The sequence below is a fragment of the Gordionus sp. m RMFG-2023 genome, chromosome 1, assembly GCF_954871325.1.
Source record: "Gordionus sp. m RMFG-2023 chromosome 1, tfGorSpeb1-WG-v2, whole genome shotgun sequence".
Lineage (NCBI taxonomy): Eukaryota > Metazoa > Nematomorpha > Gordioida > Chordodea > Parachordodidae > Gordionus > Gordionus sp. m RMFG-2023.
Window position 1 is genome coordinate 9,332,328 of NC_088775.1, and position 60,602 is coordinate 9,392,929.

Sequence of the window (60,602 nt, forward strand, 5' to 3'; positions counted from 1 at the left end):
AGGGAGGGGGGAGTTCGGGGAATAATTTTTATAGACATTATGATATAATACAGGAAAATCTTAAAAAATAGGTACCTCGTAAAGTAGCAATCACTATATAATGATTGACGATCGGAAAATGGCTATTTTAGTTATAAAAAAAGTGCGAAATAGTATAATATAACAAATTTTTTCCTAGAGGTCTGCATTGGGCGGGTTTTTGGACCAAAAGCCCGCCCATCCAATGATTTAAAAAATTTAACCAGCTCGCCCATAGTTTTCAAAAAAATATACCCGCCCGCCCCGCCCATTTGTTTAAAATTCCTTACCCGCCCGCCCATTAATCTAAAACATTTTACCTGCCCTCCCATTATTTATAAAAAAACCCAAGCCCGTTTATAAAATTTAATTATGGTCATTCTTTCATTTTTTTAGCATCTTATAAAAATATTTCACTACTCCTCTACAAAAAGTTTATAATTTAGGAAATTAATATAAGTATAAAAATAATCAATGTAAATTATGGACAATTTATTTGATCAAATTGAATATTTATGAAAAAAATATAAATGTAAAATTAATATTATAAGTAATTATAATGCAAAAATAATAATGAATCGACATTTTCTGGATTCAAACACGTTCTTCTTTGTTCTAAAAATCTTCCAGAATGCTAAATCCGCGTTCGGAAGAAGCTCTAGTTGCAGGAATTGCCAATATTTTTCTTGTATATCTTGATAGCTTTGGCAAATCTCTTTCTTGTCGTTTCCACCAAAGTAGGATATCCGTTTGAAGAATATCCTCTTCTTCCCCAATTGAGATCTTTAAATAAAAATGAAACAATTAATAATAAATTTAATTAAGTAATTTAAAATTTAAAATTAATTGTAATATGCAACTTAAAATTTTGCTACATAACTGCTTACTTTAAGATTTAAATATTTTGTTATGTCATTAGGTACAATACTCTCCTCTGTAACAACCTCATCCTCCCATATGTTGGGGTTTAATTTTGAAGCGGATGCTATTTATTTCAAACATTGCATTTAATAGAGCTAAGCAATTTTATAATTTATTAATACCCTTTAATTTTATTCTCTTTGCATTTGGGGAAAGGGGTAAAATCAGATTATCCACGTCGATGTTATATTCTTCGATGCAAATCAAATCCAACATGTTTTCAATATGTATTTTTACTTCATTCATTTCTTCCGACGTCAACATCCTCATTTGTTGGAACTTTGGTATTAAAAATGTTGAAATTTTATGAAGCATTTTCAAATTTTTCAATTATAATATTTTTAGCTCTTTTCTTTATTAAATCTCTTTTTCACAAATTGTTTTTTCCATTATATCCATATTTATTTGATTATGCTCATGTAGAAGAAGATTATACTTATTTTTTTATAAATAATGAAATGATATGCTTAAATCTTAAAATACTAATTTTATACCACATAAGAACGTTCTGTAGTGTAAGCCTGCAGTCGCTCTCAAGAACATTAGTTGCATCTTTATATGGCTCCAAATAATCAATCAGTGTTTTTAAACCTTCCTTTCCCATAGATCCCATTTTTTCACTCATATAACGAGATTGTAACGCTAAAATCTCATCATACATTATATAAATGCTTTGTAGCATCTTATGTTTTGTATTCCATCTTATATCAATATTTTGTTGTAACGTCTTGCTCAGATATTTTATGTTAATCTCAGGAGTATTTTCCAAAATAAAAGTTGGCTGGAAAGCATTGCGGAGAATTGTGTTCAACTTATGTGCTGAACAGTTTAGTCTATTAAATCTAATATTTAAAAAAATAAACGGAAAATATAGTTCTCTAAATATGAATGTTTTTATTTGGGTGTATACAGAACAGAATCTCTCACAAATTATTATAATATCTACCAATTAGATAAATTTTATAAAATTTAACAAAAAATTTACCCTTCCAGCGCTTTTTAAATATTTGCTCCATGGTCGGTGACAAAGATGAGCTTGGAAAAGTATTCTCGGGGCACACCAAGTTTTAAAAAAATTTTTAATAATTCTTTAAGAATATTTTCTCCCGTCTTTTTTTCCTCTGGAAATTTTAAAATAAAAAGAAATTTTTTTCTATCCAATTTTGATATAATGGATTGATAAAGATATATAATCGGTTTTTGTAAAGTCCTCGCACCACATATCTGTAGTACATGAGCAAATAGAATTTTTTATCATTTCTTCAATTTTAGGAAATAATATTTCCTTAAGATCCTCAGTAACTTTTGATATGTGCCTGCTAACGGATATGGGGCAAGGAATATATTTTTTGGCTTCCAATTTTCCATATGTGGCCCCTAAGTCTAAAAATCTTTGTAAAATATTTACAAATCCTGGTTCTTGAATGGCTTGAAATGACCTAAATAAAGATAAAAGAATAATTTAATAAAAATTAAAATACCTAATATCTTTAGCGCAATTTTCTACAAACTTGGCGATTAGACCCGATTTTATCGTTTTGTTTAATTGAGAATTGTCTTTTTGAAAATATCCGGATATTTTTTTATTATCTATCAAATCTTCACAATTTGCAGATGAACATTGATGACGAAGGAAGAAGGATGTGCCACTTTGTATTATATTTATAGATAGATTCGCATTGCAGAGAATCCTATCTAGCTTTTTGTCATTTTCATCGAAAATGATTTTAAATTGTTTCCACATTGAAGATTTTAGTGTATTATTATCTGAATTTTCTTTTAATTTATATAAATTATTTTTTATTTTTTTAGATATATTTTCTTTTTTCATAATAAAATTTTAAAATAAAAATTAAATTAAAATATATTTTTTTATTAAAAATTATGTTATAAAAAATAAAATTTATATATTATATTATATAATAAATTGAAAAGGGCAATTATAAAGATAAACAATTATAACTAAAATAAAATAATACAATGCAGATTGCAAACCCAAAAAAAGGAAATTTTAAGAGAAAAGTTTTATTATATTCCCAATTTTTAATAGACAAAAATGTTTATTTATTCTAAGAAATTTTATTGTTGTGTTTATTACATAATATAGTTAGGTAAATGTTCTCCACTTAAAAAAAACGATTTAAAGAAAGAAATTATTATAGTTCATTTAAACAATTATATTTTTTTAGTTTGTTTTTTAACAAAAATTTTAAATTTCCTTAACCCGCCCGCCCACTGTTCAAATTTCTTAACCCGCCCGCCCATAATTTCAAATTTTTTTAACCCGCCCGCCCAGCTCGCCCATAGTTTTAAATTTTATTTAACCCGCCCGCCTATTTTCGAAAAATTCTTTACCCGCCCATCCGGCCGGGCGGGTCAAAACCCCGCCCAATGCAGACCTCTATTTTTTCCTCCCCTCAACATAAAAATAATATGTTGACATTATAACTAAGAAATACTATGTATTTTTGGAAGAAGAAATAATATTGTTTGTAAAAAAAATAACAGTGCGACTATTAAAAAAAAGCTACAAAATAAAGTCATAACACAATTAGTTCTCTGCAATAAAAGTATTTAATGAAACGCAATTCGAGACTTTCATTTATTCCTAATTATATTTTTTTTTAAATAGTAATTTTTAATAAAAATGACTTTATTAATCACAAAAATATTACACTTTGGAATAAATTGCATTTTAATTTTGAAACAATTTATATAGTACATATAAACACAAATTATATAGCATATCAAAATTATAATATATAATAACTTTAGCCCTAAACTTAACAATTAGGGTTGGCCACTATTAATCACGACATGTTAAACAAAAAAATTATTTTCTATTACAATTTTTGACATAGTATAAAAATAGTGCTTATCCTAATCGAATAGTGAAAAATTATTTAATATTCTAAATGTAAAATGAAATTAATATCAAAAATCACACATATTTTAAAAATCATAATTAATATTTTTATAATTTATTGTATTAGAATTTAATTGTATAATTTAGAAATTTATATCAAAATTTTAAAATAGATTACCTTTATACTTATTTTATTTTTTTTTATACAATAATACAAAATTTAGTTTCAAAATTATCAAAAGTAATAGAAACTGAAAGGAAAAATAAATAAATTTTTGAATGAAAAATATGCCCTTAAGAGTCTTAAATTGGGCAAATTATTAACCGGTTGAGAAATAGCAATAACTAATTTTAGTTTGAAAAAATTAAATTTCATTTGAAATTTTTATTTGAATCAGAAAATTCTATAATAAAATTATTATAGCCAGCAATATCAGCTGACCTTCTATCGATACCGATATTGATAGTTAATTTTTTTAAATTATATACCATCATCGGCTCTTTATTTGAAAAATATCAAATTACGACATATATCATTATTTAATTTTTCAACAATTTCCTGACTTGGTTCCTTGAACAATTATCAAAAAAATTTAGGGCAAAGACGCTAGAGATCAATAAAATTTGTGTCAAATAATTAAAATTGGTCTAATCTATTGGCATGTTGGGTTTATAAATAAATACAAATTTATAAAAAAAAATACAAAACCTTTTTGAAGACAAAAGTATGTAATGATTGTAATCATTTTGAAGTTTTAATAAGTAATATGTGTAAGTTAATCGACCGTTAATATAAATGTATCACATAAATAGTTCTTCTTTTCGGGATAGTAGTATTTTATAGTACATTGTAGTTTTACAAAAATTCAATCAGATTTTAAACGTAATCACGTTAAAGTGTCAAACAAAATAGCAAATATCACACTCCTCTCTCTCCGCCTTCCTCATTTCGATAAATGCAATATTTTCAAACGTAAACGAAACATTTTTGTTCGTGTTTAGGCACGCGCGTTTTGAAGAGGACAGAATCTGCTCTGTATTGAGAATACAGAAGGGGGTTGTAACCGTAAATGGCGGAGAAATAGTTAATACATTCACTTCTCACTTCGTAATGATTTCCGGAATACCACAATGATTCCGGACAGTCTTGGCATCGGAACGTCCATCTAACGGTAACCTTATATAGTATGTTTTTTTAAATTAAAATTGCATAAACAAATATTCTTTTTCTATTTTTTAAATTGTGATCTTAAAATTTCAAAAAAAATAAGATTTTATAAAAAATTAACCTAAGTTCAAATACTATTTTTAAAAACTTTTAAATTTTGTTAGCTTTGATCTATTTTTTGATGGAATTGTTAGACGTATAAACCTCAAAAATAGAATGAAAAATTTTTTTAAAAAAAAACTGTTTTAAGCGACTTATAAGAAATCGTGTGATAAGATTAATGATGTAATGTTGCAAATGATTATTTTTAAAAGAAATGATGAAGGGTGTTTCTTTTATTTTAGATGAACTCTGAAAGTAACGCATCCTTGTTTTTTGATGAACATGTTCGAAAAAAAAACTATTATAATATTCGAATTTTTAAAGAAAAAGGTGTTAATTGAAATATTATTTATATTGTATAGATTAGCATAAACATGGCCATTGCCTAATTCATCGTCATCTGATTCTATATATGGCCCAAATATAATAAATATTTTACAATTAAGATCCTATATTCAAGGAACTAATTCTATCCTTATTATATGTAAAATGTGTCCAAAAAGTATAACAGTTTCAAAATCTTCAAGTTCTAATTTAAAGTTACAATTCAATGTAATATTTATTATTTTATATAAAATAAACTATAAAGTAGCCTGTTAAAAATTTATTTTTGATTATTGTATTTCATAAGTTTTTAAAATTATTATGATTATTATAACAGATAAATTAAGTTATATTATAAAAGATATAAAATAGTTAATATCATTTAGAATTTATTTATTTTGGTGTAATTCTTTGAAATTATAATCTAATCGCTATTTTTTATCGGGCGTTTTATGTTTTAATTGTTGAACACAATTTAAAGTAATATAAATTTATATATTTTATTCAATATAATGATGAATAGGACAATTAGTTGAAGCCGAAACTATAAAATGACGATACAGTCCTATATGAATGACCAATCTAATAATATATGTACATCATAAAATATAATTGTCCAACAAACAGCTTAGGATACTTGTAGTTTATTAAATTACTGCTTAAGAAAAATAAAACAAATTTGAAAATTGCCTGAAAAAATGGCTGTTACTTCTATCTTTGATTTTTCTCTTATGTGCTAATATAATGGCATTTTAAAAAATTTATAATCAATGTATTTTTTTTAATTGGTTCAAACAAGAATAAGTGTGTAATGGTATTATATTTTATTTTAAATTTACAAAATTTTACCCAAAATACTAATGTTGTTAAAACTTAAAAGTAATTCTACTTGTTTGTTAATTACAAACTAATTATATTATATTTTGTTGAAAAATAACTGTAAGTAGTTTAATTAATTTAAATATAGCACAAAAAGTAAATAGTTACTTTTCTGGTTATTTTAAAATATTTATATTTATGTATGGTATTGGGATTTGGAACCCCTCAATTTTAAATCCTTTATCGAGGACGATTTGAAAAAAAAAATTTTTAAATCCAATTTAATCGAAAATGAATTCCAGCATGTGTCTGAGATTATTTTTACTATAAATTTCAGACAATTTTGGCAATACATTTTTAGTATTAGTATTTTTAAAATTTATATGGTAAATCCATAAAAATCAATATAAATTATGCGTATTAAACCTCTAAAGTTCGTGGCAAAATTTATTTACAGTTTGGGTGTATATGTCAAATTCGAATCAGATTTTTATAATAATCGTCCTTAGTAAATGATACAAAATGGAGATACTCCAAATCTTCATGGATTTCAAATACGACATATACATATCATTCGTTATCCTATATGACGATCCATGCAAGTTTAAAATTAAAGCTTATTAAATATGCAATGTATCATTTACATTAAGCACTTACGTTGAAAAATTTGTTTAATCTAAGAAAGCTTTTTTTAGGGCAAAAACAGGCAAGACTTTTAGACACCAATTTAGAAAATAAAAATTTATTTAGCCCAAATTTTTATGAAAAAATAAACATATTATATTGTGTTATTTATATATTATTTTAGGTGGAAAATAAATATTTTTTTTACAATGCAATTCTTTTAATTAAAATTTGTAAAGGACAAAAATATTTTATTAAAAAAATTCCGAGTTATAAAAATTTTAATAATGCAAGTTTCGGTAAATTGTGTTTTTGAAATGTAACTGGTTGTAATTCAAAAGTCAATATTACTTTAATCGGAGGTTTATTGGTTATATGAGAAACGAGAAAATTCATAGCAATATCCTCACAATTCATTATCTCGTCCACCCTGTTTTTGATCACAGCCGGCATTTCGTAAGAATATTTGTAAAAGTAGTACTGTATAGAAAATTAAAATTTAATAAATAAGAGGAGTAATTTTTTTTAAAAAAACTTAAAATTATGTTTTTATTATCATGAATTTAAGTATAGCTAAAATATTGTTTTAAATTTTTTTTTAAAGAAATCATATATTCTGATTTATTGTAGGGTGCAAAGGGCCTTAAAATATTATAGAATAAGATAATAATGATCATCGAGTGAGTCTATTAAATAATTTAAAAACAGAATCGTAATAAGGGGTTTTTAAAATGAAGTCAGTTAGCGGGGATTTTTTTTTCCATTGGTTATAATTTAAAAATGGCCTCCGTATTTGAAGCGATGAATTTTTGTTTTTGCAAATAATTTTTAGAAGTCATGTGTTATGTGCTCCTTTTTATAATGTATAATATAGCCCTACTGGACATCTTTGTTCTCTTTATCTAGCAGGAATTATGATAATTTACTACTCGTATTTTGTATTCTTCGCCGCAAATTCGCGGTAAATGATGGGTTACATTCTATTTTTTTTTAAATATTCTATTTTTTTTAAATATTGTTGTATTATTTAAACGTTGAGCATGCGCGCTATTTGACTAATAAAAAAAAATCCACTGCTAACTGGTTTACCAATAAATTAATTTATTTTAAACATATTTATCCGAAATAATCAAATATAATAATCAATAATTAACAATTACGACGGGAAACTCATTGAAAAAATTAAATTTCGAAAGAAGATTATCAAAAGAAAGGAATAAATTCACCTGATGTATAAAAGCGGCCCCCGTCAAAACCATAGAATATTCGCAACTGTGATTACTTTTATAATGCCATCTTTTGGAAGTGGAATTCCAAGCGTGATGTCTGGCAGGAAATCCTACAATTCTATCTCGCGATTCTCTCCACACTCTACCATTGTTATAATAAAACATAATATAAACTTGTTTAGAAAATCTGAGTTTTATAAAAATTGTCATCTTCCTTTCAATTAAATTCATACTTTAGTAAATTTAAAATGTTCTATATATTGACCCAAAACTTGACCATCATGTGTCACTATTACATTTGTAATTAAAATGAATCAATCCTTTAAAAATTCTAAATTTAACATATTTTTTTTAAAAAAATTCATGTATTATATTATCATTAGAGACCTAAAGAAAAATCGGTTCAAAGAACCGTAAAATTTTATTAAAAAATAATCCTAACCAACCCAGAAGTTCTTAATTTAAATTATACCAAATGGAAAATCGGGTATATTACAGTGTTTAAAATTCATTTACTTGCTCATATTTTTCAACTTTCCTTATGGAAACAATTTAAATAGCCCTCCAACGAGATTTTAGAAATTCTGGGCTGGGAGGTCAAAATGATCAAATTTAAATCCGAGTGGCTTAGAAAAAACCCAGCCTTGAAAATAATTTTTTTTAATATAGGCTGTGCTGGGTCTGCCATTATTATATACCTTACACTATAGCATTCGGTTAAAAGCCACAAAATAGAAATATAAATTTTTGATCTATAGAAGATTTCTTAGAGATAGATTGGCATTAATAAAAAAAACTTTGTTTAAATCTTAAAGTGGTATTATAAAACGATTCAAAATTCATGAAAAAATCAGATGATTAAAAGTCTAAAGCAAGTTTTTTTAAGAAAAAATTGTAAAAATATAGACTAAAATAATATAAATTGGTTTAGCAACTCTTCTTTTTTAAATAACCCGAAAGAAAATAATAACACCAATCTATGTGAATTATTTTCAACAGGATTTTGTTGTTACTAGTCATTCAGGTTATATATAAAAAAGTAACCTGAAAGCGAATATGATTTCATCATGCCGGAGAGATAAATCGTCGTCAAGAGACAAGACAGCGTCAGTTTGAATGACGTCATATGGGATGAAACGATTATTAAGGCTATTTTTGTTAGTTTTCACGATCTATATATATTTTTTTTAAAGTGTGAGGATAAAAAGGGTACATCTAATAGAAAATCAAAATAATAATACCAATATTGGAACTCCTATGTTAGGCAGCTCGAATTCGGATGATGGCTCGCTGTCCTGGTCGTTCCAAATCAAAACGATTCGGTCTAGGTAAGGTAAATTTTTGAAAGCTGTCAAAAATTTCCATAAAAAGTTTTCCCTCTGGTAAGTGGGCATTACAACTGTAAAGAAAAAATCAAGGTTGTTATATAGAAATGAAATATTACACGTTTTAATTTGTAATATAAAAAATAAATAAATGTATAGTAATATGAACATTTACAATCATTGTCATCAAAATATACATTCTTTGGCAATTTACTTTATTTAAATAAATGCGATTATGTTATTATATATAATGCCCATTTTTTTGCCTAAATTCAGTTTAATATATAAATAATCTCCTATCCCCACATCTATTTCAATTAAAGCCTCTTCAAAGATTATTCGTTATCCGAATTTAATTCGATCGACAATAATGACGTAAATTCTGGGACAAACCTTAATAATTTTTTTTTAAAAAACCGATCCGGTTGCTATATCTCGAATACTCAGTAATATTCATTTTATAATTAGAAAAAAAGTCACCTGACTAAGTTTTAAAAAAGAGAAGTTCCCTTTAATAAATGACAAAAATAAAATTGATATTATTAATATTTTAATCGCTATATAAATTTGTTCCTTTTTTTCTAAAGAAATAAAAGATTTGCATTTTATATATAAAAAATGTAACTTAATAAAGTATACAACGTATTCAAAATGCTTTAATATCAACCCGCGAACCAGGGCCCTCTTTTTGATTGAATAGCCACAGAAATAAGATGGTTGTTTGAAATTTTGATTAGTCACATAAAAATATACTAATAAGATTTATAAGTGAGTTCAAAAATGACCAAACAAATAAGGCATTTTTTAAGATCATGCTCAATCTCGATATCAAATTTCACAAAAAAAACCTGGTTCATTTTTACAAACTCTGGGCTAATAAATATCTTCAGATGCCTGGGATCAAAATTAGTCAACACTTATATACAAAAAAAACTTGATCGCGATTACCTGACATTATAATAAATGCTAATAGCTTTTGCTATGTAAAGTGAAAGGACTGGTTGACCATTATAAATTAAAATTTTGGCCAAAATAATATTATGCAGGCCTCAAGATTTTGTTAATAGAAGTCCAAACCTTTCTACCATCTATGAGAGGCTTCTCTTTTTATTGGGTTAACCGTTTAACAACACAAATCATTCCTTTCCTTATATATTTAAGCAATTCAAAAAAAAATTTAAAATATACTTGTGAATTTCTCGAAGGGGTAATTCCCACCTAGGGCTTTAGCGAATTCTTTGCCCGTACCGCCGAATCCGTTATTGATTGGCCTAAAGCCGTAATTCGAGTCTTGATTTTTTTTTAAGTGAAAAACTTTAAAATAAATATTTTAGAAAGTAAAATGAAGGACGAATATAATATATGCACTCACCTAACTTATATGTTAGTTTAATCTAAGGATTATTTATTTTATTTTTGGAACTCTCAATTTTCTCATTTTAAAAATTATGCTTGGATCTTATAACTTAAATTAAATGTGATATTAATAACATTATTATTTTTTTTCAAGCTGAATTAAGAAGTTTGAAATGCTCTTCGAAATAAAAAAATTCTTAAAAGATTTTCGATCTCGGAAAATTTCTTTAAAATAAAATTTTTTGGGAATACCGGATTTTTGATCAAATTTTACCTAAAATTTCAAATCTATAGCGATATGCATAAAAAATCTTTCATGATGAAGTATGAAATTTTTTTTTAATAAATCTCGAATTTCATGATCTTCGAAGATTTTTTGCTCAAAATTAAATAGGGTTAAAACAAATCGCGAAAGATTGTTTTTTTTTCAAATTCTGAAATAATATCAATTTTTTTAAAAAATATATTAAATTATTCTTTTCTTTAAATCGCTCCCAATTTAAACATTACTTCTAAATTTTGCCTCAGTTGGAAAGACAGGGTCCCAGGGCATAGATGGGTGGTAGACACCTAATCGTTTTCCCATATCATTCCACGCGTCCTTACTTTCGAATAAGTTGCAAGTCAAGTTGGAACGGAATGAATTGTAATAGCGTCTAAGAGCGATTTATTTATTTTAAAAAATATATTATTTAAACACATGGGAAAAATATATTATTTTTAAAAGTACCTTCCTTATACAAATTACAATCATGGCTGGTATTTATAATTTTTTTAAAAATATATAATGCCGAAATACGAGGTTTAACAAAAAAAATTTTTTTAATTTCATTTAAAAAATCTTCAAAATTTAAAAAATTGCAGTTTTGTAAACAATATATATTTTTTAAATTAGTATCCTGGCTTTATTTTAAATGTAATATATTTTTACTAATTTACACTTATATCATTATTGTTCATGATTCAATTTCAGGAAAATTATCCTAGTTACAACTATGTATCGTAAATAACCCTCCCCCAGATATCCTTTTCCCAGTTTTACCCAATCATTCCTTCTTAAGTAAACCTAAAATTTAACTTCGTCTTTAAAGTAAACATTTTACTTAATTAAATATACCTTCTGGTCGAATTCACGGTATCCGTAAACTCTACCGCTGTTGAAATAGGTCCCAAGTACTCTATAAACTCCGGGTCTGGCACCGGGGAATCGGATACATTAACTCGAGAAAACAACTCCGCCTTGACCCTTTTAGCCGATGGGAAAGGCAGACCCAGCCTTCCCATCAGGATGGTCAAGATAGCGTTAAAGTTGCGATGTTGTAACGGGGAACCACCCGGAAGAACGAAATAGGTTTGTTTTAAATGCCTACCATATTTGAGCAAAGAAAATATATGAGGTTCTGATGGGATGAGATGGGTCTTTAGCAAGATGGGCAACTCGGATACGCGTGACACTTGATATTTTGAAGGAAAAAAAATTAATGTGGTTTAATTTGATATTTATTTTAAATAATAATATATAAGCGATATGTGCCATGTCTTAAAAAATTTATAATTAAAAGCGGAACAGCTCTCTGATAAATTCTAGAAGGTGTTCGATTCCAGCAGGGCAAGATTTTTTTAAATTTACCAATTATATAACAATCTTAAAATGATGTTCTAAAGAATCACCTAGCTAGTGTCGTAACTACAGGGGGATCAATTCTAGAATCTGCCTCTCCATATAAAAAAATGCATATTTTTTGAAATATTTTTTTTTTATATAAATACCCATTTTAAATGCTTATTTATTTTTATTTAAAAATTATTTATACTATAAACAATGTTTAATTGAGCAGTAAAATCATAATTAAGAGAACCAAATTTAAATAAAATCCCTCTACAAAATCAATCTCTTTAGTGTTGTTAAACGGCTCGATTTTTGACGATTTTTAAAAACGTCTAACTCAAAATTTTATCCAAAAAAAAATAAGCCTGAATATTTTGCTCATAGATGGCACAAATGTTTGGTCATCCATTAACGAAATCTTAAGTCTTTGGCAATATTTTTTTGCTAAAATCTTGAGTTAGACGTTTTTAAAAATTGGCTCAAAACGAGCCAATTAACACCAATCTCTTGACAAAAAAAATTAATATAAAAAAATAATTTACGGGGAAAAGTAACAATAGCTTTGCTCCAGTCCAAATATTCCGAGTATGGCATTGATCTGAAAAATGATTTGGGATCATGACTAGGTGTTAGGACTAAAGGAACCGAACCCGTTCCGAGAGTTTCTATTATACTTTTGGTCAGTTGAGAATGGTCGTGGCCTCCAGAAAGAAATAGGGTAAACGTGCAGTTAGGGAAGATTTCTTTTATTCCCTCTGTCGATTCATCAGGTTCGGCAATGAGATATTCACCGGGAAATGTTCGATTCAATGAACGCATAAAATTGGTCACGTAATCGTAAACGTCTTTCATATTATCGACATCACCAAAGTTAACCGAGGTGGCATAAGGTGCAAAATAGCCGAGTGAAAAAATTTTGCGTATAGGAAGCATGTCCGGATAAATAAGCCTAAGGGTTTCGTAAGTGTAGTTCCTGTAAAGATTTTCCGGTTCTTTGTAAACCATATCGGAAATAGGGGGCAGGTGGGCTATTATATCGAATTCAGACCGGAAACGAAAAACAGATGTGGTAGAGCGGTGATTAAATAAGCGAGCGTTTCCGATTATCATAGAATTCTGGAAAATTGTGGTTAAGGCGTAGGATATGGATGTAGGTATCGACAATCTTGGAGAAATATTGGAGGAATATAGGTTGGTGCAATTTTTTTTAAAAAAAAGATATTGGGATAGTTGTCAAATTTAATTTTGTACGCAATCGGATTTAACCCAATACATGATTTAATCATTTAAATATATGTATCAATATAAATCAGCTGATAGCTAGCCATTTTTGGTTTCCCGTATAAACTAAATTAAAATTTGGTAAAAATCAGAGTTCCACTTATAAATAAAAAATGCATATGAAAAAATAAAATGGCGTATTGCCAGTTGATTCGTAATCAACGACACTTCAAACAGCATTTTAATGAATGGATCGTCGGTAGGCAAGTATTATATATTATTGGTTCAACCTAGGATGTTATTTTTTGCAAATAATCATAATAGTATGGGCTATGGCCCTACTTCTGAGGGTCTAGATATAATATTTTATTAACAGTCTTGTCAACCGTCATGTCATTTAGAACATTATTCGAAGTTAAATACTGCTACTTGAAAATCATTTTTACCTTTTTCTTAAAAAAGATTTATTTCACCAGATATAACTCATAAGGTCGGGCCCTCTCCCTCCACTTTGATTTAATATAAATTCCTTTAATAAAGCCAAGGATGTTAACATTACAATGATGCTGATAAGGCCTCCATTCGTCCCTACATTAGTGGGGTGGTTTTTTTAAAAGAAAAGTCTCATAAAAAAAATTTTTTAAAAAGTGAAGTTGTTTGTAATTTGATTCTGGGCCGACTATAACTTCGTTTTTTCCTACTGTAACCTTGGAAAGCTTCTTTGGGAATTAGCAAACTGTGCCAGAAATTGTTATTAAAAATTGGCAATCAAGTGATAATCTTGAGTTATCACTCAATGAAACATATCTATATGTCAGTTTTTTTTGTTTACTCTCCGTTAGTAAGCGCGATTCGTTCAAGTGATGCGAAATTTTCCACTATGTAATTTATATAATCAAGCCAATAATAGGTATTAAATGACAGTAGTTTACGTGTATTTCAAAAAGTATTATCGCCATGATGAATCCGATGTGATTTGCTTCGATTGATTTCGCCTCGCTTGAAGTGAATCGCGCTTATTATAAATGCAGCGTAATAAAATCTAGCCCAGACATTTACCAAGCGTTATCAAATTGAGAAGCATTCGAAAATTTTAAATTAATATAAACACGCCCTCTACACTCATTATTATAAAAAAATTAACCCAAAATATTGCTAAAATAAAATCCCGATTATCTCAATCCTAGCCCATAAATAATAGACATACATCCTATTCTTAAACGCAAAAAGATTTTTATTTAAAAACCCGTTATGATTGGCGGGAACGAATATGAAAGCATGATTGGCACCGAAAGTATTGTTAACTTTGCCAGCGTGACTTCTCCAATACTCCAAACTTTCGATCTTCTCCACCATTAATCCAACATAGTCCTCATCCCCTCCTCCCATAAAACCATCATTCAAGGCTTCCTCTGGCAGTATTATTAAATGCAGACAGGCGTCAGCTACTACTCTAGGGTCTGAACTGATGGGCGAATCGTCTAAAGATTCCGAAACCGAATTTCGATTGTAATCAAAGAAGGTAGAGTACCATGATCCCTGTTCGGACATCGTAAAATTTGCGTAGCGGTATGAGAGATGCTTCAGTAAATCTAGATAAGCCGGGGAGTTAGCGGTATCGTAGAGGTGTAATTTAGGGTTTCCATTGATGGGGTTCACTGATAAATGGCAGGAGCTGTGGTCAAAACAGGATGACATAGTGCAAGGAGGAAGGCTGCTAGGATTCTGATTATCATGCACCAGGAAAATATTTTTCTAAAATATTTTTTTATATAAATTATATATTTTATTTAAATATTAAGTCGAATTTTCACATTTAAAGTGAACCCAAAAAATTTTTCATCTTAATAATCTAATTATTAAGTATTTTGTAACCTTATTATTTGAAATTTGTCCAGAGTTAAAATTATCAAATTGTACTTTTTTTTCTTTCTTTCTTGAAATTATATGTGTCTATTGTGGTATAGTTCAAATTTCAAAAAAATTAATTCACTAATAAAGGCAAAAATTAGAAAATTTTTATTTTTCGAAAGCCATCAAAGACTTAACAAGAGTTACTTTTTTTGACAAAAGTAAAGAGTAACAGAAATATGTTCCTTATTAAAACTATACATCATGCAATAATAATGAGTTTGGAAACTGGAGGTTTTTCATTTCGATTCTGAAAAAAATTTTTTAAACAGTGGTTCGGGTTCCTAAAATTTTTACTTGCACAAATCGAAATCAGTCCGATGAACCAGAACCAGTTCCAGAACCGGTTTCTGGGAATTTTAAAATGGGGCCTAGATCCTATAAATTTTAAAAAGTTCCAGGTACTGGTTCAGATTCCAACCTCTAGTTTTATAGGCTCAAGCCGGCTCAGGAGTTGGCTCGAGTCTAATTTTGAGCCAAAATTTATTTATTTAAATATTTTAAAAGAATGTAATAAATATTTTTTTTGTTTTTAAATTTTTTTTAAACATAATAATTTATATTATATTATAATAATATGAAAATAGATGTATTTATATGATGTTTTTTTAATAAAAAAAATGATATGCTGCTATTGTATTAAATTTTTAGTATGCAAATTAGTGATCTGCATTAGGCCTAATTTCTCGAGCGCGGCCCGGACCAAAAATTTATCCGGCCCGGCCTCATGAACGAAAGTTTTTTTATTTGTTCCGAAAATCCCGACCTATGATAAAAATTATTTGGTAAATATAGAAAAATTAATTATTTTTTTTGTGATTGTAAAACAAAAATATTCTCCTAATAAAAAATATTAGGGCCTTGTTTCTTACAGATTTTTAAAATATATCTTGGCAAAATGTAATGATAAGCAGATCTCTACTTAGATGTATCCATGAATTGTTGAGTTATTTTTATTTATAAAATATAAATAAGCCTTATGATATATGGACATAGATATTCTCTTTCATATTATAAAGTTTTTACTTACCACGTTCTTTTAATAAACTGTATTATTATTAGATCTTTAGATTTGAATAATGCAGATATGTATTATATAGAATTTGTTTTATCTAATAAAGTTCAAGTATAACTTCTCGATTGGTTTTATCAAAATGTAATATCTTTTCTTACTTAATTTAAATAATAATTCAAATAATAAATCTCCCATGAGGAGGTCAGCAAATCAAACATATTTTAGAAGCTCGGGGATTAGTTGTTTGAGCTCCACTGGTCAACTCGATACTGCACAAATTTCAAGAATGACGAAATATTTAAAAAAAAACAATTCAAAAATATACCAGTGTTTAACAAAGTCCCCAAAATATAGATTTTTGAAAATGAGAGAATACTCATATTGATCAAATTTTGCCCAATATTCCAAATCTTTAATTGTAAAAAAAAAATTTGAATCTAGAATTTATTATAACATGAAATTCAAAATTTTGAAACAGCAGGTTAGCATTTAAATTTAGTAACGCCCTACATCTTACCCTATCTAATTTTTTCATATCCGATTCGATCCGAGAAAAGGTGTTAAAAATTTTGTCCGGCCAATCAAATATGAGTATTTTTTCTTTTTTTTTGAAGATCTTATTCAATACAATTTTTTTTATTGATCTGTTTAAAAAATAACGATATTTCAAAGAAAACTTATAAATTAGCGCCTAAGGAAAATAGATATTTTCAAAAAGAAAACAAACTAATTAAGTCTAGCCCAGTCCAAATTTTTAAAATCAAAATCCTATCCAATCCAATCGAGTTTGAGAGAATGATTTATTGAATTCGAATCAGCTAGTTTCTATGGATCTAGTAATTATTTATGTTGCCAAATGGAGAGTCGATTTTTAAAAAAAGGCTATCAATATATCTTATCCTTAAAAAATTACGCAAGCTTGAAGAGAAAGCAATAAAGATTTAGACACCTATGAGCAAAATCTCTTGGCTTAGGCAATATTTTTCTGGCTAAAATATTGAATCATTTTTAAGAATCGGTTTGAGTCAGCAGTTTATCAATATTAGTAAAAACGAAATTGATTACTATATTATATATTATATAATATTGCATTTTTAAAAAAATAAATAAGTTATCACTAACAATATTCGTCTTGATATATTATACTATATAAATAAATATACCAAGGGAGAGGGTATAATAACGAGCAAAAAAAATTGCAAAAGGGATGCAAAGGGTGGGGGTTTTTTTTTTTTACTACACATTAATAATAATGCTAAGATCATCAATTTTTATAGTTTAATAATAAACATAATATTTTAATAAATAAATAAAATAAATATGTATATCTAAGAAAATAATTGATGTTGTAAGTTAGTGTTGTTAAACGGCTCGATTTGAGCCGATTTTTTAACCAACTCAATATTTTAGCCAAAAGAATATTGCCTAAATCTCGAGATTTCGCTAATAGATGTCCAACAGGCTTGCGTTTTAGGTAGTTCTAGTGAACTTGTTATTTTATTAATAGTATGGCGATATACATTTTGTTCATTTCTACCTTTCTATTTTTATAATAATAAATAAATAAAGGTTTTACGAAAGAAAAAAAAATTGAGTGTTCAAGTTCATGTTAATCTATTATTATTTTTTAATTAAAGTTTTAAGTAAGCACTAAAAAACTAAAAAAATGAATAAGAGTGGTCACATAGGAATGAAGTGGGGTAGCGAAATATGCATAGTGTATGGATTATGGAGTGTCCTGATCCGGAATCACCTCCTTAGTTACGCCAATTGAAATATTATTTATTACGTATTAATGTAATATTAATTCTTGTTCAAATACTATAAGTTTTTACATTTATTCTTTTTCGGTAAAAATATTTTTTACAATTTATACCGTTACATATTTTGGCTGAATTTTTTTTTTTACATTTAACATATTTATTTTAAAACGTTATATTTTTTGGCTGAAAACTACAAAATAATAATAAATTTCATTTCAGTATTGAAACAAAATGATTCCCCTAAATACACTGAAATATTGTTTATTTTCATCAAATACAATAAATTAGATTTTTGGATATAGGTGTGGGCCGAGTTTGGGCCATAAAAAATTTTTTTTACTGCGGCCGGGACAAGGGCCTGATCAAAAAATTAAGGCCTATGTAGGTCTCTGGTTTAGGCTGACAAGGTAGTTAGTACCAAATTTTTATATTATTATTAATAAAAAAAATTTACTAATATTCATTTTTGAATAAGACTAGTTAATATGCTCTTTATAATTATGTATTACCAAGGTTATATATAACGCTAAAACGATCCAGGGTTCAGGTTCGGTTCATAAAAATAATACTTTTTTTTATTTGATCAATATAAGAAAATTGAAGTTAAAAACATTTAAAAAATGTTGTAAAATGACGATATACAAAATTTTTTTAAAAAAAACTGAAACTACCCATAATAATTGATTGATAATAATCTAAAACAGTTCGGATGAAAATTAGAATTTTAACAACATTCTAATAATAACTTCATAAAATCATGAGGTTCGAACCGCTTCATAGGCATCTTTAGCAGTTCTTTATCGGTTAGGTTAGAAAATAATTTCCCGATTTGGCAAAAAATGGTTAATGCCGAAGTGTTCAGTTCAGGTTCGGATCTTAAAAAGCGAGATTATTAAGATTTTGGTAAATATAATATTATGTAAACCTGGAAATTTTGCTCATATTTTGAGGCTAATATTTATTAAAATCTTAATCGGATTCGTTTTTAAAAATAGACCCGAATCGGGCTTTTTAACAACCCCATCCCTTGTATTACGTTAAAAAAATAATAAAATTATCTTTATTAGGTTAAAAAAATAATAAAATTATCTTTATTAGGTTAAAAAAAATTAAAATAAACCTAAAAGGGAAAGAAATATAAAATGACTTTTTTTTAAAGCAAATAAGGTTGCATCCAAAATTTCAAAAAAAATTAAAAAAGTTGTAATTCCTAATGATAAAGTTTTGAAAATTAAAACAAATCTGGTTTTTTTGGCCATACTTTTATTTTTCTTTTTAAAAGTAAAGGAACGCTAAAATTTCGTGTTTTCGATAAAATGTTTAAAAGTTTTTAGAATTAAAATTTTTCGATGTAACCAGCCTAAAAGAGAAAATCATTTTGAATGTGTTATGCAATTTTGCGTTTAAAAAAAATTAAGAAGCGTTTGGAGAGAGAAACAAAGTTATTTATATTTATTAATTTATATTTAGATATGGAATTCATGGCGATTAGAAATCTTTAAATTTTATATCATTTACTGAAAGAGATTTTTAAAAATTAAAATCTGATTCGATCGGAAATGCATTCCAGCATGTGTAAAACACCTAACCAGTGATTTTCACACAATTTGCCTAGAACTTTTGAAGTACTTAATTAATGTCAACTTTTACATAGATTTTTCATAAAAAATTTTTTAAGGAACATCGTCTGATATTTATAGGCTAGGTATTCTACACGTGCTGAAATACATTTCCGGTCAAATCAGATTTTTTAAATTTTTTTTTAAAAAAACTGATATTCCGATCTCATTTAATGTCTGATTGCAATTGTGTTTGTTGGAAATTTATTTTAGAAAATATCCCCTTAGTTCATAAGAATTTTGAAGTAATTGATTATCGAAAAAAGGAAGAGGACAACACCAATTACTTTGAAAAGATGAGTGGCACTCTGGATAAGGGAATTCCAAAAACATTTCCCCAAAATTAACCTAAAATTTTTTTATTTATTAAATGAAGCACATTAAATTTAACATAAGCTAGAACCGAAATTCAGCTCAAACTTCCGGCGTTTGCCGGAAATCCGTTAACATTAGGGCGTTTTAATTTATATTAGTTTCTTCCATGTTTGAGCTGCTATCTTTTTAAGAAAACCCCGAGTCCAAAGTGATAGTTTTGGGCTAAAAATTGGCTTAAATGGCAAAATATATAGTGATTACTCAGCTATAGTGTTAAGGGACGACGAATTTAAAAATAATATCAATGACTGGCATTTTAATATATATATATATATATCTATACTTAAGATACCGAATTGATCAAAATTTCAAATAGTTTTTATTTTTATTATGCAAATTTATCCTAAAATTGGCTTCAAAAAATCGCAAATGCTAAGGAGGTTTTCATTTTTTTTCAAAAAAATTAAAAACTTATTATTAGAAACTGGACGAGTAAAAATCGTTTACCAATAACTTTTATAATTCAGTAATTTAAACACATTACCAAAAAATACAAATACGAAATTCAGCTTATTTATAAAACCTTAATATTTAACATAGGCTCCACTAATAATATAAAAAAAATTGTTTCCCCTAATAGTAAACTTGCGATTTGTAAAAAAAATAATTAAAATGGGGCTATATCAAACAAATAATAAAGAGAAAACTTACATCTAGAGCCCGTTTCAGAGCTATCGTAGATTCCCTGATAACCTCCTTCAACCCATCCAAGGATCGGGTATTTTTCCAGAATTGTCCCGCGTTATCCCTAGGATCCACATCTTCCTCAAGCACGAATTTGGCCTCCCTGATTCTTTCCTCCATATTGGCTAGGCTTGCCCGAGCTTTCTCCACCTCAGCTTTACTCGTAAGGGATTGTTCTTGAAATGCTTGCATATCCATCTCGGCCCGGGATTTTGTGTCCTGTATATTCCTGATCTGGTCGGCCACGGACGATTTTATGCGCAGCAAATTTTTGATGCGCTTGAGCAAGGTGCGAGGTGTAAGATTATCTGGAATATTCAACCCTTCGTTATTATTATTATTTATACCTAGCCTTTTGTTAGCATAATCCGAATACAAATATGGGGCGTCGGCAGCCTCCAGCCTTTGCAATCTTTCTTCCTTCTCCAGGAAGGAGTAGAGCATAGCCAGAGTTCTCTCTTCCCTGTCCTCTAGCGGTTCTTCTCCCCCCAAGTTTTCCCCTTTATTGGCCATTTCCGAGCGAGCGCTAAGCCAACTATCCCAATTATCTACGCTCGGTTTATCGTTATTTGTGTCCCCTCCCATGTCTAATACTATGTTGTTTTGGAAGATGGCCTTAGATCGCCAAGTAAAGTAAGAGGCTACGAAGAAAAGGATCGTGAAAATTAGGGATGCGCAGGTCAAGATGAAAACGATGGTGCGATTCCATGGTTGGGAGGTAAAGTTGCGAGTTTGATGAATTAGAATTTTGTAGACCACGCGAATCAGCGAAGCGTTGAGGGAAAAAGAGTTACGACGGGTTGGTTTCATATCTATTTTTTTTTATCCACGATTATCGAATGTAAAACTATTCATTTTTTTTTTGCTTTTTTTTCTCGAAATATCAACTTGTTCGTGAATAAATAAGTATATTTAAATTTGGCAAACAGAATTCTGGCAGAATAGAAGATATGAGTGAATCGCATAAAAAACGGGAAAATTAGTTAGCCTTTTATTTCATATATAAAGAACGTGTGCATTTCTTGGAAATTGTTATCTATGCAAAACATTTCTCCTTAATTTGTTGCAAGGGAGAAAATATGAGAAATATGTTGACGAAGATTCATTTTTTAGAAAAAAAGAATAGATTTATTCCGATAAATCTTAAGTTTCAATTAAGGGCATAGACCTGAAGAGATTAATTTTTTTTTTGGCCTTGGCCGGATTTAAAATTTCTCCCGTTTAAAGCTTAGCCCGATTTGTTTTAAAATCTTGTCATTTAAAATAAAAAAGAATGAAGCAAATAAAATCCAATTAAATTTACTTTAAGGTTTCTAGGTTTTTAATTGAATAAGTTATATTTTATTTGAATTTCTCTTCCTTTTTTTGGTTAGGGTAAGAAAAAAAATAGCCCGACAAATTTTTTTAAAAAACTAACAATATCTAAAAGGGCCATCTTGTGCAATGTATTTTTAGGGCCGTGCGAGATTTTTTAAACCCCTTGAAAAATGCAGAATACGATGTTTTCTCCACAAAAATAATTATGAGCCGAAGGAAGGGAAATTTGGTAAGGGGCAACCTGTATAAAATAATTAACTCTCGCCGGGCAAGCCAAACAAAATATTGATGGGTGAGCCATAAAAATTTCATAAAAAAATCTTCTCACGTGGGTTCGGTCCGAATTAATCTCTACCATTTAAAGAATATTCTAATTTTGAAATACAAAATTGTAATGTCTTATATTCTACCCAATGTCTAGACTAGATATGTAAAGGTAGGAAAATTTTATATTTTCCCGGGAAATTTCCCGAATTTTCCCTCAATATAAATATAACATTTTATAAATATAATATTTTATTTCAAAAATTATGATTTATAATTTAATTTTATTATATCATAAATTTTTAAATAATTTTTATTTTTCTCGTGAGTCTTTAAACCTATTTTTTTTATTAGTGCAACCATTGAGTGCAACTTTTCAAATCTATAATTTTAAAAGTACAAAAACAAAGGTAAAATGTTAAACATTATATTAATGATATATTATAATTATTAATATAAATTTGATATATAAGGGTCATTATATTTTAATCATACTATATAACTGATATAATAATTTATTGATGTTTAATTTAAATTATGCAATATTTTATAGATGCCTCGGAAAATTATATCTGGATTTATTAAAGATACAGCTGATAACAAGAAAGGGTATATATTAATATGCAAATATTGTCAATTGATATATAATTTCCCAAATTCAACAAAGATGTATCAGCATATCAAAAAATATCAAAGGTATTGTTTATATGCTTTAGTGTTTTATATTTTTAAAAAATCGAAATTGTGATATATGGATTATTATGTTTTTTGTTGGTTAATAAATATTTTTTATAGAATAATAAAATTTATTGTTCGGAACTATCGTAAAAGTGGTGCCTCAACCACGGGGTAGGCACTTGAGAAAAATTTGACGCTGTGTAAATATAAAAATATACAATCATGAACCACTAAAAAATAAAAATTCGAAATAAGAGGTAAATTTTTTTATTAATATTTAATGTACTGTATAATAATAATAGTGTTTTTCATTAGCTTACTTTTTATCATTTAAAATTGTGAAAATATTTTTAATAAAATTATTAATTAGTTTATTATAAAGTTTAATTTGGAGTTTAAAGAATTTTTGAAATTTTAAGATGCTGAATATGAAAAATATTAAAACATAGAATTATTTTGAAATAAAAAATGTTTCTCAATTAGGTATTTATTTTGGAATAGCGATAATCGTAATATTATGGGCTATAGTTTATTTTTGGTATAAGAAAAGGAATTTCAATAGAGATATAATAGAATAAGAATATTGAAATAAATGGAAATGGAGAAAAATGAAAAAATTGGAAAATTTATTTAATGAAATGTGAAAAATGATAAGAAAAAAAACTAAATATTAAAAACAGATAACATTAGCGATTCTGAAAAAAGGAAATTTGAAATTAATATTAATAAACCAGATTTCATTAGCGATTCTGAAAAAGGAAATTGATATTAAAAATGAAAAAAAAAGAGAATTAAATTTTAAAAAAATGGAAAAAGGGAAAGGGGAGAAGAATGGGAATCTGAAAGGGAAAAAATAGAAATAAAAAAATGGGTAAAATTGAGTTAGGAAAATAAATTATACATTTTATAGCCCTTAAAATTTTACATTGGAAAATATTGAAAAAAATTTTAAAAATCCAAATGTTTCCATATTTCCGGTAAAAATAAAAAATTATCATTGATAGTCGAGAAGATTTTTTTTGGGTGTTGATATTCTCTAAAAATGTTTATTACCTTTATATTAAACTATTTAATAAAAAATCTCGAAAACCATTTTTGTTTGTTTAATTTTATTTGAATTTTATTATTTATATAAATAAAAGAAAATAAAATAAAATAATATAGATGGCGTTATTTCAAAAATCATTATAATATAACATTTTCAATAATATGAATTGTATTGGGATTAAGATTAAAAAATCAATTGATTATAACCTATGATGTCCTGGGGCGATTTGTAAGCAGGCAGCCCATAAAGATATGATTATTATAGTGTTGTAAACGAACGCGTTCAAAATGAAAGCGTTTGTGAACGAATTCATTTTTTTGAAAAAAATGATAAACGGCGTTCCTTTTATTTTTGACGAACTTTAAACGCGAACGCGTTCCTTTTTTTATGACGAACGCGTTCGAAAACGTTCGTTCAATTTTAATGAAAAATTTAATTTTTCCGAATTTTTTTTAAAAAAATATTATTTATATTTTTTAATCGGCTGTGTATTTCCTTTTCATATTTCAATTTTTTAAGACATAGTTTATTAATTTGAATATTATTGTTTATATTTTAATTTAATAGATTAGCATAAGAATGGATATTATTATTTAATCCTCATCATCTGATTCTAAAATTCCAAAATCAGATTAATTATCATTACCATGGCCAAATATGATAAATGTTTTACAGTAACATCCTATATTGAAGGAACTAATTCAATACTTACCAAGTGTAAAATGTGGCCAAAAAGTATCATATTGTCAAAATCTGGTTCCAATTTAAAACGACATTTGATTGTAATAGTAATTATTTTGAAAAATGCATTTGGGATATTTGACCCCAGCAATAACGATAATTATTTTAAAATTCAAAAAAAATAGTGGCCTCAAATATGGTCAACTATTAATAGACGCATGGGATTAATAAAAGGTATTAAAACTATCTCTCAATTAATTACATATATTTTATTTTTTTTTAAATTTAAACATATATATATATAAGGATCAATATGTTCTTTCTGCAATTATACATCCAATATTCAAGCTTCAATGGCCATGGATAAAACTTCCACAGAACAAATCTATTAAAAATAAACTTATAGCGTAATTGAAAAAAATGCTTTAAAACCCCTAGAAATGATAATGCAAGAACTGTTAATTTCGAGATATCCTATTTTTTGTCGAGGAAGTAGAGAATGGATTGGAGGAGGATAACTTATCTCAATTTTTTGAAGAAAATAACAAAACAATAAATGTTTTAATAAATTCCCTACGTTAAAAGAGTTATTTATTAAGTATAATACCGCCCCCTCATCTACCCTTGAGCTCGTTTTTAGCATAGCTAATGCCGTATTAACTGCCAAGCGTTCCTGTCTATCAGATAAAAATTTTGAAAAATATTGTTATTAAAAATTAATAAGAAAAATTTTTTATAAATAAAAATACCTTTTTATTTAATATATTATATTGAATTTATAAATATTATCAAAATAGAACTATATTATTTTTTATGGCTAATATTTAGTTAATAAATATAAGACATTTATTTATATTAGATTAAATTTTTAAAAAAATTTATCATAAAATTTTGAACGGTACATGAACGTGAACGCGTTACTTTTTTTTTAAAGTGAACATGAACGCGTTCGATTTTTGTCAATGAACGTTGAACGCGTTCGATGTTTTTAGAAATGTTTACAGCACTAGATTATTATTAGGACGCTATATTATGTAAAATCAGTGATTTGAACCGAATCTGGAGAAGAAAACCCGGGTATTTAGAAAAAAATCTAAACCTGAACCAAACCTGAACCCCGTTTAAAAAATTTTAAAACCCCGAACCAAACCCGGGAATTTTGTCAGAGTGGTTCAGTGTAAAAAACATAAGATATTTATCAGAGACCTGCAGGCCCGGCCCTAAACTCGGCCCGGGCAGGGCCGGGCCGTATTTAAAATTTTTTAAATATACCCGGGCCGGGCCTAAAAAATTTTTTCCCAGATTCTCAAAAAGATTTTTTCAGGGTCGTGCAGATACTTTCGCCCCCATATCCGGGCCGGGCCTAAAAATTTTTTTTTTTAATATATCTGGGCCGGGCCAGGCCTTAATATTTTTTATAAAAATTTTTACATTATGAGTTAATAGTTATAAGATTATATTATATTATAGTTATGATTAATATAATATTGGGTGATGGTTAACACTACCTAACAACCCACAGATCGATCTAATTATTAATTTCATGCAAATTTATTCAAAGTATTAATATATTTTTTTATAATTCATATCTAAATTTTTACAACATATTTTACCAAAACAATCAAATAAAGGAATATCTTAAATAAGCCCCAATATTCAAGTATTATTAATATATTTTTTTATAATTCATATCTAAATTTTTAGAATATATTTTACCAAAACAATCAAATAAAGGAATATCACTTCTTAAAGTTTGTAATATCTTTCAAAGCGAAAAGGAGAAATAAAATTGATTTTACTTAATATAAAGCATTTTTTAATTGAAGAATTTGTTTTACACAAGTATCATTTTATTTCTCTTTTTCTCTGTCCCAAATTCTAGCAATTACGTATGTAGTCAGGGACAGATCGCAAAATGACGGAAAACTATATAAAAGATTATATTAAATTACAAGAGGTTCAGGAAGTAAATAAAATACCATCGACCAGTCAAATTACGACTGTTGTTAAACAAACTGAATCGTTTTATGACAAATGGGGCGATGGTAATTCTGGTAATATGTCAATACCCGATGATGAATATTATAATTACATAAATAATAGATAAAACATTTAAGGTGGATAATTTTTTAGAGTGGTGGGCGGCTCATCAAAGCGAATTTCCAATTTTAACAAAATTGGCAATCCCTGTTTTAAGTGCAAGCGGTGAGCGGAATTTTTCCACTAATGGGAGAATTCTTGAAGAAAGAAGAAGTAATCTTCAACCTGAAAAGGTAGATATGCTTCTCTTTCTTCATGATAATTTGTGAATTTTTAATATCTTTCTTGAGTATAGGGTTTCGTCAATCATGCTGGTTTTTTACTTTGCAAACTGTCAAATATTTATTGCATTTATTATATTTACCTTGAGTCATGAAAGTTTTTAATCCAACATTTTACATTATTTTTTTTTACAATATTATATAATACAATTATCTTCTTTTATTAAAAATTTATATTATAAAATAAATTATATTAATATTGTGCAATTAGATTATATTTTCAAAATACTATTTATTATTAGGGATGTACCGATATTTTATATCGGATCGGATCGGGCCGATATTTCGCCCATTTTAAAATATCGGTTATCGGCAAATATTATAAAATTTTCCGATCCGATATAAAATGGCGCTTTTAACAAAATTTAAAAAAAGTTATATCTAAAAATCCATTTATTTTTATAAATAAAATCGGAATATATTTTTATGCTTAATTATTTTAATAGTAATAATTAGTTAATAAACATTCTGCAATATAGTTATTTTTTTTCGCATTCTGTTTAAAAAAGTGTTCATTAATCTCTTCAGAATCTGTTTTTAGTGATACTAGTGATATTAACAGTCCCCATCACCGCAGACCGATCTCTGATAAATTGGAAATTTTGGTATTTCTAAAAAGAAATCTTCGATAAATTAATTTTCTATATTAATTTCAAATTTCAATATATTTGTTTATTACTAATTATGTAAATAGATTAATGTTATTACTTATTATATAAATAATTGCAATTGAATTGAATATAAACTATAACTGATCATTATAATATATTTAAATGACATATGTTATGGTATAGTAAAATTATAGATGTTGTACTAATAAAAAGAATATTAAAAATTAAAACCGGTATCTTTACAGAATATAAAATTAGATATGATATCGGATCGTTATCGGCCGATATCAATTAAATATCTGGAATATCGGATCGGATCGGATCGGCCTCCAAAAAGTGGTATCGGCACACCCCTATTTATTAATACATGCATTTTTTTAAATAGCGATTTATTTTTATTTTATAAATTAAATTAAATAGTAATTAAATACAATATATTATATTCTCAAAATATTTTCCATTTTTATAAATTAAATATTAGTTTTATTTTTTTTAAATGTAATATAAAATATAGTATATGACAAATATTATTACCATTTTTATGAATATTAGTTTTATTTTTATAAATGCAATATAAAATATAGTATATGCTCAAAATATCCATTTTTATAAATAACAGTTTTATAATTTTTATAATTTCCATATAATATTCTCAAAATATTAGCTTTTTACATGTATCTTTTAAATAATAAGCGATAATACTCGCTGAAAAATATGGTAAAATACCTCATAGGTAAATTTTTGTATATACCAGGTCGAATATAATTTTAAAAAATTCCGAGCCGGGCCTGAAATTTTTAAATCCGGGCCGGGCCGTAAAAATTTAAAACCGGGCCGGGCCGTGCAAATGGTACCTCTGCAGGTCTCTGATATTTATATAATTGTAAAAAAAATATTAATAATTTAATGAGATTTTATAATATTTTCAGATTTCTAATTAAGTGAAGTGTTAATAAATTTTAAACAACTTAATTCATTTAGGCTATTTTTAAATTTTTTTAAATTTATTCCCAAAGATTCCTATTGGAGTGTTAATAAATTTTAAATATTCATTTAAGCTATTTATTTTTAAGTGAACAAATAAAAGTAAAAATTATTATATTGGATATTGTTAATTTAAAGAAATACGTCTAAATAAAATTTTTAAAATTGATAAATAACTAGAGAACTGCACGGGCTGTCCGTAGCCCGACCCGAGCCTATTATTTAATATTTATCACATTTTAGGATTAAAATGTTAATCATATTAACATGTCATGTCATTATTAATTATTATTTTATAAATCTAACAACCGGATACCAAACAATTTTATCACTAAATTGTGTGTTTCCCGTGAATTACAAGATAAGACATATTTTATGTACTAAAGATAAGTTTTATTCATTATTTATTATTTATCTAGCCTATACATTGTCTTTTTTAACATTTGTTTTAAAAAATTTCCATATAAAATTTAAGATTGGGATTTGATTCAGGGGAACTTATTTCTATAATTTAAATTTCACTACCATAAATGTTAATCATCCTAGAAATTAAAAAATATTATATAAAATTGGTAATGATATTCTAAGTTAAATTTATATATAAAATATAATCTTTACTTATTTCGTTTTGGTATTATTATTTTTTTATCTATCTACCTTAATATGAGTTGTAAATTTTCCAGCTAATTTTGGTTGTCAATTATGGCAGAAAAAAATTAGGAAATTAATACAAGATTCTCAAAGAAAATAAGATGGATATGTAAAATTTAAAACATGAATATTAAAAAGAATCTGTATCTGTATCTTTTGTCAAGAAATTGAAAAAGATACAAGATTATTTTCAGAATTAAGGATCTTAGATACAGATATTAGTATCTTATTAAAAATGTCAAAATATACTGAGTACAAGATATAAAGGGATCTTGTATCATGTATCTTAGATACAAGTATTAGCAGTACTGCCCAACTCTGTTTATTTCAATCTAATTGATTAAAGTCATTTTAAATATTTTTTTTAGATTTTAGACACAACCATATTAAAAAAATTATCTCAATGGATGCAAAATTAAAAAGAATTGGTGAAAAGATTAAGACAAAAGAGTATGAAGTAAGGGAGAATCTTAATCGAAAATCCGATGTATGGAAGAAATTTTCATTAATATATGATGAAAATAAAGAAAAGCTTAATTATGTCATTTGTATTATATGCAAATTTATTTATGTATATAATCCAATAACAACAGGTTAGATATTTATACATAAAAGATGATCTTATTAAATTATTTTAGGTACAAATCAACTTAAAAGACATAAATGTGTATATACAAATACAAGTACAACAGCAGAGAGTAAAAAGACACAATTAACAATTGATAGTCTTTTTGGTACTGATCCGAAAAAACTCAAAAGTTAAAATTGAAAAAAGAGTGCACAAAGGTGCTTACTATGTTTTGGTGATTTGAGATCATTTGATACAATTCATGGGGAAGGTTTTGTTGATTGTTGCCAATATTTTTCCAAAATTGGTTCAATTTCAATATATGGAAATATTGATGTTAAAAGCATCATTCCAAATCCTACGACAATTTCTAGAAATTTAGTAGATACTGCTGATGGTATCCGCAATAAATTATTTCCTATATTAAACTCATATATGAAAAAGGGTCGATGTACTGGTAACAAATTTATGAAAATATGGTTAAATTATTAATAATTTTTTATAGCCACCACAGACCTTTGGACTGATGATTATAAAAAAATATCATATGTAACTCTAACAATTCATTTTATAAATGATTCCTGGAAACTAAATAAAATAGTATTGTTTACATGCAAATTTGAAGAGGAAAAAAAGACAGGGGAAAATATCAAAAAGGAAATTATTAGAAATTTCACCTTGTTAGGTATTGATTTCATTAAAAATATTTATAAAAATCCATGTATTCTTTTTATCAGGATACAGCAGGGCCTATTTATCGGAAATTCCAATTATTACCGACCAAGGAGCTAATATGATTAAAGCTTTTGAAAATCATAAGCGTTTAAATTGTGCTTCTCATCTATTAAATACAGTATTGAGAAATACTTTTGATAACAAAAATATTGAATCTTGTTCGAAGATAAATCAATGTTTTAATGACTGTAAAAGTTTAGTAACGTATATGAAACAGAGTGGGTATGTTAAATTAACTTTTTATTAAAATATATCATTACATTTTAGATTAGTTAATCGCCTCGATAAAACTCTCCATGAGTTGAGACTAAGTGGAATAGTAGGTTGAATATGATTGAATCTATCTTTAATCAATTTAATGACATAATGGAAATCCTCAATTCCAGAGGAGAGTCGATTAGACTTGAAAATATTGATTTTGAAATGATGAGGGATCTGATCAAGTTTCTGACGCCTTTTAAAATTGCGAGTGATGAACTTGAGAGTGATTTAAAACCTACTATTCACAAAGTTATTTTATGTTATCATAAAATATTGAGTTTTTTAGCTAATCCTAGCTTAAACTATCAGCTAAACCAGCTTTCATTAAAATGCCGGGAAATATTGGTGGATAAATTTAAAATAGATTTATTCCACCAAATTTCGACGTTTTTGTGCCCAAAATTTCGGGATATGAAAATGTTATCCCGGGAACATTATAAAGATTTGTGTCAACATATCAGCACGTTGATTAATGCAGAGAAAATCAACAGAGATGTGATTGAGCAAAAGTCTTTAAACAACTCACCATCTAACTCGTGCTCAACCGATAGAGTAGTAAATAAAGGTTTATTAAATTAATAATAAAATTATTTATTAAAAAATAATAAAGTAAATATATATCTTAATATTATTAATGAATATTTTTTTCTTAAGAAACTACAGAGGTGGTAAATACGTTTTTGGACTTTTCTCTATGGGAGGCTGACAAAGCGTATTCTGATGCTAGCGCCGAAGTTGACGAGCTAAAAAATACCTAGATCCGAAATTATGTATTGATGACGATAATATTTTAAAATGGTGGAAAACAAACCATTATGAGTTTCCAAATTTAAGTATTTTAGCTCTTAAATTCCTGGCTATCCCTGCTTCGTCGGCTAGCAGTGAAAGGGCGTTTTCAGCTGCTGGTAGGGCCTTTGAGGAGAGAAGGACTCGTTTAAAGCCAGATAAACTGGACGCCTCTTTATTTATATATCATAATTATTCGCTTTGTGATAATTTTGATAATGATATTGATGAGGTCAATATAATATAGTATGTTTATTATATTTTTTATATATATTTATTAACTTTTATATCATATCTATATTCGTATAAATGATGCTTATTGTATTATATAATCGTTATAATTTTTAAATTCGCTTGTATATTAATCGTTTTATAATATTTTTTACAAATTTAATAAAATGCAACTTAATATATATCTTGAATAGATTATGGCGGTCAAATAAACTTTTATTTAAGGTGGCTTAACTGAATAAATACACATAAATTTTTTTTTGGTTATTATAATATTAAAACTTAAAATGCAAAATTTTATTCGGCTCGGGTCGGGTCGGGTTGGACTAAAAAATGTGTGCTCTGGCTCGGGTCGGGCTCGGACAAAAAATTTTTTTAAATTCGGGCTCGGGTTGCGAAAAAATTACTTTGCAGTTCTCTATACATGACTATGCTTTGTATTTTTAACTATATTTTGCCTATAAATAAAATAAAAAATTTATTTTTTATACCAAATATGTCTATAGTTTTTCAATTATGATTTAAATATAGAATTTTTTTTATAAATTCAAAAATTCTTAAACGCTAGCTGAACCCGGAACCAACCCCGGGTTCAAAATATTTCCCTGAACCGAATCTACTTATAGTCTTAAACCGAACCGAACCCTGTCAAAATTTGCTGGGTTCACATCCCTGTGTAAAATAAACATATTTTATAATTTTATATTCAAATATTATATGCATATCTCTTATTTTTATGGTATTCCATTTTGCGCTTATTAATAGAAATTTCTAAGGCCATAATTTGTAGATATATCCTTTCACTCGTTATTTTTTTGACCAATCAATTCAGCAAAAAGCCAAGTAAAATATATTAATGCTCTAACATATCAGTTGCGCAATATAAAAACAGAAAATTTTTTATAAATCTGTTATCATGAATCAGATTTTGGTGTCGCCACAAAAGTTATATATGGGAGATCTGAATAACATTTTTCAGTACATCCTATGAAAAATGTCCAGACGGCCTTGGTGGAACATTAAAAAGATTAGCAGCACGTTCAAGCCTTTAGCGCACCAGTTCTAGACAAATTTTAACACCAGTTGATTTTTATCAGTTTGCAAAATAAAACATGCCATCAGTAAATTTTACATAAATAACCAACGAATAATACAATTTAGAAGAGACTAAACGACTAAACTATGCAGAGGACTCAATATCAAATGCCGATAATTTGTCTTTTGCCAATATTAAAGGATTCGTAACATGTGTTTATGACGATTTATGGTGGTTAGCCACAGTATTAAAAAAGAATGAAATTACTGAGGAGATACATATTTCCATTTTACATCCCCATGGCCATCACCATCCTTCTTTTACCTCACATTGAGGCGGCTATCCATTAATCAAATAATAACGTCATTAGATTGACGTACTACAAATTATGGCCTCAGGAAATTCTATTAATAAACGCAAAATGGGATAAGATTAAATTTTATTTATAGTATTATAAAATTTTAAAATATGTTTATTTTAAAATATAGCATCCCTAATAACCATATCCGTATGGGCTGATTCCTTACTTATTGCCCCAGGACATCACATTGGTTATGCTGACCTTTTTTGGTTACACCGAAAAAGCCGCCGTTTAAGTAAATCACACCAATTTTTTAATGTCAATCAGGATTTTGATGAATTTTTATTTTCTACCATTTTAAAATTTTAATTATATTGACGTCATTATAGAATTCAATCAATCAAAAATCTAAAATTCCAAAAGTTACCATAATTTTACATATTTTTAAAATGGATGCATCTACTTAAATAATTTAAATAATTTTAGTATCCTAACTCTGGATAATAAAAAATCTATAGTCTGGAAATTTTTTGCAAAAGAATTAGAGAAATTATTACTGCTCTAAGATATAAAACTGCAGAGGTTGAATTTGAATTCGAGGAATATCAAAGAAAATGCCTAAGTACAATAGATTTAACGACATGTTAGATCTTAACAGCATTGATCCATACCCGGATACCCGTTTTCAAATTGGCAATTCCAATGATAACAATAATTCTATGCATATGAAAACCTTAAAATTAAATATCCCAACATATTGGCATAGTATATTAATTATGCTAGAAACTAGAAAGCATATTTGGATCAAATAAGAATTTAATTAATAAGGTTTTGATAAGAATTGGGAAGCACTTTCTCAAATTATGAATCTGATATGGTAGAATAACTATTAGCATTTCTTTCAAAATTTAAAGAAACTGTCGAATTTCTTTCAGTACAAAAAGGGCCTACTTTAAACTTGGCGTTACTTTTTAGAAGTGAAATTGGAACACATTTAATAGTAAATGATATAGTGATAGTTCTGAAATTATTTCACTTAAGGAAAATATGCTAAAAAAAACTTGCGTTACGATTTCCAGTTTGTAATCTGCAAGTAATATTATATAAGTATATTCTTTTATTTTTTATTTAAAATTATCTAGGTATTGGCTTCTTTTTTAGATCCAAGATTTTAAAAATTGACAATTGTGTCAAAGTATTTAATAGAGCAAAATTGCTCAGCTATTTATAATAAAACATCTTAAACTTATAGAGAATGATGATAATCAGGTGGTAAATATGGCTAATGTACAGAGGATGAATTATTAAATTCAAGTTATTTGACAAAATTAGCAAATAAACATTAAACATATATAAATTATGATTCCAAGTTAGGTGACTTAGAACAAGATTGCCACAGTTTTTTTGGAAAACGACATTCACAAGATATGGACGTTCTAAATTTTTGGAGAGAAAAGAAGAGTGAACTTCCCAATCTTTCCAGGCTAGTCAAAAAAATTCTTTGCATCCCGGCGACTAGCACACCTAGTGAAAGAGTTTTCTCTACAGTTGGATTGACGTTAAATTCAAGGAGATCATCATTATGTCCCAAAAATTTTAATAAAATAATTTTAATACATGATAATTATAAAATTACGAAATCAATTTTGGATATAATAAATGAATATTAAAAAATATGCCGAGATATCTGTAGAATAGTGTATATTTATTTGTTTTTTTTAAAAATAAGCAATTAAAAAAATTTATTTTATAAAAATTTATATATGCGCCGATTTTATTGACGGCGGCTAAAAATCGGCGCGCCGCCGGCCGTCGATTAGATTTTTTAAAAATTGCACCAGCCGCCGATATTTCGTCAGGTCTAGTTATATTCAATCGATTTTTTAAATTTTAATACTAATATAACACATGATTTTATTTAAAATATTTCATTATAATTTTTGATTATAACGCCATCTATATTATCTTTTTTTGGCTATCGAGATTTTTTATAAAATAGTTTAATATAAAGGTAATAAACATTTTTAGAAATATCAATACCCAAAAAAATTCCTTCCTAACAATGTTAATTTTTTTCGATATTTTCCAATGTAAAGGGGTATAAAATGATATATTATTTGTAACTATTTTAAGTATTTTTTAAGAAAACAAAATTTAATGAAATCACGCATTATGTTATTTTCGACTTTGTAGGCATATATCTTTGGATCTGGTTGAGCTGGTGCTCTAAAATTTAGATTTTATAAAATTTACAACATAAATAATCAACATGCCAATTTTCATTCATTTTTTGTCATGGAATCATTACCCAATGGTAATATCAGATTTTTTTAAATATTGGCCATTTATTTTTTTTGAAAAGAGTAAATGATAGCCCCAAATCAATCTGCTATTTATACATTACAGTCCTATTAGATTTTATTTTAAGCAAATAAAGATAGTAGGCCTAGAAACCTGCCCCCCTCTTTTCCTATGAAAAAATTTTCTAAAGTAATTTAATTTTTCAAAATAATAATTACAAGTTTTAGAATATAAGCATATACAACTAATTATGGCAAAAAAACATTGCACAAATGAAAAGAATAGCCTAACCAATAACCTAAAGTCCTGCAATAAAATATATCAAGGGCTGAGAATACTTAAGAGATAGGTCTAATCAGGATTTTGGTTAAAAGAGAGAGATGAATTTATCTTTTTTTGGTAAACTTATTTGGAATGTTTTTAAACCCAATTTTTAAGGCCTTTGGCTAAATTACATTTTGTAAATATAATTTTGGATTTATACATAATAATTATTTATAAAAATGATTAATACTTCTTATTTAAATAATTACTTTCAAGTATCAATGGGGAGCAAGATGTGATAGTGTATAGAGATAAATAGCTTTTAATATACATTCTATAAAGTTATATAAAGTAGAAAATTTGCCAAGGTGAGAAAAATTTGCAACTTGGACAATTTTTTAACATGAGGAATAACACATATAAATTGGCTGCTAAGGGTCTATAATAAGTGCATCCAATATAATAATTTATACTACTTAGCTAAAAAAAATACATCATTAAAATTGTTATTTTAAAATTGTCGGAACGCAAATAAACAAAATTATTAATAATATTTACCATATCCCCATAATCAGAATTAATAATATACTAGTTTAATAAACATTTTTTAAAACTCGATTCAATATGGATAGAAACTATCCGATATATTAGGCACAAATTTATTTATGCATTTTATTTCTAGCATGCATATAGGCCATTAATGTTTAAAAATATTAATGAAAAGATATCGATTTGATTACACTATAAGAATAATTAATCCCAATATTTTTTTAAATTTATTTTAATATTTATTGAATTTAAAAATGATAATAACTATTATAAAAATATATAAAATTACTAAATAAAAATAAATATATATATAAGATTTTAAGGCTATAAAAAGAGCTTAATTTAGTAATGAGTAATTGAAACATAAAAAAAATTGGAGCAAGGATTTTATAAATTATATGTCATAGTTGTTTCAAAAGCGAAACTCTTTGAATTTAATAATTGTTCTACTTCGACTCACAGCAACCCATCGTTCCAATGTAATTTAGGGTCAATCGAAGAATGCCATAAAATTATTCTCTGTATCCCTCTCATGGATACTGAGCGGGGTTAATTTGCTTTATATTGTTTTATATATTTTAAGTTATTAAATTTTACGCGTAATAATTTGGATGTGTAACAACGGCACAAATATTTGTCTTGGAATTATATAATTTATAAAACTCAAGATGTGTCTTATTTTATTATATTTTGTAGAATTATTCATTTTATTGTAGGATATAAAAGGCCGATTTTGGGGCAATATATGATCATTATTTACTTCATTTTATTATAATAAAAAATTATATGTTATTATTAGATTTTAGGGAAAATGAATCTAACTGCGGACAGCAAATAAATAAATATAAGGTCTCTGATTCATCAGGCAACATTTATCAATCTACAAACATTATAATCGTAAATTTCAAATCTTGATATATAAATAATTAAATATTTGGTAGATTTTTATTGAGACGATAAATATCCGATAATACCTATACTACCTGAATACAAGCGCGTATTATGGGTGGGGGCATGAATCTCCCTCGCCCAAGATTTTAAAATAATACTAAGGTTTTTAGAATTGTGAATTTTAAAATAGCGTATTTCAAATTTGTTATATTCTATTCCAAATAATAGCAAAAGTTAAAATTAATTTAAATATATATTCCTTAAGCATTGATATTTTATCCCTTGCATTTTATTAAAACTTAAACATTAATGGATGCAAAAAAATTATATCAATCAATAAAAATTATATTTAATTGACGCTATTAATAACTATGATAAGACAATCAAGACAATAGAGTAGTCAGATATCTAAATATTCTGAATTTTTTGAATAGAATAATTTCTGAGATTTCATGTATTACAAGTAAATAGAAACTTCAAAAAGCATATCCGATAAGATGATCTCAGACATCCAGCTTTATGAGCTTATTTTAATGCACTTTTTGGAATATTAGAATAACCTAAAACTAATATTTCACCAGAAACAGATACTTTATTAGATTCCATAAAGCATTTAATTTTTTTAGCATTGTAATATATATTAATAAGTATTTAATTAAACCACAATTGTATGCAATATTTTTTAAAAAATGAGAGGTATTTGGGTGAATTTATGAGAATGCGAACATTATTATACTACCATTTACAAATCTTAAAGATTATAATGACCATTTTAATATATTTATGCAATTGTTGAGGCGAAAGCGAAATTAAATGATTTTGAGATTCACAAACCTAGACTTGTACCTAGATAAACTAATGTTTTCATTTTAACGTAGACTCAATTGGGGATCACTATAAAATAACAGCTGTTGTCGATTCTTCATTTTTGAAAAAATTAAAAATAATTTGTGATTCGTAAAATGATATTACAATAAATTTTTTTAAGGATATATTAAATCTTGGTTGAAAAAATTAAATATTTAGCTAAAGTTTATTCAGAGGATATATATATGGTTTATTAATATAAGAATTTAAATTTTTTTTTGTAATAATTTTATATTAATGTATTTAAATTAGGAATATCATAGATTTATATAAAACTATATCACAATTTTAAAATAATACTTTGAACGTTAAAGGTAAAACATATATACGTAATTTAAAAATATATATTAAAAATATCATGTAAACTATTTGTAAAATAAAATCTATATAAAAAACTGTATAATAAAAAAAAAAATTAGTATAATAAATTGTATGTTGGGTGGGAGGAGGTCAAGAAAGAGAGTCGTGGATTGCAATGCACTTAGATCTGCATTTAGTATATAATCTTCCAAAAAAATGGAATTCAATAATTGCTCATTTATAATATATTTTAGAATTTTTCCAAATATATTATGGTTATTTTAGTAACAATGGCATACAGGCTAGATTTTTAAAAACGAATAACCCAATATTTTGGCTAAAAAATGTCATGCAAGCCTCATATTACATTAAAAGATGTCCAAACCTTTTTGCCATCTAGGAGCAAAATCTACAGGCTTACGTAATATTTTTGCTAAAATATTGGGTTAGCCGTTATTCAGAATCGAGCATTTAACAACACAATTTTTTTTCATTACGGAATTACAATTAATTTATGTACGATATCTTAAAATCGGTTGAATGTACTAACTTTACTTAATACTATACATCGAGATTTACAATTTATTGAAAAATTAACACAAACGCAAAGAGGATTAAATATTCATTTATTAACAAACAATATTTTGATAATTTTTTAAATCATCATATAATGTTTAATCTATATTTTATGGTGATTTACATATCGTTGATAACTAATATTTTTAAACAATATTTTGTATTTTCCAATATTTTACTATTTATATTTTCGAGTCTGACCCGAACATGATAACGATTTTTGTAATGATTATAATTTATTTTAACGATAACGCTCTCTTGTAACTATACTAACTTCTTGTAGCGGTACCAATCTCTTGTAACCATAACATATTCCTATAAAGAAACAATTTCTTGAAATAAAGATCTCTTATATGATAATTAATTCTTGTATCTTAACCACCTTTTGTAACGACAATCTCTTTTATCGATAACGATCTTTTGTAATTAATTTCATTTAGCTATAACCATCTCTTGTACTGATAATGATCTTGTAACTAAAACGACTAATTTTATACACTTTCAAACCTGTGTTACTTCTAACTTTAGCTACTAAAATTTGCTCTTCCCCTTCTACGATCATTTGCCTGGATATTGATACAATTGTTTCTTCATCTTGATTGATCTTATTTTTTGTCTTAAAGTCTTTGGCCATTTCATAAATCACTTCTCCCCATTTTTTAGAATTTCATATTTTGAGTTAATTGGACTCAAGTTTTAGATCCATAGAACATATATAATTTGTAAGTAACTGTATGATTCGATTCACTGTAATTAGTTAAATGTAGTCCCAACTGTAAAATCTGATTACTAAAGCCAGAGTTATAGATGACAAATTATTTTATTAAAATATATAGTTAATCATTCTAAAATAACATAAATAAACTAAAAGTAAAGATTATATAACTTTTCCTTTTATTTCACTTAAATTATTAAATTTTCGATCTCACTATTTATACTTCTAAAATTTATATAACATCAATAATTATTTCATATAATTGTCATTTAATTTGTTAATAATTTAAATCTTTAAACATTTCAATTATCATTACAAACTTATTTTTAATACACCTATTTAACAATTTCTAATAAATTTCATATATATTTTAGTTCTAATAAATTTTCAATGTTCAAAAAAAATACTTCAATATTTAAAAATTAATCACTCTCCGCCCCTTACTCCATGTAGAAAATTTATGGTTACCCGCCTAACTATACCATAAAAAAGATAAAAGGTTAAATATGGTTGATAATGTTCCAAAAATTCTATAGATGCTTCGCAAATTTCAAATATATTTTAGACTCTTTCATTCATGAGCGTAGTCAGGATGATAAAGTGGTGGGTAAGGTATGTTTTCCTCATCCAATTTATAAAGGGGTCCACTTGTAGACGTTTGGTTATTTTTTTAAACTATGGTTGTTTTTTTTTCTAAATATTTTGAATTATAGTCGTTAATTTAAAAAGTTGTTTACTTTTACTAATTTTAAGAACAAGCATATATTTAAAGGAGGGATCCCTACTCCCGTCTGCCCTATGATTTTTATATTCTACCAATGAAAGAACATTTTCCTAAGATTAAAAATAAAAATATACCTGGGGATTAGCAATGTTATATAGCTATTGAGCCGATTTTAAAAACGGTAAACTTAATATTTTCCGGAAATATTGCTTAATCTTATGATTAATATAGCATATATGAGCAAAATCTTCAATTGATTAAATTATTGAAAAATTAATTTAATCCCTAATAATTAAAAATCACATTATGTATAAATGTAAAATATGCTTTTTAATTATATTATATTATATTATTTTTTTCCTTTTTAGCTTTCACCTTTTCTGGTGGTAAGCTCCTTCACTTATCTATTATATTATTACTCATGCTATCTATATTTATCTTTGTATTTCTGATCGATTTCATTTGTATCGATCACCAGTGTATCATTTTCAAGGCCAAAGTATTTTGATCTCCCACCAGTGTATCAAATTAATATCGACCAGATATCCCACCTGAGTAGTATTCCTCAAACTGAATTATAAAATCGACAGATATCCCTATCCTGATCTCCCACTAGTATCAATCCCGATGGATCTCCCACCGGAGTATCGTTATCAAGTCCATTGTAACTTGGTAGACATTGAGCTTGAACGTCCCCCGCACCATCATCATCATCCTAGCGCTGGCCAAGAAATCGTTATCATCTGACCCACGAGTTTAGCTGTCTTTTTGGTTTATTGGACAAGTATCCTAGCACCCGGCTGTGCAAGCCTGTCGGTGACCGGGGTGGCATTTCTCAGCTCAGAAATTTATCATATCATATGTCTAAAGCCATACATCATCGAAGAAAAACCCGAAATTTTTTAGCTCCTAACCAGGATTGAACCTGCGTCCTTCTGTTTCCAAGCATACATCTAACCCATTAGGCCACCCCGGCGATTTTCTCATATTTTAATAGACCATATTTTTTACATTAATACGTTGTAAGCTTATATACAATATATTAAGAAGGTTCTCTGCATTACAAACTTTAAATGCCCAAATATATTTTTTTTAACAAATTCTTATTCGAGACATTTATTTTATAGTGATTCATACACCGATTATATACATTTATATTTTATCATTAATTTATTTTATTTTAGGTATTAGAAGTGTTTCCATTATTTTATGGTAACTAGTCCTGATCCAGTATTTCCCATTCAAAAAAGGAAAAGTCTATCAAAAAAGAAAAGTGTCAATTATAAAAGAAAAAAAAATCCGATTAAGAAGAATTATCAATCAAAAAATGAAAAAGTCTAAATGAAAAAAGGAAAATATCGATTCAAAAAAGAAAAATATTTTATTTTAATATTATTTTTTATTTTTTTTTTGTCAATTTTTCTTAAATCTTTATTAAATATTTTCCCTTATTATTTTATTTCTAACATATTAGGATCTCTTTAAGCCATTTTTAATTTTAATTTCTCTTTTTTCTCAGTTTATTTTTCTTCTCATTTTGATCATTCTTCTTTGTTTTTTTATAAATAATTATATTTATTTATTTACCTTTTTATTTTTTGTCACTTTATTTTTATGTCATTTTTAACAACAAATTTACCAGGAGTGTCAACCTTCATAACAATTCTTTTATTTTTTTTCTCAATATTTTTATTTTTAAATTTAACCTAATTTCTATTTATTTTTGGATAATTTATTTATAATTAGTAAAATATGTATGTAGCAAGAAACAAAAATTTATATTAATCATTAATAATTTTCCTTCTTCTACATTTTGAAATATAGATATCCATATTTCTAAAATAATTCTTCGCATTATCGACAGATATTTTTTTTCTATCTAATCTCAATAAAACGAATTAATTCCTCTTCATTATTGAAAAATACATTTTCATTGGAAGGGTTGTATGGTTTTAACTATTTTATTTTATACAATTTCCTATCTATCCACTATCTAATTATAAGGTTATGATCAAGTGACCACAGCGTCTACATGAGCGGGAGGGGTAGGAACAGTCTGCATCCTATTTATTTGAGGGGGTAGGCTGCTTTAATGGGTGTATGATAAATTTTTTGGGGGTTATCTATTAAATTTTGAGATGAAATAGGACAAAATTTATAGCTAAATACTTTTATTATAGAATTATTATAATACAATTCATCGACCAAATTTATATATTGCAATGCAAACAATCATACACATTGTTTTCCAAATAAACTATTTTTTTAAATGTAATTTAAAAGGATTAGATATTTCAGCAAGCTCATAATGCCATAATAATTAATTCATTGTAAATAATGGAGGTTTTAATTGAATTTATCTAAAAAATAAATTATTTATATTCACAAAATATCATGGTAGTAGAGATAGATTAATTTAAGTTATCCTTTATAAATTCTTTGAAAAGAGTATCAATAAATTACCGCCCGGAAATTTTTTAAGGGGGTAGGCAAAGGTTTTTGAAGGGGATTTTACATCCAGTGAAAATCCTGTCATGTAGAAGCTGAGTGACCATAATCCAAAATTTATATTCATCATATTACTTTCTTCAAAATGAATTTGCATTTCATTTACAAATTTTCTAAAATGCATAACGTAGCAGGGACTATCAATAACTTCGAATCTAAATACTCCCGCAATCGTTAGACCAGCAATGATAGCATAATTTATTATTTTTATACCTTGACCATTTTTATTGGACTTTTTCTTTATTTGATAATATTCAATTATGGTCTCATTCGAGTGACGAAGCGTCAAGTTTACTACTAGGGAAGCAATCAAAAAAAAAATTTTATTATTATTTTTACTTTAGTCAAACTCAAACCATAAAAACATAAGATTTATAAATAGGTGGTATTCGTCTTTGTTTTTGAGTAAAATGATCAAGTACTGCATTATAAAAGTTATCGCTAGATTTTAAATTTTTTTCATAATTTTTTTTCAATTGAAATCAAAGATAGATTCGATAATCGATTTTGGCTCATCCTGTTTCTGTAATAAGATTTGATTCTTTTTAAAGATGAAAAACTCCGTTCTACACTTGCTATTGTTGAAGCCAAAGTTATGATGAATTTGCATAATTTAAAAAACTCTTAAACTTTTCATCAAATCGGTGCATATTAAAAATTCAAGTATTTCATTAACATTCTTTTTCTTTCTGAATTCAACATCCGGAAACACTACCTTTAATTCGGTTCCAGATTGTGTAAGTCAAAAAATTGAGAATAAGTGTCGTTTGAATTATCTAATAAATATTTTGGGAAATTGATTATTTGGAATTTACTAATATCTAACAATTCGACGAATTTAATATTTTTTGTGTAAAACATATGAAATAGAATTAATCAAATCATTTTGAATATTGCTTGATAGTACAAGAAAAACTACACTATTTCTAAATTATGTTTCAATTTCAATAGTAAATTTTCTTCCGCGAGTAAATAAATTAATTCAATATAATTTCCTCTATTTACTGAATTAGAAGATTCATCATCACCACAAAATACTAGCTCCTGAATTCCAAGAAAACATATATAGTTGATCAATATTTTCAATATTTCTCTATTTGATTTGACTTTAGAATTATGCTGTTCGATTGATATTTTGCGCATCGAATCTATCATATTTTCAATGCGATTTTGGCCAAATGTTTTTAATTGAATCATCGACTGCAAATAAGCGGTTGATTCTTTGCCGTTTAACTGCCTTTGAAAAATTATTCAAATCCGAAAATCCTTTATTATTCTAAACATATTTTTACTTTGGAAATAATAGGCATGACCAACAATATAGAGAATTAGAAAATTCCAGCGAGCCATTCATATTTTCCCTATTTATCGATAGAAAAATTACGGATGCAAGTTTTGATTTCTTTTTTTAAGTTTTGTAAAATTGGGTTTGGTTTTCCTTTTTCAATAATCAATTTTTTAGCATCAAAATTTCTTGAGCTAAATGATAATGTTAATAAATTTTCAATAATAGAATTACAATTATAAACATTAATTAAGGATTTTAAAAACGAAAAATTTTTTATTTTAAAAAAATAAGGAAAAAAATATTATATAAAAAAATTTCTTTCTCTTTTATTTATTAAAAAAAATAAGCATTTTTTTATTTGCTTCCCTAATGCTTATTTTTTAATGGTAAAATTATACCATGGCATGATTTTCTCTTTATTTATTAAAAAAATAAGCAATATTAAATTTGCTTCCCTCATGTATATTTTTTTAAACGTAGTTAAAATAATAGTAAATTTTTTAACGTAGTAAAAATAATAGTAACTTTTTTAACGTATAAAAATAATAATATTTCTTAATATAGTAAAAATAATATTAATTTTTTAACGTTATAAAATTATATTAATTTTTTAAAATAAAGTCAGTTTAGTTATTTAGCATAGTACAAAGATTATATTAAGTTTATTTAAAAATTTTGTAAGAAAAATTTCAAGGGCAGCAATGCTTCCCTTGCTTCTATGAACGCTTCGTCACTGTCTCATTGATATTAAAGACTGGCTCTTATCAATAAAGATAAATATTTCTCTCTTTTAGACTACATTCACAAACCTATTTTCATATTCTTTGCGAATCTCATATTTGATTCTGTAATTTTTCTAACTATACCTAATGATATCCTTTTAAAACTATACCTAAATCCAGATAATTAACGAATAAAAATATTTTAATGATAGAAAGTGTCATATTATTATTTAAAATTATTTATTTTTAAAAATTATTTTGTTTAATATTTATCAAATTTATAAATAGTCGCCTCATGTAAAACTCGTGATCTCGTCTCAAAAATATAAAAGGGACTAGATTTTATAATTATGATGACTTTGACTTTTTTGACTTTTTTTAAAAATATATTTAGTCAATAAAATTTGATTGAAAATTAATTAATTTTAGTTATAGAATTTTGTTGGTAGATTAAGTAAGTTATAAAATGGTGTTGTATTGGTGTTTTTTATTGTATATAATTTTAATAGAAAGAAGGATGTACAGTTCTATTTCCTCGAGTTATTAATCAAATTGTTATTATTAAATATTTCTATATAACTTAAATTATTTTGTGAAAAATTTTATGAATCAATTTCAATTTTGAAAAAATATTTAATTTAAAAGGGTAGGGATCATGAAAATTTGGCGGAAAATATTATTTAAATTTAAAGATACATTTAAATATTTTCTGCTAAAAAAAATTTATATGGCTATCTCAAATGGCTGGTAAGGCTGTCATTAATTCTTGGGATAATAGATAAAAGACAAGAATTGTATAAAATTTAATCTTAGTAAATAATAGGATAAATGTCCTTACTTTAGGCACGTACCCACAACGGGGGGTGGGATTAAATTCTTAGTTATTTAAGAGTATCATGAGTATTTAAAATTTTCAGGGTATCCCACTCAAAAAAGTAAAGTCCCAATCAAAAAAGGAAAAGTGTTAAACAGAAAAGGTAAATGTAGATGAAAAAATAAAAATTGTGTCAATAAAAAAGGATTATTCCCAAAGGCTTAGGAAAAAGTCCTATCAAGAAGGGAAAAGTGTCAAACAAAAATTGCAAAGATCCAAAAAAAGGAAAAGCGTCTTAATATTTTATTCTTCTTTTATTTTACTTAAGTCATAATATAATCAATATTATTGTAGGTCAATTTATATTATTTTTTTTATTTGCAAAATGTTGTTTTGTTTTATTTGACAATACCATTTATAATAAAATATTTGCCTTTTTTACAATGCATTTTAATATGTGGAAGCCAAAATATTTTTATGAAATATTAGCTGGAACTATTTGCAATATACGGGTCTCAGAAGTAGAAGCTTACCCACTGGTGTTGCCCAATAGAAAAATATGGCTACACTTGGGCATAAAATATTTATAAATATAAAACCTAATTTAAATTTTTTAAGATGATAATTTAATGATGAGTATTTTCTAAAATAATTATGTCCTATCCTTATTCAATTGAAAAGGTAATTACTTACAATTAATAACGTACATTTTACTAACGGTTATATCTACGGATATATCTTCATATTTAAATATATGAGACATTTAAATATGACGAGATATTATTGGTAAGAGCTATTTTCTGAGACAATTTGTTCAAGGACATTTTGTCCTAGTATATATCAATCTTTTAAACAAAATAAAAGTTTGATTAATTACTTTACATTATATATGTTTACCCCAAGCCTCTCCTATTAAAATAGCAACTGCGATCGTGATTATATAACGGCTACATAATCATAGTCTTTCGCCAATAAAATGGTTAATAGCAATTTGCAAACTATATTGGTAAGTAAGGGTTTCTTTATAAATAATTATATTTTATTACAGACGTAACCATGAGGAAGGGGGGGGGGTCATTAGAAAACAATAATCTATTCTTGCAAATATCACTTTAAAATAATAAAATACCTACCTCCTTCATCCCTTCATCCCTTCTCCCATCCCCAAATATATGAAATATATTAACATAAACAATAATTTGAAAGAAAAATAAATAAGTTAATAATTTTAAAAAGTAATAAAAGATTACTTTTATAAAAAAAATGTAAAAAAATCAAAAATTATTTTTAAAAAAAATGTACAAAATCTATGGGGAAAAACAAACCTATTTACCCCTTACACAAACCCTTGTCAAAACACTGGTAAGGCTTATGAATTTAATTTAGTTGTATAGTAGAGTATTACATAATTTTTTTCACATGTGGCCAAATCTATTATAACCTATACTTTAATTTGCTCCAAATCACTTTTATATTAAGATATTTACTTAAATTTATTTCAGGACTTTTACTAAAATGTCAGAGCTAACAAAAATAAAAATTAAATTTGTTAAAAGCTTTGGACGTAGAGGAGTTGTTAACTTACATCTATTTAGATTTATAATATTTTTATTGATACTTAAAATATTGCTAAAAAAATATGTGCATTAATTTATGGTTTATTTAAATCTATTTTTAAAATTAATTCCAATTTCTGAAAATTAATTGTGAGTAGTATAATTTTATTATTTTAATTCCAATTTCAAAATGGCTCGATTAGCACTAAATTCGATGATTGTACCAGCTAGTCAGCATACCCTCTTTATGAGAGGGTTTTATGGCAATATGAATAAAGAGGATGTGAGGTATTGTATTTAATTTTTTATTTAGCATTTATACCTTTAATACTTATAGGGAGTTCTTTACAAAAGAAGGCGGGAAATGTTCTTTTGATTTTGTTAAACTCTCCGAAGATAGGCGGTTATTATTCGTTGCCTTGAGATTTGAGAGCAAGGATGTTGCCAAAGACATAATGGCTAGGTATAATTAATTTTTATTTATTTCTTCAAAATAATTTATTCAAAGATATCATGATACTGATGTGTTAGGTTCAAGAATTTCAATATCTTGGTATAAAGATTTAAGAAAAGCAAGGCAAAAAGGTATATTCAAGATATTATAACAAATCTTAATGAAATGTTATTATTTTATAAAAATAATGATTATTTTATTTTAAATAGCATATTTTACATATCTCCTCATTTTCTATGCTATGGAAAAATATATAAAAATTTGTTAAATATTTTGATATTTGAAAAAATTTTACGTGGAAAAAAGTATCTAGTGTTTGAAACAAGAGTTGATAATACTTTATCAAAAGAAATTTAATTGCTATATATATAGTGAAAATATTAGTGCGAAAAAATAAAGTAGTTATATTTCAAATACATGGTAAGTCAGCATAAATATGCCATCTCCACTAATTATACATAATTTAATTATGAATTAAAAAAATATTATATAATTATAATTGAATTTGATAATAATGTTAAATATCTTTATAGCTTTTGATGCAATGAGAGATAGAAGATTAAATGATGGGCGACATTATAATAATAGAAGAAGTGATAACTTTTTCCCAGATAAAAGAGCTCACAATAGAAGATCATTTTCATCAAATAGGTTTATTTTATTTTTTTTTAAAAAAATCAATTTTGTTACTGATTGTGACATTTTAGTTAGTATAAACTTTTGTTGTTTTTATTTAACTATTGACATGTCATATAGTTAAAGTTTTAACACTCTGAACCTGTTAAAAAAATTTTACAGCCTGACCCCAATTTATATTAATATAGAAATTAATTTTTATAATTACTCAAAATAAAAGTATTACAGCATTTCTATACATACAATCAAATATTTTTATTTTCATAATAAATTTTATATAAAATTGATAAATTTATAAAAATTTTCAATGCCTGAGCTGGCCAGAATTTTTAAGGCTTGACCCAGCTCAAACCCAATTTTTTTTAAAAAAATGGGCTTGGCTAAGTACACGCCTGGCCTATTTTTGCAGATCTCATAGTTAATAATTTATATCATTACTATAATATTTAATATACTATAAATTTAAGAGTGAAAAGAAGTTTTTCCTATGATGAAGGTAGTGAGGAAGGTGAAATTCGCAATAAAGATTCAGTGAGCAGATCTAGATCTCCACATGATGCAAGTTCAATATCAAGATCCACATCTTCTGCTAGAGCAAAATCTTCTGATAGAGAAGGGTCAATTTTGAATAATGGTGAAGGTTAGTATTAAATATTTCACAATTTCTTTCAAAAAAAATTACATAATACTACAACTAAGAAAATAGATAAGGCCTGACAGGCCCAGATTCTCTTGGTTAGAACTCTTTGTCTCTAATAAAGTTATCAGTTGCTTTTACAACATTTTTATAAAATTGCTTATAAAATAATATCTGTCATAAATAGTATTGGCTAAGATTAGCCTTTTTTACAAATTGGCTTATCAATTATTTTATATATTCTTTATATTAAAATTAAAAGATGCCAATAGAAATAGGGGTAATAGTTTATCTTCTCGGAGTTTATCTTCAGCTAGACATTCCTTAGCATCTCATCCAGCAAATTCTCCTGGTAAAGAAAAATCTTTATCTCCACCGGAAGATGGAGAAAGGAGAAGAAAATCTGGGAAAAGAAAAAAGAGGTTTATAATATTTTTAATATTTTATGTCTAAAATATTCATTTTTCTAATCTATCAACCACCAATCAGAATGCCCAGAGGTTACCTAGACAATCCCCTCGTAAATGAGGATGAATCCAAAATTGATGCATCAGCTAATCATAATGACCAACCAAAAGTAGTTGAAATAGATAACACTCCTATTTTTAATGAAAAATCTCCTGCCCTTGCTGCTTATGAAGAAGAGGAGGAAGATATCATAAATTCCAATAGTAATTTGAATATGAATCTTAATACTGGGAGTAGGATTGAAGAAAATACAGAGGAAAAAGAAGAAGGAGCTCTTACAAATGATAACATTGTTACAAATGAAAAGGATTCTAGTGGCCAGGATAATATTGAAGCCACTGAGAAGTATAAAGAGATAATTGAGAAGGAAAAAGGTTAATTTAAAATATATATTGTAATTTATCTATTTTTCTAAACTACATTTCTTTTAGCACATATTTATTCCTTTAAAAATGAAGAGTTGAATATAAATATTTTTAATATTTGGCCTGCATTCCAGAATACCGTGAACGTAAAGAACGCAGGGAACGCAAACCCTTTAAGGGTATAGGAAGGAATTATTTTAAATCCTCTCCTCCACATGGCTCTAGGCGTAGAAGAGAATCTCCTTCCAGGAATAGCAATGATTACAAGGTAATATTTGAAACCATATGTTATTTGGGGCCCTGGAATTTTTTGATTGGCTTGGCACTATCATTTTTTATAATGGCATAATTTAAAGGGCAATTAAGTTTATTTTATTTGATTAACTTATTTTGAATCTTGATTAATTTTATTTAGAATCTTGCCATAATATAAATTGAATATATAAAAAAAATTTGTCAAAATTTTCTAAAATGGCTTATTTAGAATTTCAAATTTACAATTTGGAAAGGATATTACATTTTTAACTCGGTTTTTCAGAAATCAGGATATACTAATGTTAAAGTTAAAAAATTTATTCTGTTTCTTATGATGTTATATTGCAAAATCTTATTAAAATTTAAGTCATTATAAGTTAAATTATGCTTGATGATTATATTTTCTTTGAAGAAATATTTTCATAAATGTCACCATTGAGTATTTTTTGTTTTTATTTAACAATTTTAATTAAATATGATTTATTATGTTAGTTTTCAAAGTATGAGGATGAGGAACAAATGTCATATCGTGGGGGTGGTGGAGGCAAGTTTTATTCCAATCATCATCCCAGGTCGCGATACAGAGGGGGAGGTGATGGGTATCGTGGGCAGATAGATCATAGAAGGAATGTGAACTACCGAGGCCAAAGGGATTACCATGGACAGCACTATAACAACAATGGCTCCTCGTGGTATCAAGGCAGGGGAAATAGGGGTGGAAGAGACACAAGGCGCCATAGAGGTGGGGATGATAGCAGGAGTTCTGCGGAGAGAGAAAACGAGATAAATGAAGAAAGGGAACAAGGTGATCATGATGAGACCACTGTGGATCTAGAATCCACCAAGCTGGGTTCATTAGTGCGCAAGCGCAAGACTATCCGGGAACTCAGTAAAAACACTCAACCTTCAACTCCTGATCCTGCTACACTGTTTAAAAACACCATGATTGAAACTAACACTTCTACAACATCATTGACTTCATTTGATAACCGGGCTAGGTAATTTGACATAAAAATAGTAATGATTTATTTTCTGATTTTTATATTTTTTCATCATATAAATTGTATAGAATTTCTTTTTGATTGATGTATTAGATCTAGAGATCTGCAAAGTTAGGCCCGGCCCGAGTCTGGCCGTTTGGGCCTTGCACAGGCTAATTCTATTTAAAATAATTAAGTTTAGGCCAGCCCAGGCCTAATATTAAAAAAAAAAATTTGGGCCGGGTTGAGTCGGATTTTGAATTTTTTTTAAAATATATCTAAATTTATCAAGATATTAAATTTTTTATGTAAAATAAAAATCTTTGATTTTATTTATTAAAACTAAACGACATATAACATATGTCTTTTATTTTGAGTAATTATAAAAATTGATTTCTATATTTAAAATTTGGGGTTCGGGCCTGGCTGGCAAAACTTTTTTTAGAAAAAATTTCGGGTTCGGGCTTGGCCGGCAAAACTTTTTTTAAAAAAAATTTGGGGGACGGGCCAGGCTTGAAAAGTTAGGCCCGATGCAGATCACTAATTAGATCAAAGGGGGCAACAGGCAGGCAAATTATATTAAATTTTGTAAAAGTTATAAAATAAAATAAAATTTATAATCAACTTAAAAAATATATACATATAAAAAGATTATAATAAATAAAATTATTAAGATTTTACACTTTTATTTTTAATAGTTTTTTACACAATTTAAATTTATTTGGATTATTATGTTTATGCTAAATGAGCAAGAAATCGAGATATTCTGCTGGCCCCATTTTTATCTCTTATTTTAAATTAAAAATGTTATTTTTGGCAATTTTATTATTTGAGATAACAGAAAATCAAGGCACAAAAATCGACCCCTTTTAATGTTTGTTACTGTATTAATTATGCACTAAATCATTTTGAATGTTAAATTTTATTTTTATAACTAAATTGATAATTGGTAAACTACTGACTTAGTTATAAATATAAGATTCAAAAAAATCTTTTCTCAGTTAAGGTCACTATTTACACTAAAATTAAGACATTTTTACAAATTTTTATTGTCATTGAAAGAAGTGGGTTTTGAGGTATTCGATTTTATATAAAATGAATTATCTAATCAACAATGTTTTAATTATATATATATATTTAATATAGTACTACAGATTTGCGTGAAACCCCAAATTCCTTAAACTCTATGGATATCAATGAAATAAAATCAGCAGGAGTGAATATAGCAGGAAATATTCCTGCATCAGAGGCTGACAAATTTCTTGCTTCTGTTCTCAATAACCCAAGCGGAAACCAAAGTGGAACTGTGGCAGCTGCTTTCCAGCATCATTTGCAAATGATAGGTGGGTATCCAGGCTCTAATCTATATACAATAAATAATACTAATACAAATGCTACAGCAACTACTACTAAAATTGCAATAAATTTAAAGATGTTTGCATCCAATTCTAATGCAATGAATACTATAAATACACAAACCGTCGATTCTAGTCGGAGTTCACTATGGAATCAAGATATTGGGACAAATAATGTGCCTGGAGGGGGAGGAGTTACTTACCCCTTTCCAGGAGTGGAGAGAAATGAAGCGCTTGCTGGTGGAATTAATGGTAAATTATTTATGCTTTTTTTAGGATTATGCTCTATTTTTTATATATCAAAGGTTAGTAATATAGGAGATTGATAAAAAAGGAATAATTATTCATACTGGGATATTTTTCTAATAGAAAAAATTTCATTTCATTTATGACTATAAATGTATGAATAGTATTAGAAAATATTGATTTTAGCCAAAAATTTATCAAGGGAGTTTCTTAAAATTATTAAACAAAACTAGGGTTGGCAAAAATTTAGACTATTACATAATCGAAAAAATCAATTTTTTACATTTAAATCATTATTGTCATGAGTGGGATTTTTTAAAAATCTTTATTATATTTTTGTTTAAGTGCAGTAATTTTATTTTGTAACAATGCACGAGAAATTTAATAACATCTCTACCCTTCCCAATTCCAGGTGGGGGAAGTGTCCCTATGCCTTATATAAGTTTTGTGGTAATTATTTATAGTATAAGAATTAAGAGATGCGGGAATACCTCCTCTTACAATTAGAAAAATGAGGGTAAATCAATTTTTATAACAAAAATTTAACAATTAAAATATGCAAGATATTAATTTAAAAAAATATTTTTATGGATATTGTTTTGATCAAATTAAAATAAAGATCTAAATTGTTTATTATTTGAATTTATAATTGTTTGTAACTTACTATTTTTAAATTAGATATTATTATAATATGTTCACCTTAACATTTCTTATTTATTTTAAGCCCTAATATGTTTTAAATTCAACAACCAGTGAGATCAAAATTGCAATAGAACATTACAAATTTTTATACCATTACCTCATATTATATTTGATATATTTTAAAAATGAATTCATAGATATTGCTAGTGATTTTTGATCTCTTAATTGATATTTTTTAATTTTTACAATCTGGATTAATTTTTTAAAAGAAACTCATTAGCATACAATAATATTGATAAAAAATTAAAAGAAAAATGTTTAGATTAATATTAATTTATGATTTATTTTATTTTAAAATCATGTTATTAAATAATTTTTCTCATTATGATTGAGAGTAGATTTAACAATTTATTTATAGCAGAGACCTGCAGAGGTGCCATTTGCATGGCCTCTGGATTTAAAAAAAATACAGCCCGGCCCTAAACCCAGGTGGGACTCAAGGCCCTGCAGGTCTCTGATTTATAGATTGTATCAAAAATAGAGAATGAGAATGATTTTATTTGGAAAAATTAAATATTAAACTTATCTAAGTCTTTATATTCAGTATTTTGGTGAAATTTGCCAAATAAAATTGTATTAAAAATATTTATTTAAATCAGTAGTTTTAGAAAAATAATTAAGGGGTTAGCAGCGATTTTTATTGCCTACTCTATCAAAATGGAGTATGTATATATCAAATTACAAATTTATGTTTGATTTTAAATATCACTTATTAGTAGGTCTGGATAAAAACACTGCCATCCTCAGAGATGCCTACGCCAAATTCATGGATGATGTAATCAATAACCAATCCCAAAACCCCTATAATTTCAATCAGCAAAATAGAAACGCTAATACAGATAACCAATCGACTCAAAATAACACTAATAATATTGGCAGCTTAAAACAGTCTGAGGAGAATGACGAATTAAGAACTTTGCAAGAAAAACGACAAAAACGGAAGAACAAGAAGCTTGGGGAGGTAGAAAATACTGAGGTTAATGGCATAAGCGATGATAACTTTGAAGGTTAGCATTTATTATACTTCTTTTATAATCAATTTTAAGAGACTATATAAAAATCTATTAGGATTAGCATGATTAAATCACTATCATTTTTTTTATCTTTTGTCTTTACTTTTAAAATAAAAACATTATAATTAATTATATCTCATTAAAAATAATTTTATTTATATTAATCTTAAAAAAATCTTTAACTTATGAAAAAATAATTGTAACGTTTTGTTTATATTTAAGGCTGCCCTTATTTAAAATAATATTGATTTTAATTTTGATACTAACAAGATGAATTCATGCAGTTTGTTACAAAATAATCAAAAATTATCTAATATTAAATTTTTTTTATTATAAATGAACATTATTGATAATTTAATTTTATAGGCTCAGGACCTATTAATGGGCATTATTGATAATTTTATATGCTCAGAATCTATTAAATTTGTTTAACAATAAAATATTATTTATTTATTATTCAATATTGTGTTAACAAACGTTTATTCATAAATTCTACACTGTGATTGCCATTTTTCAGGAGTTATTTTCCTCCAGGTAAAAATATTTTTATTATATTATTAAATTTGTTTCTATATAATATCATAAATTTTTGCCAACCTTTACGTCATATTTCCTATTCTATTATTTAACCTATTTCTTTATGTTATATTAACAATAGAAGATGATGATTGGAGGAACATGGCGGGAACTGAAACGGCCCTCCACAAATCTAAAAAAGGGGGGAGCAAGAAAAAGTCATATATTGACACTCAACGCACAACTGCTGACACTCAACACAAAAGTGCTGACAAGCTCAACGAAGAACTACGAGCTAGACTCCAGGAAGTTTATCATCACGAGAAAGAAACATCCACCAATAAGAGAAAACAAAGGATTTCTTATGATAAAGAAGGTGCCACTAACAATTACATATGTATGGAATGATCTATTTTATATTGTTAATGAACTTCACATGTTTTATTGCACAATATGTATATAATCAATTATCTGCTATGTTAATAATTAAAATTAAATACATTATATATATTTTTTTAAATATTAGCTGATGGAGAGGATCTAACAAGCGAGGAATCAATTCCAGAATACAAAAAATCAAAAAGACGACATATCAATCCTGAGGAGAAGGAAGAGAAGAGTAAAGCATCAAGTGGCTTTAAATTTAAAACTTTGGACATTTTGGAATCATTTAAAAACAAAATAGAAATCGTAAGTCATACATTGATGTTTAGTCAGAATTTTTTTCTGGGTTGATTTTATTACATTTTCAAAATTTTATTCATACTATTTATCTTATTTTTCTTTATTATATAAAACTAAAGGCATACAAGGAGGATTGTTCTGTTTTATATGGTGTGTCGAAACTGCTTGCTAAGTACATATTAATATATTTTAATGAAAAATCCATAAAATAATTAAAGATCTAAATGATTTTATACAATAAAATTTAAAATAATTTTATTAAAAAAAATTAGTTCTCCTGATGATGCTTTAAGAGTGTCAATTCGTAAAAGCGCTGATGAAAATGTTAAAAATTTGGCCAACTCTTGTCTCTCTCAAATGAAAGAAATTTTTCAACGTATTAAATCTTCCGCTTTAGATGCTTAAAAATTGCTTTAAGTTAAAATAATACGTTTTTTCATACTCCTTTTTCTAATATGATTTGATTAAAAAATGTACATATATTATAATAAGATAAATTATTTTGATTGTTATTATATATAAATATTAAAAAGTTGATAGTTATCATCTCATTTATTATCGTATTTTTAATTTTATGATAACATATTTTTCTCATTGTTGTAAAACATTCGTATTTTTCAACATTAATAAAATTTAAAAATTAATTATACATCCGGATTTTAGGATTATTAATAATTATGATCGAAAACTTAATTTATCTATGCTTTCGTGATTATAATTTTATTTTAACATTAAATTACACTCAAATTTTAATGTGGAAACAAAAACAAATCTTTTTTTAAAAACAGATAAAAGTAACATATCTATAATGGAATCTCATCTGGCCTAAAGTTTTAAAACTGCGGATATGATAATTGATGTTTTTTATATTCATTTTTAATTTTAGCCTTTTTCATTGGATTTGAATTTTCCAGGAAAAACGAGAAATATTTTTTAAAAAATAGTTTTACAGCATTATTGATTTATTTTCATGCTTTATTGAAAAATATAGACTATTAACATTATTTAAACAAGTATGATATCATTTCAATTATTTTGCTTGTTATCTTTTGAAGATGAAAACAATTCTAGTTCAGGAGCAATTTGTCAATTGAAGTCATAAATTGAAAATTTGCTCTTATAAAAACTATTCTTCTAACCTTATCGTTTTTTAAACCCCTATTTCGAGATTTGTGAATATTTCCAAAGCAGAACTAAGTTCTTTCTGAAGCTGCACTAGTTGGTGGCATTGATATAATTCTTATGGCAAGAGTAAAATACAAACAAAATTAAGTTGTTTTTTTCTTTAAGTGTGGTTAAAGGTATTTTGTGGGATTTTATAATACTTTTATTTTTGTTACTAAAATTTGAATTTCCTATATCCTTCAAAGCAAATTATGTCCATTGGCTGACCCAATATATTTGATAATATATTTTTTATGTGTTCTCATGCTTTCTTCATTTTACTTGCATTATCCATTATTATTGTGTTAATTTTCCTGTTTCCCATTTATTTAATAAATTCATTAGATGGATGTATCCATTATGCATTTTGGTCCCTGCTTCAATTGATTTTTAGGAAATGGGACTTAGGTTACCACAATAAAATTTATAATTCATTTCCTTTGTCTACCCATCTTTAATAAGGTTCAAATTTTTAGTTTTATATACTTTTAGTTATATTCACTGTTAAACAAATTTTTGAATAAATGTCTTGGGGGTATTTAAAATGTGGGTTTTAAATTATAATAATTTCTTCGAATACATATTAGATTGCTCTTCAGATGTAATGTTTTTGGGGATACCAGGCTGTCATAAATATACATCTCTTTAGATTTGTAAAAATAATCTTTTTAAATTTTTTATTAAAAAAGTATCAAATTAGACTAGTGAATTGTCCAAGACTTCAAAAATGTATGTACTTAACATTTCACTTAAATGCTGAAGGATAATATTGCGAAATAAAAATGCTAATTTAAAGCAAAATAAAAAAAATTGAATTAATAAGATAATACACTAATAATATATTTAGATAAATTGTTTTGTTTTGCAATTTATTGTTTTTATGGAAATAATATTATTAAATTATTAGTTGTATTAAAATTAAAAGAGGAAGTTGGCCTATCATTGACTTATTTGATAGGGTTACATGAACTTATACCATATTGTCAATTATATATATTACATTTAATATTGTCCTTTATTGAGTTGGGAATGCTATATTCTAAGTTGCACACTTAAAATAACTCCTTTTATTTTTTGATCTTTTTGTTTATAAAAACAATTATAATTTATGAGCAATGAGGAAAAAATATAGTTGCAAAATATGATAAAAATCCTGATATTTGATACAAAATAGTGAAATTTCCCTTGTGTTAATATTCCCATTACAAGTTTGTGATGCCTTTACTCGAGCAATTTTCTCTGTATTATATTTCTATTCTTAAACTCATTACAGGTATATTGTCTCTAGGTGACATTAAAACTTATTTTTAAGAAATTTATTTATATTTGTTAGTTTCTATTTTAAATTATAAAAAAATAATATAATTCAATTTTTTTCCCAAGTACTTAAAAAATATATTGAACTGGGAACCACAAAAAAATTTCATATACAAAATCAAATTTCAGGTTATTAAAAAATGTTACGAAAATTGCCATTATAAAATTGAACATAAGATCCATAGAAATTTCAGATAGTGATAATTTCTATTCTGCTAGATTTTTATTTTGGAAAAAAGGAAATTTCATATAAACTTAATCTAAATAATCCAATAAATATTATTTTGTAAAATGGCTTATTTTAAAAAGAATTACCAATACTATAATGTAGACGGCTGATAATATAATAATGTATACCAAAGTCCTCTTAAAAGTGTAGGATGCTGATAATTTTACAGTCACTCATCGAATATAGATGATGCCGATTTATTTTACAATTTAACTTTACCTTAATTTTTTATTCATCAACTATTATATTCTGCTTTTATTATTGCAACGAAATAATAATACAGTCTTCTACATTTTTGTATAATAAAGGATTTACTAAAACTTTTATTTAAAAATGAAGGATGCTATGTTTTATATTAGTTCCACTAGTCTTTCATTAGTAAACAATGATTGGGTATAAAGCCGAATCTTAATTTTCTGGAAAAGGAAAATATTTAAAAATTGAGAAAATAACTTTTAATATATATTTCCTTTTCTAAAAATAACAATTAACGTGTTTTTGCAAAAGGAATGAAGTTTAGTCTTGATATTTGAATATATTAAATCTTGAAACATAGAAAGTTTGATTCCAATAATTATTATGAGTTATGATATGACCCGAGTAATTTACAAAATTTAATTATAAAATATAAGAGCCTCACCTCTGACTCTGTTCTTATGATATGTAATTTACAATTTTGGTATGACCTTTTTATTACTTTTTTAATATAAAATAGTCGATAAAAAAAAGTTATTGTCAGTAAAAAAAATCTCTAAAGACTAAAACATTATACTTTTTTTGAACAAAGGGGCTACAGGTTCATGCTCTCATCCGTAAAATTATAATAAAATACATGAGTAACAAAAAAATATATAATTCTATATGTAATTTTAAATATCTGGAATAATAAAAAACAATGTAAATTTTTTTTTATCTAATTATACACGCCCAAGGGCAAGTTAGTACAAAATTCAAAATTTTTATTATGATAAATTTGAACCAGTTTCGTCAAGAATGCTGGGTATAATATACTATAGTCATGCATTAGCTTCCCAGTGGTCTCGATGAACATTATCCTTCAAGTGTAAGCAGTCATAATTCATTATGGTATCGGGGTATTAGCTTGCTTCCCTATTGTTTTGTTGAATCTAAGCTGCTGTTATTTATAGCCCAGCTTGGATGTTTCATGTTTTCGGATGGGAAATTCTCTTATCTATTACTTTATTATTTCCCTGGATACATTTTCCCTTAAAACTTAAGAATAACGGCTCTTTGTCCATAAAAGGTCACAGTTGGAAATGTCTTTGTTGCGAACTTCCCATAAAAAAAGCGAACTTTGTGTCCATAGAAGGATGACGTCGAATGTGTCTCATTCGAGTACTATTTTTCGAATAATATATAATAAAACAATCAACATATTTTGGAAAAACTGATATACTCAAATAATTTTATGTATATTAATAATATAATTGGCATTGTGTTGCAGCATCCTTTAGAAAAACATTTTAGTATAATTTCATGAATATATTTATTTTATTAACACCAGTGATAAATTAGTGGTTATGACATTGCGATATTTTCACATCATTTCAGACAATTCCATCTTTTGTTTGCGGTTCATTATTTGATCTTGAAACAATAAAAATATTGATTCCAAGAATTATTATAGTCCTTTTATATTTTTTCAAAAATTTTTGCTATGGGCTTGAGGAGGAACTCGCCTGCTCCATTTTATATAGGTCAGGTTGGTTGTATATGACATGAAATGACATAAAGTAATATGTCATTGATATGACCTGAACCTTGTACCTAAGTCTAGAAAATTTATATTTCTTGGAGGCCAGTTTTTTTAAATGTTCTATGGTCTCCATTTATCGCCCCTTGACTATGGCCTGCTTCTCGATTTAACAAATACCCTTTTCTTCCATATGATTTTACGTGATACGTCATATTAAGCTCCTATCCTAAGCGTCATATATATAAATATATCAACATAAGCATCGCTTTGTTCTCTCATGAAAGCCAATCAGACTAGGATAAAAAGATGGAAATAATTAAGAGGACAATCCATGTTTTTTGTGGCCGCAGTTATCTCTGCGCGCAAG

The 60,602-nt window shown here is 26.6% G+C and overlaps 2 protein-coding genes and 1 long non-coding RNA gene across 6 annotated transcripts; 1 reads left to right on the forward strand and 2 right to left on the reverse strand.

The window, feature by feature from the left end:
* Positions 1–629: 629 nt before the first annotated feature.
* Positions 630–1,089, reverse strand: LOC135927865 (uncharacterized). Its single transcript, XR_010572202.1, has 3 exons — positions 1,062–1,089; positions 906–1,003; positions 630–801 (listed from the first exon to the last, which is right to left on the reverse strand). It is a non-coding gene; the product is annotated as an uncharacterized LOC135927865 (long non-coding RNA).
* Positions 1,090–3,816: 2,727 nt separating this feature from the next.
* LOC135931179 (exostosin-3-like) lies at positions 3,817–36,640 on the reverse strand. 2 transcript variants are annotated; one of them, XM_065468100.1, is made up of 12 exons: positions 36,546–36,640; positions 20,917–21,761; positions 14,829–15,337; positions 12,904–13,526; positions 11,870–12,206; positions 11,263–11,408; positions 10,585–10,686; positions 9,313–9,470; positions 9,116–9,243; positions 8,069–8,213; positions 7,194–7,322; positions 3,817–4,982 (listed from the first exon to the last, which is right to left on the reverse strand). In XM_065468100.1, the coding sequence occupies exons 2-12, from the start codon at positions 21,757–21,759 to the stop codon at positions 4,773–4,775; spliced, it is 3,330 nt and encodes a 1,109-aa protein (XP_065324172.1). In that variant the 5' UTR covers positions 21,760–21,761; positions 36,546–36,640; the 3' UTR covers positions 3,817–4,772. The 2 variants fall into 2 exon arrangements, with proteins under 2 accessions (XP_065324172.1, XP_065324171.1); XM_065468099.1 differs by having other exon boundaries at positions 20,917–22,003; positions 36,546–36,563.
* Positions 36,641–47,644: 11,004 nt separating this feature from the next.
* On the forward strand, positions 47,645–56,287 carry LOC135931173 (probable cyclin-dependent serine/threonine-protein kinase DDB_G0292550). Of its 3 annotated transcripts, none has more exons than XM_065468087.1 (15): positions 47,645–47,785; positions 47,835–47,960; positions 48,006–48,082; positions 48,485–48,602; positions 49,055–49,227; positions 49,487–49,646; positions 49,714–50,066; positions 50,192–50,325; positions 50,805–51,310; positions 52,439–52,899; positions 54,315–54,602; positions 55,267–55,521; positions 55,651–55,814; positions 55,928–55,980; positions 56,081–56,287. In XM_065468087.1, exons 1-15 carry the CDS (start codon positions 47,688–47,690, stop codon positions 56,211–56,213), a joined length of 3,099 nt encoding a protein of 1,032 aa, XP_065324159.1. In that variant the 5' UTR covers positions 47,645–47,687; the 3' UTR covers positions 56,214–56,287. The 3 variants fall into 3 exon arrangements, with proteins under 3 accessions (XP_065324159.1, XP_065324158.1, XP_065324160.1); XM_065468086.1 differs by having other exon boundaries at positions 54,312–54,602; positions 56,081–56,283; XM_065468088.1 differs by having other exon boundaries at positions 54,312–54,602; positions 55,267–55,500; positions 56,081–56,279.
* Positions 56,288–60,602: the final 4,315 nt, after the last annotated feature.

Coding starts and splice junctions, on each gene's coding strand:
- LOC135931179 (XM_065468100.1), bottom strand. CDS start 21,759: ATGAAACCAACCCGTCGTAACTCTTTTTCCCTCAACGCTTCGCTGATT. Junction 9,471..10,584: donor CCCCTTCGAGAAATTCACAA/GTATATTTTAAA, acceptor TTTTCTTTACAG/TTGTAATGCCCACTTACCAG. Junction 4,983..7,193: donor CCAATAAACCTCCGATTAAA/GTAATATTGACT, acceptor ATACTATATAAG/GTTACCGTTAGATGGACGTT.
- LOC135931173 (XM_065468086.1), top strand. CDS start 47,688: ATGGCTCGATTAGCACTAAATTCGATGATTGTACCAGCTAGTCAGCAT. Junction 47,786..47,834: donor ATGAATAAAGAGGATGTGAG/GTATTGTATTTA, acceptor TAATACTTATAG/GGAGTTCTTTACAAAAGAAG. Junction 48,603..49,054: donor AGATCATTTTCATCAAATAG/GTTTATTTTATT, acceptor TATAAATTTAAG/AGTGAAAAGAAGTTTTTCCT.